Source organism: Microtus oregoni, unplaced genomic scaffold (assembly GCF_018167655.1).
Source record: "Microtus oregoni isolate MIOR12 unplaced genomic scaffold, Mior012 000029F_ref0000214, whole genome shotgun sequence".
Classification (NCBI taxonomy): Eukaryota; Metazoa; Chordata; class Mammalia; order Rodentia; family Cricetidae; genus Microtus; species Microtus oregoni.
This window is the reverse complement of record NW_024543088.1, coordinates 22,498,693-22,570,781: the sequence shown is the minus strand read 5'-3', so window position 1 is coordinate 22,570,781 and position 72,089 is coordinate 22,498,693. Positions and strand designations below refer to the sequence as shown.

Below are 72,089 nucleotides of genomic sequence, written 5' to 3'. Positions count from 1 at the left end.
TATTAACTTCAAAAGGCATTCTTTTTTTTTCTAGAAATTTCATAATTTCAGATTTCTTTATGGCTTAGTAAAATTCTGTTGTTTGTATGTGACCTGGATCAGCAGGTAATTCTTCAGTGAGAAGAAAGTTCCAGGGAATCAGAGATAAAGAAAATAGTAAGTATGTATATATCTTATGCCAAGCAAGCTGACTGAGAAGCACAACACCTTATATACTGTTTCCAGGGTGACATGGGGCTAAGTCAGCAGAAACAGTCATGTAATGGGACTAAGTCAGGGAGAAGTCCATCAAACAATGTAGCACAAGGAGAACATGGGGTATCTCAAGAGCATCAGACCAAGCACTCAACGGCCTTGGTACTGATAACCACAACCCCATAGGGAGAAAAGAGTTATGTTCTCAGGATCTGAACCTATTAGCTGGCCCAAGGCCAGCCTGGCCCCAGACATCACAGACTCTGCTAAGTATATTCCCGTGTTCTTTTTTTTTTTTTATTGAGAAAAGGATAAAAAAAGTTTCTGCCTCCTCCCAGCCTCCCATTTCCCTCCCCCTCCTCCCACCTTTCTCTCCCTCCCCACTCCTCTCCCCCTCCCTCTCCAGTCCAAAGAGCAGTCAGGGTTCCCTGCCCTGTGGAAAGTCCAACGTCCTCTCCACTCGGTCCATGTCTAGGAAGGTGAACATCCAAACTGGCTAGGCTCCCACAAAGCCAGAACATGAAGTAGGATCAAAACCCCGTGCCATTGTCCTTGGCTTCTCATCAGCCCTCATTGTTCGCCATGTTCAGAGAGTCCGGTTTTATCCCATGCTTTTTCAGTCACAGTCCAACTGGCCTTGGTGAGCTCCCAATAGATCAGCCCCACTGTCTCAGTGGGTGGGTGCACCCCTCTTGGTCCTGACTTCCTTGCTCATGTTCTCCCTCCTTCTGCTCCTCATTGGGACCTTGGGAGCTCAGTCCAGTGCTCCAGTGTGGGTCTCTGTCTCTATCTCCATCCATCACCAGATGAAGGTTCTATGATGATATGCAAGATATTCGTCAGTATTGCTATAGGATAGGGTCATTTCAGGTTCCCTATCTTCAGCTGCCCAAGGAACTAACTGGGGACATCGCCTTGGGCTCCTGGGAGCCACTCTAGGTTCAAGTCTCTTGCCAACCCTAAGGTGGCTCCCTTAACTAAGAATTGTGCTTCTGTGCTCCCCTATCCAACCTTCCTTTATCCCAATCATCCTGCTTCCCCAAGTGTTCTTTATCTTTCCATCAGGACCCCAGGGAAAGTCTTGGCCATCAGTCCAGCTGTCAACAATGTGTACAACATTCTCATAATCTGTCCTCTATTGATGAACATTGAGGTGAAGCAGATTCTGGATTTTAGCTATTGTCAGTAGAGAAACATTAAGTATGGATGTACAAGTATGTCTGTGGTGTGATGTAGAGTCCTCTGGGCATGTGCACAGAAGTACTTTAGCTGGGCATCATGATAATTCTATTCTTTTTTATTAAGAATTTTAAAATACAATCTTTTATCATTACACATAGTTATCCCCATTCCCACACCCTTCCCTCCTCCCACTTCCTCTACCTTCCCCCGATCCCACTCCCCCATCTACTCCTCAGAAAGAGTAAGGCTTCCATAGGGATTCAATAAAGTCCAGCACTTTGAGGTATGACTAAGGCCCTCCCCTCTATATCTAGGCTAAGAAAGGTATCCCTCCAAAAAGGATGTGCTCCTAGATGCCAGTTCAAGCACTAGGGATAAATCCTGGTCCCACTTGCCAGCCCATAGACCGCCCATTCCGTGGGCCTAATTTGGTTCTATGCAGTTTTGCCTGTGATCAGTACAGAGTCAGTGATCTCTAACTAGCTCAGGTCAGCTGTTTCTGTGAATATCATCATTGTGGTGTTGACCCCTTTGCTCATATTATCCCATCTCTCTTTTTTAAGCTGGTCTCAGGTAGTTCAGCTCCATGCTTTAGATCTCTGTATCTGCTTCCATCAGTTGCTGGTTGAAGGTTCTATGAGCTAAAATCACACAATGGAAAAAAAAAAGCATCTTCAACAAATGGTGCTGCCATAACTGGATGTCAACATGTAAAGGAATTCAAACAGATTCATATTTATCCCCATGTACAAAACTTAAGTCCAAATGGATCAAAGACCTCAACATAAGTTCACCCACACTGAACCTCGTTGAAGAGAAAGTGGGAAGTAGCCTTGAATGCATGGGCACAGGAGACCACTTGGTAAATATAACACCAGTAGAACAGACACTGAGCAACAATTAATAGATGGGACCTCCTGAAACTGAGAAGCTTCTATAAGGCAAAAAACACAGTCATTAAGACGAAACAACAGACTATTGAATAGGACAAGATTTTCACTAACCCCACATTGGACAGAGGAATGAGCTCCAAAATACATAAAGAACTCAAGAAATCAGACACCAAACTACCAAATAATCCAATTTAAAAAAATTGGGCACAGATAAAATATCAAATTTAGAAAAACAATAAAAGTCAGACACATTTATAAAGGTGGAAATATGAATTTCACGCATTATGCTCTTAGTGTGTTTTTCCCCGTTGGAATGATTTTCCCTCTTCCCTAAAACTGCCATTTGTATCAGTCTCCATACGTTCTTGGGGGCCGGGGACTGCTAGTCTCAGTATTTCAGACAAGTGAAGTCAGAGTGTAGATGAGCGTTTCTGTGAGCATAGGCCGCTTTTGCCAGTACCGTAGCCCGGTGTCACACCCCAGTGAGGTACGGTTGTTCCTAACGAATCAGGATTAGAACTTTCCATGGGCAGGGCTTTCTGTAATCGGTATTCTGAAAGATTGTGTCTGACCCTCCCACCTGAGTATCATAAGCTAGCACCGTGCTGGGTCCACAGCCCAGCACCCCATTACAGTTCAGCTTGGCAGTGGAGGCGCAGAGCAGACCTTCTGTCTGACTTGGCAGTCCAGGGCTCCTTTAGACGCCTTCATGCTTTGCTGCTCTCGTCTGCGCTCCATGTTCGGTCCAGTGCTACTCATGTGTGCAGCTCACTGGCCGAAAAGTTAGTTCTGACTCATCGTGTGGCTGTGGCCCCTGGGGCGGCATAGAGCGGTGACAACAGTTCCTTTGCAGCGCTCTCCCACAGGCGGTTCGGCAGCAGAGACCTTTAAGGCAGACGTGCAGGTGTGTGTGTGGTAGCAGCCGCCTGGACCACTGAAGCAGCAGCAGTGGGGCCTTCTCATAGGAGTGACCCCATGAATGCCGGCCATCAAGCTTGGCAGTAAAATTATCAGTTGCTTTGTTTTTCACACGGCACACACGCAGCGCATACATATTATCGTTTTCTAGATGGCATCTGAGGGTATAATGCAGTCAGTCAGTCAGCAGACGCCCTGCAGGCTGGGGAGGGCCAGCCCGTCAGACACTGGTGCGGCTGACAGTTTCCAGTGTGTCTGATAAATTGTTTAAATTTCTTACTACACTGAATTCAAACTATCTGTAAAACGGTAGTCGTGATGTTGGTGATTAATAGAAACGATGTACGACCATTGGGTACTGTACATTGCTGTCGCCTCTATACTTAGCTGTGTGCTGCAGGGGTGGGGAACCACTTTTCCTCCACCCACGTCCTATCAGCCTCCGCTTTGTTTGTGATGCTCGCAGTAGATTCCAGAGCTCTCCCCATGCTCAGCAAGCCTTCTACCACCGACAAACACCCCAGCCGTTTAGGTGGGAGATTGCAGGGCTAGCCGAGAAAGTAATGATTTGCTTGTCCCCGTGAATTTTCATTTCCTTCTGTTTGGCTTCTTGTTTCATCCACTGATGTCGTTACTTCCCTCTGGCAGGGAAAGTTCATCCCAGAAGCAGCTCAGTTCTGTTTGTAGTTCTGCCAGTTTTAAAGCCAACTCTACTGCATCTCCAAAAAGGCAGCGGTAGAGTCAGCTGGGGCCTGTGTCTCAGAACTCTGCCTTCCAGGCCTGTGGGCCATTCCTCCAAGCTCCTAATCATTTCCACTTATCCCTTTTGCCTTCCTGAAGTTGTTGTCTCTGTGATGGCTTAGAACTGTTTTTCTTTTCAATTAGTAAGCTGGCAGTTTTGGGTCATCTCACTATTCTCTAATGTTAAATTCTTGTTGTTAAAAATACGTGACTTCCATCTTTTAATTGGATGCCGACTGATAAAAGTATTATCCAGCTCATTCAACTAGCAATAATTCTAAGCAACGAACAATAATCTAACAAGCACCTTTTATCTACTTATAAGTTTTTAAGTCATATGTTTACCAGCATATGATTTATAGATAGGAAGTTGAGGGGTGAGTTTAAGCAACTTGTTGCATTTGTCCAGTTACATGGTGACAGATCTTGCCATTTGGACCGAGGAAAGCTAATTATGCATTAGGTATTCATAATCTTTGGGTTCAACAAGAATTCCTGACTCTGTGAGACTGGGATGTAATTAAGACAAAGATGAAAATAACTGAAAAGGCTTGGAGTTGTAATGTGATTGGGAGACATTGGCCACATTGCCTCCCCTGATTGATGCTGGAAGAACAGGCAGAAAACCAGCAGTTTGCATGACAAGGATCATTGTTATCATCACGACTCCTCTGGAAAAGAGTTATGAGCTTACAGATCAGTGGGGAAGCCTGCTTCACAGGCAGCATGCTCAAGCCTATATAAAGCACAGAAATATTATGTGTCTTCAGAAAGATGTTTGGAGTACAAGAACATCATTTCCCTAACTTTTCTAGAAGCTGCGGAAGGCCACAGGCATTCCCAGGTTCCTTCCCACATTTGTTGGCATCCCAAATTCCCTTCTTTTTTAAAAATTAAAAATAGATTTTTTTCATATAATATATTCTGATTGTGGTTTTCCTCCCCTCAACTCCTACTAGATCTTCCTGACCTTCCCACCCACCCAAATCCGTATCCTTTCTTGCTCTCTCTCATTAAGAAACAAATAGGTATCGTAAAAAGAAATGAAATTAGATGTAATAAAGGCAAAACCAATCTAAATAGGAAACAAATGCACAAAAAGAGTCAAAGAAAAATCACAAGAAGCACATACAGATGTAGAAACGACACATTTGCACACCTAGGAACCCCCAAAAAACAAACCCAGAAACTATAATATAGAAGCAGAAGACCTGTAAAGGGAAAATGCCCAGACTACACATGAGAAAAAGCCTCCAAAATTACCACTGAGTTCACTTTGTGTTGCCATCTTCTGCTGGGCTTGAGGCAGGGTTTGTATACCTAGTGAGACTCTGTTAGAGAAAACTAACTTTTCCTTTGGGAGATAACTTTAGGTTAGGGATGGGGGCTTGTGTCCACTTCCCCTCTCAGTGCTGGGACCCATCAGGCTCAGGCCTGTGCAGGCCCTGCCCATGCTGTCACAGTCTCTGTCAGAACATATGTGCATCAGTCCCGTTGTGCCTGGAAGACACTGCTGCCTGAGAGTCGTTCATCCCTTCTGACTCTTACACTTTTGCTGCCTCCTCTTCCACACAGCTTCCTGCGCTGTGAGGGGAGGACTTCCATGCAAACACTTCACTTAGGACTGAGTGTCAGGACTACACATTATCCAGGTGTGAGTTTCTACATTTGTTTCCATCTCCTGTAAAAGGCAGTGCCCTGGATAGTTTTACCTCAGCTTTCACAAGCTACAGTCATCTGAGGGGAGAGAACCTCAATTTAGGAAATGACTCCATAAAATTGGGCTGTAGGAAAGCCTCTAAAGCATTTTCTTAATTAGTTGTTGATTGGGGGAGGGTCCAGCCGTTGGTGGGTGGTGTCATCCCTGGACTGGTGGTCCTGGGATCTATGAGAAAGGAGGCTGAGTAAGTCAGGGGAACAAGCCAGTAAGCAGCCCCCCTCCATGGTCTCTGCGTCAGCTCCTGCCTCCGGTTCCTGTTGAAGGGTATACTAACAAGTGATAAAAGTGAGCTGCAAACTCGGGTATTCTGTTTCCAAGAGCTTCTCTGACCCATTATACTTTCTTACATCTCACAGGAACTGACATGGCCCTCAGAAAGATTGCTGTTTCCTGCTGTGACCCAGCTTCGCCCAGAATATCTTCCATGAGGGTCTCCCCGCAGGTCAAGCCGGTAGCACTCTGGAAACTGTGGCGCAACTCTGGTGCCCACCAGCTGGGTTCCTGTTGTTCTGGAAAACAACCAAATTAAAGAACAGTATGAAGTGTAATAAGCGAATCATTAAAGATTGTGTCTAAAAGGGTCCCCAGATTTTTGTACTTTGTCCCCCCCATAGCTGCCTGAACATTCCGCATGCAGTGTTTCTCTCCAGTTGGTTTAATGAGGTTGGTGGCCTCCTTTAGTGCAAGGCGTGGGGGAAATATTGACTCACTCTTGTGTTTCGTGTCTGCACTGCAAAAAGCACGACCTTGACATTTCGTAAATATCAATTAAGTTTAAATTCCAGAAAAAGACCGACTTGAAAATTTTCTTTGTTAGTGTCCCGTTGGGCATGGCATTAACCCAGAAAAAATCCCAAAGATGAAGAAAAAGGGGCAGTGAGATGAAAAGTTTGCATTGACCAATTTAGACACAGAAGTGACTTTCTATCATGATCTCTCTGTGGGTTATTACGTGAGATGTTGTTATAAAATGTCCCTGGCACCTGGCAGAGTAATATTCAATGAACAGCAACCTCTGTTAGATAAAGAAATTTCCGAATCCTATGCAAAGAGAAGCAGAGATAGAAATTCCCTCCAGATACACTGAAAAGCATTTTTGGCACTGGCTGATTGACATGTAAATCACTTTTAACTTTCTTAAAATAATTTGCTTTAACAGAAAGTCACACAGACCAGAAAAACCAAGCATTAAAAACTTTGAGCAAATCATCCAAGGCCACAAGCTGGTAAGTGCAATAATTAGGAGTCAAATTCACGTTTATGTGACTCTAGAGTCTGAACCCTTCCTGATAGTCTGTGCTTTTCTGTTTCCACAGAAAAGGCTCCTAAAGGAAGAGATGGATTTCAAACTCTGTCCCATGCTAGATAAGATTCTTACCTCAGATACAAACTCTTAAAAATCTCAGTTATCCCTCTATAAAGATGATGGCTAAATTTTCTAATCCCAGTTAGAATCACAAAATACACCTTTACCTCCCTACACTGAAGGAACAATTTGTAAAATGTTCATTGAGTGTTTAATGTTTAAATCTCACCACCCTGAGCCGTTATTGGACCTGGAGAGATCACTGTGCTGATGAACTAGACTGACTAGTCAGTACAGTTCAGTAGTATTTCCTCGTTTTGTTTATGCACATCCACAACACTGAGCAGTTGACACAAACTGGAGCTATCTGAAAGACCTTAACTGAATTTGGAATGTGTTAAATCTTTCTCCATGTGTTTAAAGAACATGATTGGAACGATGGAATCACATTTACTATATTAGCAAGGTAACAGAAAAACTTCAGTTAATTCAAATTCTGGGATCTCTCAAATATATCATAGCCCCACAAATGCAGATGACATGGAGAAATAGAAAGGTAGATTTTATTTATCTAACACTTCCCTCGTTTTTCTTATCTCTTATCTAGAGTTGCACTGACATTCTGTAGCTTGAGGTTCAATGGACTTGTTCACCTCTTTCCCCTGGCTGATGTATTTTATGGGTGAAAGGCCACCTGTCTGTTTCACAATGAGACTGGGTGGAAGTCCCCAACCCCTAGCTTCCATCTCCCTCCTGTGCCCAGCTCTTACCTACAGATGATGGTGCACCCAGAGGTGACCATTTCTGGGGACTTTGTACTCAGTTGGATCTTTTGGTAAGATTGACTTATTGGGGAGGCAGTGACAGTGCCATAGACAGTAGAGACACCATGTGAGCAGTTTTGGGAGCCTTCATCTCTTTTGACCAGTTTTGTGCTACTGATCAAAGTACTGAAGGTCTTTGGGTAAACTGTGAAGAAACAATAATTTTTTAGTTCGTAGTACTAGAGGTTCAAGGGGATGATGTTGGCATCTGCCTGGCTCTCATCAAGGCCACATGGCAAGTGACGTCATCCTAGGGGAGGAGTACAAGCAAGAGTGGTGAGTAGTAAGTATATCTGGGGGAGATGGGGGCAGTGCCAGGCTCACGCAGGACAACTTGTGGGGCATTCTGAGAGTGAGACCACATTCCTGTAAGAAAAATGTCAGTCTTCCACAAAGCTTTAATCTCCACACGCTAGGACCCACCTCACTACTGCTGTGCTGTGACCAACGTTCATTTTGAACCTTTGGGGGGGCAAATTTTACACAAATGATGTTACTGTCCATGCTAGAAGGTTTTTTTTTTTGTGGTCCTTAGGCAGCTCCCCAAACAGTTTAAGTTTGAAGTATCAAGTAAAAGTATAATGAGTTTCCACTTATGTTTTGCTTTTGACATCTATATAAAATAACTTGTTTGCTGAACCACATGCAGACAAGTGACAGATGTCTTCCAAGGAGAAGGACACGAGCGTAATGCTATTATCACATGTTGGAAATGTAGCACTGATTAATATTATGGAATATAGTTCACATTAAAGCTTTATTTATTTATAAATGTCCTTACGAGTTACTTTTTTTATCAGTATAATTAAACATTTATGACCACTTACATGAATAAGATCATCGTTGGTGATTTTAGATTTAGTTCAAAGATTCAACTTCCATCAACTTTCTATCTCAGATCTAAGTTTAACATTTTGTTTTCTTGAGACAGGGTTTCTCTGTGTGTCTCTTTTAGATCAGGCTGGTCTTTAACTCACTGAGATCTGCCTGCCTCTGCCTCCCAAGTGCTGGAATTAAAGGTGTGTGCCACCACCCAACAGTTTAACATTATTTTAACTAAAAATATTTTCTTCTTTTTAACTTTTTATTGATTCTTTGTGGATTTTATCACCCCAATCCTATTCATCCCCCAGATTTTCATATATGTCCTCTACCCTTGCAACCTCCCTCCAAAAATAAAATATAATAAAATTTAAAAGAAAAAAAATCTCACGGTGGAAGCTATAGTGTGTGACACAGTGAGTCACACATTAAATCCTTTAGTCCATACATCTTAACTTGCAAATGCTCATTGCAATGAGTCATTGGTCTGGTGCGAGGCCTCTGGCTTCTTCTACACTCTCCATTCTGGGCCCGCACTGGCACTCTTCTTTGACATCCTATCATTTCCCTCTGTCATGGAGATTTTGTAGCTTTAATTCTGCCCCTTTGCTCCAGCAGCTCATAGATGGGGTGGATGTTGGAGTGGCCCAACTCATAGCTTCTGGTTCTGGGCTTGGGTGACTGCAGGATTGGTCAGCCCACCAGCTTCCTCTAGCCTCACCACCAGAGTGAGCTCTCCAGCCCTGCCCCAGCTAGTTCACCCAATGAAGCAGGCAGCAAGGTGTGGGGCCAGTTCTCCTGCTGTCATGGCCTTGGCTCTCCTGTACCCACACCACCAGGGCCAGATCTCCAGTGTTGCCCAGGTGAAGTGCAGGACACACTCTCCTGAGTGCTGCAACTGATGAGGGACAGGGCCAACTTGCTTGCTTTCACGTCCCTCAGGCTAGCTCTCACACCTGTCATAGGTCAAAGGTGGTGATGGACAAGGTGGAGAGGGCATCTTTCCCTCAGGCAAACCACCACATGGCAGATGCCACTCTCACGGCCTACTCAGCCACACTCCTGTCAATGGGGTCAGCACTACTGTGTTGCCCAGGTTAGGGCCAGGGTCAGCTGTCCTGCTCTTATGACCCCAGATATTGTCCGTGATACAACATTTGATGTTAATGCCTTTGAACTTTGGAATACCTTTACTTAATACTCTAAATATGCTAAAAGAATATTAGAAAGAAAGATCTTTTCTTTAGGTGCTTTATTTTGTCGTTGCTGTTAAAATATTAACATTTTGACTTCTATGCTCCCAAGTTACTCAGGAGATCTTGTCCTTCCTATGTAGATCCATGTATGTCTCTCTCAGGGTCCTCTTTGTTGTCTAGGTTCTCTGGGGTTGTGGACTGTAGACTTGTTTTTCTTTGCTTTATGTCAAAAAGCCACTTATGAGTGAGTACATACTATATTTGTCTTTCTGGGTCTGGATTACCTCATTCAATATGGTTTTTCTGGATCCATCCATTTGCCTGCAAATTTCAAGAAGTCATTAATTTTTACCACTAAATAGTGCTCCATAGATCATACTGTGGTTATGCATGGTAGTAAAAGCATAGCATACACACACTGTCTGTGTATATTGTGATGGACTTTCCTTCTTCCCATCTGAGAGCCTGTGTCAGATCAGTGAGTTCTGCTTTCTTGGGCTTCGGACCAAATCATTTCCTTTAAAGTGTCAACTGTAGTTTCCATGTACCTGGTTTTATAGTTCATCTCATGACAGTTATGGGTAAGCATCTTTGGGTCATCATCAGGTAAGGGGGTAGCAGGATTGATGGCGGTGGGTTTCTCAAACAAGACTTGAGGGATTTGGACCAGCAGTAGGGTCTAGTACAGGGCCAAACAGGTATTAGACAACCAGCAATCTGGTGTTTCTTGGAGGAGGGCCTCAACCACATGGGCTACTGTGAATAGAAGATGTTGACCCAGAGTTAACTCCCTCCCCCCATTAAACTAGCAGTAGCCAATGCAACTCTTCAGTGGGCTATCCTGTGCCTATAGGGTCCTTTTGTTCAGACAGGTATGTCACAGGGCATTTCCATGGACCTAAAGTTTAGGTTAAAATTTCTTTTGTCTTTTAATAAACAAATGGAAAGGTTTTGAGACATCTGGAAATACTAGAGCTATAGCTGAAGTCAGAATTGTTAGTAAAGTCTCATATATCTTTTGTTGACTCTCAGTTAAGATTTGAAGTTCAGTCTGCTTTGTGCTGGGGTATAGAGGCCTCATTGCTTATGAAGACTCTAGTATTCAGAAACAGCAATACCCAACCACACCTGGAACCCCCGAACCTGTCTCTTATTCTTTGGAGTTGGGAGCCACTTCCTCCTCTATGTGTGTATTCTGCATAGATGATACAGGGCCCTGGATGAGAGGTGTGGCCTCCCTCAACTCCACATAGGGACTGGGACGGGGGCAGACCCTGGTTGACTCTGACGGTGAGTGGGACTGATGCTCCAGGAGTGGAACAGATGGAAGTTGTTTGTTGTTGTTTTGTTTTTTTTAGGTTTCCCTGGATGACCTGACAGAGCCAAAAGAATTCAGATCCCAAACAAGAGGGCACTAATGTTTAGCCAGGGCGATCTCATTCCAAAGAAAACCACTGGTCAATACAGGGAAACAAAACTGATGGACACACACACACACACACACACACACACACACACACAGAGAGAGAGAGAGAGAGAGAGAGAGAGAGAGAGAGAGAGAGGAAAACTAACAGTGGCTAGCACACAATCATACAGGGGAACAGATAGGGGAATCCAGCAATGTCTCGCACTGTTACACTGTTAGCAGACTTTGAACCAGTGGCCATGTTTATGTGTCCAAATTAGCCAGACTTACTTGTAGAGGTGACAGACCAGGCAACTTTCTAATTTGTTTCATTTTGGGGAGGAAGTGTAACTCTCACCTGTCATCAGATAGGCTTCTTTTTGCAGCAGATGTGGACCATCACAGAAATGTATAATGGTCAAAATGCAGGAACTCAAATCAGGAAACATCCTGGAAGAGGAGGGTAGAAATATTGTAAGAGCCAGAGGACCAGGGCATCTGCTGAGAGATCGTGTGTTCTAATATGATAGGGAAGCCGTACCCACGAAATCGTAACCATATGGTTTCCTAAACAAAACCAGCAAAGTGACAGCACCAGTTAGCATGCCAGTACGAATGGAGGAAGTCTCCCGAGACTTATGTCCTAGTTACTTTTCTGTTGCTGTGATGACACCATGACCAAGGCAACTTACAGAAAGAAGAACAGTTTATTGGGGTCTTATAGTTTCATCAGTTTCACAGGGTTAGAGTTCCTGACCATCATGGTAGGGGGCATGGTAGCAGGCAGACACTGGAGCAGTATCTGAAAGCTTATTTACTGAGCTACAAGCACAAGGCAGAGAGAGAGAGAGAGAGAGAGAGAGAGAGAGAGAGAGAGAGAGAGAGAGAAAGAGAGAGAGAGAGAAAGAGAGAGGGGGGGGAGGGAGGGAGGGAGGGAGGGAGAGAGAGAGGGAGAGAGAGAGAGAGAGAGAGAGAGAGAGAGAGAGCACTCACTAACTCACTAACTGGGAATGGCATGGACTTTTGAAACCTCAAAGCCCTTCTCCAGTGATGCTTCCTCCAACAAGGCCACACCTCCAAACCCTTCCTAATCAGTTCCACCAACTGGGACCAAGCATTCAAATATCTGAGCCTATGGGGGCCATTCTCATTCACACCACTACCACTCCACCCATAGATGAAGAGCTAAAAAATAATTAATGGCTACTGAAAGGAAGAATCAGTCTCCTCTAGGAACAAGACCCTCGATAAGTTATCCAATCCCAAACCATCAGCCCTAAACACACACACATATATAAATGGACCCAGCAGGCTGTACTTATATGATACAGTAGTTATCCATGAAAGTCTAAACAGAAAATACTTAAATAAAAAAAAAAATTAAAGTCAACAGTAGCAACGGCGACAAGTGTGAGGCTCCACAGTGCTTTCTTCTATTGAGATTCTTGTTGCTAAAGCCATGGAAGCCCAAAGCATAAGCCCGTGTGAGAGTTCCAGATCAAAAACAAGCTTTGGAGGATTATCAAAGACCTTCATGTCAGGAACAGCTGTCCAAAGACAACAAAGATAGCCCAGCAGAACTGGAACTCCTGCAGAGGGTTCCAGGCACTGTGCACCAGGACAGAGGACAACACGGAAGCTACTTTGATCAGGTGCACAGGAGCATGACATCAATGGGAGGCAATCTCTGTGAGTCTCTCTGTGGGAGACACAGACTTCAGGTCAACTCAAACCTGAAGTTCAGCATTTGTTGTCTCTTGTGTTGGAGGAAACGTTTTTATTTTAGTTATGAAGAAATTTATTTCAAAACAATTCTTTGGCATTCACATAATTTTACCATTTATTGAGAGTAAAAGCAAATTGGCACACTGATATTGATATTCTTGTTTTACATAAGAAACCCCTTCTTTTATTTATGGGGTGCACATATCTGCCACAGTGAACTTGTGGAGGTCAGAGATCAGGTTGTAGGAGTCAGTTCTCTTGGAGGGAACAGGTTTTGGAGGCAAGCAGAATGGGCCCTGGCCCTCCTCTGAGTAGAGCCTTAGTTTTCTTAGGTGTAAAACAAGAAGTTTCTTACTAATGCTAATGCATTTCCATAAAGGCTAACATGCCTTAAGTCACGTAAAACCCTAGGATAGTGAGATTTTAATAAATTACAATTACTAAGAAATGCAGACCTGCCAAAATAATGAGAACACTCCATGATCTACTATTAAATACATGGTTGGTCAGTGCTGGGTGAGAGCAGGCCAAATTGAGACTTGCTAGGGTTATCAGGTGTTGACCTACCCTAAGGTAAGAGATGAGTCCCTGGGGATGAGGTTTCTGGAAACTTTCTCCTCTTTTTCTCATAGAGGATGTTCAAATCAGGAGATGCTTGTTTGGTGTGGGAGGTATTTATGGCTGTCATGACAATGTCACCTCCCTAAACTGGGAGGGTGGCGCATAAGATGTGTGGTGCTGACTGAAGGGAGATTGCTAGGTTTCGAAGGGTCTCAGGCAGTGGGAGACGGAGAAGATCACCTGCCCATTCTCAGTGACATCTTGGGTTATGGAATCACCAGGTAATAACCAGACCCAGAGGCTTGCCGCCCATGGGTGCGAGGCAAAAGATGACTAAACAGTACTCCCAGGGGATTCTGAGAAGCTGCCTTTCTCTCCTGGCCCACATGTCCACTTGAAGAGATTCCTAGCCCTGTGACTATCCACAGAAAGAAGAAGAGGAGGAGTTGCTGCTGGCGTTTGTAGTAACAGGATGAGAAAGTGTGAGACTTCCTGTTATGTATGTGTGACAGCTGGTGATAAGTGGAGGGGCCCGCGCAGGAAATCCGCTCAGCTTCTGCAGTGTGACCTCCCCGAAACTTGGCAGCTCCTTTAGTCTGGACGTCGATGGCAGGACAAAGAGGCGCCTGCACCATGAGTGACGACGAAGTGGTAGAGAGGAGCTTGGAAGGCCCCTCAGCACTCACTACGGACAAGCCCTCCCCGAAAAGGGGGGACTTGGTGGAAATATTAAATGGGGAGAAGGTAAAATTTGATGACTCGAGACTTTCCTTAATTCTTCAGAACGGCCTGGAGACCCTCCGAGAGGAAAACGCTCTGACAGATGTCATCTTGTGTGTGGACTTTCAGGAATTTTCTTGCCATCGTGTGGTGCTTGCTGCAGCCAGCAACTATTTCAGGTCAGCCTGCATTGAATCAAAGTCAAACTGTGTGCATGCTGCGGGAAAGTACCTGTAGATGTGAGAGCTCAACCTAATCTGCTTACTGTTACATTTGTGGTTATTTATTATTATAATATATAATATATGTTACATATTATATCATATATTACATTATATATTATATAAACCGTAAATATGTATATACATATACTAAGACTTGTGTGCCTAACTAAAATAGAAGAAAGGACACTATCAAACTTTAGATTTTGGATTTAGGCCATGTTATAAGAGAAACTGGGACCCTTTAGAAGCAGGGCTTATTTATTAGGTAAACTTTACATATATAAGTATGTCCTTGATTTTAAGGATGTGAAATTACTTAAGTCAGGGGGATTTTTCCCCCCCACTCTATTCCCTTATTTTGACTAATGTGTTAGGAACATGGTGTTGTCTTTGTTCATCCGTGGAGGTAGAGAAAAAGGATGTGGCCTCGCTCTTGAAGTTATCAGATGACTTGCTAAAATTCAGGGCTTCTGTTGTGCAAGGAGAGGTAAATAATACAGTAAATCTCTGGGTGTGAAAGGCTCCTGGCTGTCATAGTGGGAGACCTGGGGCCACAAGACCTGCTTCCATTTCACTTGGACCGTTTCTGGCTGTGAGGTTTTAGGCAAGTTTCCCTGGTACCCTTGAGATTCAGTGTGTGAACTGGAAGGTGGGTTCAGTGACTGTTTCTCTTGTTGTTGTAAGGTGTTGTAAAGTGAAAGGTCTTACACAGTGCCTGGCAGATACATTTGCTCAAAGCAGCTTTGTGGAAACCCCCTATGAATACAGTCAGATGAGTGTTGTCCACATGAGTGTGGGCATGACAGGGAATCAGTGTTTAAGGGTGGTGTAGATGAGGGAGGTACTTTGGAAACTGGAGGGTGGAAGAATCACTTTGTTTATCTTAGTGAGATTTTCCTACCTTTTAGTTCTGATTAAGGATTTTAAGAAAGTATCGTAGAAAGTATATATATAAAAGTATATATATAAAACAATATTTTATTTGGAATAGCTCCCATGTATTGACAAGGCAAGGGGCAAGAGGCTATGCTGATTTGAGGGAAGTCATGCCTGCTCTGCACCACAAACAATGGTCGCTGGTTTCACTCTGCAGTGGCATGATGAAGGTAACAGATGCCTCCTTTTCAGATGAGGAAATGTAAGCCGCACTTGATGTACCTGGCTGTTGCTGGAGCAAGGATGCCACACATTCTGAAAGTCTTTGTTTTAACTGCAGTACTGCTGCTAAGTTTGGAGCATCTTTCTATGGGCATCATTCTATGGACAGCATCCCATAGAATGTAAACACAGTCATGAAAACGGGTTGACATAGCACACTGTTTAGCTTGGCCACTAGCTTTCTCAGGAGTGAAGGAAAGCCAGTTTTCCCCAGTGCCCTGGGTACTTGTTTTCAGTTTATTCTTTTTCTTTTGAGTCACTGAAAAACTGCTGTCATTGGTTGTGAATGTTAAAACTGTGTTTGCCTGATCATGAGACAGACTATTGGCTCTCTGCTCTTGAGACATCACTTTGTTTTGGTCCTTGGGTTTCTCCTCATAAGCAGAGGTGCCTCAGCTCAGATCTTCTACCCTTGCTGATGTAGAAAACACTCTTCTGGTCCTCAGGTCAAGTGATGGTGGTGAGACGTTGAAGCAACGTAGCTGTGGACAGAGACTTTCTAGCCAAATTGCCTGATCTTATTCTTTCTTTAGATTGACATCTAGGTATTTCCAACATAGTTTTCTTCCTATAATGGGTACAGTTTTGGAGATAGGACTCTGTGTTTGTTGAACAATTGTGTGGGATGGGCCCAGTGTCACATGCGCCTAGCCCATTTAGTGTGCACAACAACCTAATGAGGTGGGATATTGGGCTCATCTTACAGAATGAAGCCTAGGATGCCTTTAATTTAAAAAAAATATTAGCCAACTTGTGTCCTATGACCAAGGACCCACACTAGGTCTGACAGTGACTCACTGACTCTTTGCTGTTTCTAAGATTTTGTAAGGAGTGAGTTATCTGCCATCGTCATCACACCACAGCAGATGGAAATCAGCAGTCTCTGTGGTACAGTGTAGGCATCACTTCCCTGAGATGCAGCCCCTTGCCTTGTCAATATATCAGAGCTGTTTCACCCACAGCAACCTGCTGGTCCTGTTTATCACACACACACACACACACACACACACACACACACACACACACACACACACACAACTAGTTGCAAGAATTTAATTGTGTGCCAAAAGAATGATAGGGTAAGAATTTGTCAGCCAAACAGGGACAATATTAGTCACTCAGACAGTGAATTTCCCTTTGTGGATCTATTTTAAAGTCTGGGGAGGAATGAGGAAGTTGGAGAAAAATACGTTTTGTTGAGACTGAGACATGAACAAAGGATGGTAAACCTTAAAGTTAGCTCCTTGGCTTTATAGAATCTGGGAGGAATTACTCGACTTCGAAGGCTTAGCACCCTTATCTATAGTTAAAGATTTCAGGTCTACATTTACTAGTGAGCTATCATGAAATGCAAATAATACAACAATATATTTATTAATCTGTTTGCCTAAAAACACATCTTATGTGGCAGTAAGTCAGATTTTCTACTTTTGTGATCAGAAATGGTCTCTGGCTTATTTGAAAAGAGAAACTTCTGTGTGTGGTGGTATGGGCTTGGAAAATCCCCTCCCAAGAAGTGTAGAGAAGCAGACTCAGAAAAGAGACAGGTGCAAGGGAGGTCAGACTGTAGTCCAGGTCTCAGCCACTGAGCCTGGGTCAGAAGCCCAGCTGCTACAGAATCTTGAAGGGGACATCATGGAGCGTCAACTCCCTCCTTGTTCTGTGCCCATTCTTGAAAACTGGAACTCACTGGTGCTTCTGTTTCTTCTACACAAATAGGCGTTCGTGTGTCCTTGCTTCTCTGTCTCCCCTAGCCAAAGGTCTCAGCTCTGATTGTTCACTGGGACAGGAGCTGGGAAGGAACATCAAGCCTTTCAACCTAGTAAAGTGGAGGCTCCTGCCACATGCCCCACTCAGAAGGGAGAATTTTCCATTCTTATGGAGGGTCCAGTACCCTCCATAAGACTTCTGTGGCCCTGAATTAGATGAAGAATAGTTGTTAGGCTCTGACTCTTGTCTCACAGGTATTAGCTGTGTAACTTAAGGTCCTAGCAGGCAAAATGGCAACCATTCACACTGTTTTTCTTCCTTTCCCCATCTGTGAAAACAGACTGACCTGCCTATGGTAGCATACATCTTTAATCCCAACACTTGAGGGACAGAAGCTGGCAGATCTCTGTGAGGCCAGCCTGGTCTGCATAGGAGTACCAGGCCAGCCAGTGAAATAGAGTGAGCTATGTGAAGGCAATGACTTCCTTATTCATTCCTGTGTCCTTGGTGCCACTTGCAGTAACTGATTATTTAGGAGGATGGATATATATATATATATATATATATATATATATATATATATATATTCAGAGTTAGTAAAACCTGGATAGTCCTCCTACAGTTGACTCACTGGTTAAGTAGAAGTTCTCACAAGATTGGGAGGCAGTGTATGCCTTAGAAAAGGGAAGGATGATGAAGTTCAGTCATCATAGGAAAAATTAGAAGGAGCATTTAAAATCCAAAATGCAGGCCTGGGAGATAGCTCAGTGGGTCACATGTTTATTGTGCAAGCAGGACTCAAGTTCAGATCCCTAGCATTCATGTTAAAATCTAGGCATAGCCGTGCAAACCTGTAATTCCAGTCCTGGGAAGTAGAGATAGCCTAGCCACTCAGTGAGCTCCACATTCAGCGACAGATTCTGACTCAAAACATATGCTGGGGAGCAACAGAGAAAGACAGCCATGTCCACCTCTGGCCTCTATACATGGATCCATGGGTCTGTATTCTTAAACACACACACACGCCCCAAATCCAAAATGGTTCAGAATAGTATAGTGTCAATACATCCCTCATATAACCATGTGGACTTAGGTATGCTATGCCCTTATAGTGATTCTAGCAGCACTAGTTTAGACTAGGAGGTGTGGGTGGGGTGGGGTAGGATGTTGGGACAGAGTGGGTGGTAGTATTATAGTCCATGCAAAAGACGAATAAGTTTCTTTGGTATTTTCCTAAAATACCATACCCATACCTAGTGTCTAGGGCATATGGAATTATGAATCATTAAATCAAGAGCCAGAGTGCTGGCATGATGCATCAACATAGATGCTTGTCTCCAAGTCTGAGGACCTGAGTTTACACTGTAGAAAGAGGGAATTCCTTCAAGTTGTCCTCTCACCTCCCACATGGCCATGGCATGCACATGTATCCATAAACATACATATATGCAACTAATAAACGTGGTAAAAAGATTTTTTTTTATAAAGAAAAAGAAGTCTAGTTACTTAGTTCTGGGTATTTTCCATGCAGTTTTTCAATTAAAGCATAACAGAGAAATATTTCCCATGGGTGTGCAAGCAGTCCTTTGTAAAAGCACTGTGTGAGCCATGGGCAGCGTGATGGTGGACAGCTAGTCCCTGAGAAGAGCTGACTGTGTGTGACATCTGAGCTTTTCATAGATGGGCCTGCAGCTCCATCCACCATGCTCACATTAGTCAGCGTGGTTTCTTGGCTTTTGCTTGTTTGTTTGTCCTGGTGGGTGGGTTGGCAGGTGTTGCTTTGTTTTGTTTGATTTTGGTTCCAAGGGATGGAAACTCAAATGAAATTGGCTCTAGTGTATATCTATATCATAGAAAGACTGGAGCAGAGCGGAGAACAAGAAGGCCAGGCCTGCAGTGCAGTTGGATGCTTGCTCCCTCCCACTCCCTCCCACTCCCTCCCACTCCCTCCCACTCCCTCCCATTCCCTCCCACTCCCTCCCACTCCCTCCCACTCCCTCCCATTCCCTCCCACTCCCTCCCATTCCCTCCCACTCCCTCCCACTCCCTCCCACTCCCTCTCACTCCCTCTCACTCACTCTCACTCACTCTCCACTTCGGCCACATGGTTGACATTTGCTTTTTGGTAGATTTGAGACTCATTTCTTGCAGGTTTGGCTCCAGAGGGAACTTACGAGATTTTCTCTACTTTTAGTATAAAGAACCTTGGGAAAGATGCTTATTGGCCTAGATCCACTCAATTATGATTCCTAGACCAATCTCCATGTCAAGGAATAAGAGCACAATGATCAGCCTAACTTAGGAGGTTAGCCAAAGAGGTAGGTGTGTGTGTGTGTGTGTGTGTGTGTGTGTGTGTGTGTGTGAGAGAGAGAGAGAGAGAGAGAGAGAGAGAGAGAGAGAGAGAGAGAGAATCTAAAAGCAAGTGTCTCCATAGACCACATTAACCGTGTTGTCTGAGTGAATCTTGGGTAAGGGAGACACTCAACAAACAGAAAAGCAAATTAATGTGTATTAAAGACAGATAGTAAATTCTGCTTTACTTCCTTTTACTGGCCAATTTACTGTAACTTTTTATTTGCTTTGGCTGTCTGGAAGCTCATGCATTAATTACATAATATCAATTTCAGTGAAAAGACCATACTAATTACATGAGTGATCTACTACTATGACTTTAAAACATGATAAAACTGAAAACTAACAGTTTGCGTGAGGGATCTATAAAAATTATAGACACAATGATCCATGCCTGGGTCAAATAAAAGCTTACCAGATTTGTGGGATCCTTAATTGTATAGAGTAAGTCTGATTATCTGGGACATTTTAGTTTGGGAGCATCTGGAGAGGGTCAGAGCTCTGTGACTATCCTGGAAAGAGGGATCAGTAGACAAGGACACACACACGGACACATACACACGCACGCACGCACACACACGGACACACAAAGAGACATACACAGCAGCATGTACAAACAAGGAAGATGAGGAAAGGGTAGTGTCAATTTGTAGCTGCATCCTAAGACTCAGGATGACATATTAGGTTGGTAGACCTGCAATGGATCTGGAGCTGGCGGGAAGAACCGTCTGAAGAGGTAGCATGCAGACACACATGCAGACTGCTGGGAGAAGTAGATGTGCATGCAGTTCAACATGGCTGGGGAACTACTAGGGTCAGAGCATGAGAGGTTTTGTTATGACTGGCTAAAGAGTGGAATGTATCTTACCCGCAGAAGGAGGCCATGGAGGAGTATTAGAGAACAAAAAAATGGCACGATTTGATATCTGTGAAAATACCATATTGGGCTATAAGGAGGGAGAGCCTCATCAGAGAGACCTTCTAGAAGTTCCAGTGGAAAAGTTACAGTGTAGTTGGGCATGGTGAAATGGGTGTTTGGGAGGTAGAAGCAGGAGAATCCAGAATAGGAGGCTGTCTGAGCCCATGGCAAGATGTTGTCTTCAGAAGAGAGGTTACAGTGAAAGTGATGTAGGCTGGGATGAAGGATGAAGGCAGAGGCCGTAGGAGGCAATCTCAAGTAACCTTGACTCTTCTCTGATAGCAGCCAGACAACAGACATCCCCTGGCAACCACCACTGTCTAGGAGGAGACAGCACTGAGCGGGGAGAACTGGGAGGTCACTAAGCTGACATAATGCTCTTCTGCAGACGGCTCTGAGTTTACAGATTGGGAGGGGATGGATGAGACAGGTGCCCTTGCCAGGCCTTCACCTGCCCACCCATCTCATTTAGAGACAAGGTCAGAAGTAAAACAAGTTCAAAATAACTCAGTTCTGATCTTGCCCTCCCCCAATTTAGTTAAAAACATGGATTAATTAGGGCTGGGGAGATGGTACTTGTTGCTGTTACAGAGGATGTAGGTTCAGTTCTCAGAACCCACATGGTAGCTCACAGCCACCTATAACTCCATTTCCAGAGGATCTGATCCCCTCTTCTGACCTTCTCAGGCACCAGGCACACGCATGATATACACACATGCAGGAAGTAGTCATACACAGAAAATAAAAATCAATAAATCGTGATAAAATTACATAGGAAGCATGCATGGGTTGTTCCTGCTGTTTCAGTCAGGTATGATTTCTACATTAACCACCAGCAGCACAGTAAGCCTCTCTGAGAGCAGCATTCATCTGTGGATGTGAACACAAGAATTTAGAAGGCCATTTGAAATGACCAATTAGCAAAACAATAGTTGTAGGTTCCCTCCGGGGCCCAGGATCTTCCATATCACAAAAAAAAGAGGTGGCAAGATTCTGAGAGCCACGGGAAGGGCAGATGCGCAGCACACGGACGGCTTCAGACACTGTAGCCCCGGCACTCGTGAGCTTACCTTAGCTCTTGTTGTCTGCCCAAGAGTGGGCTCAACAGTGCGTCACAGATGTGGGATGTGGGAGGGGCCTCGAGGCCCAGCCTTCCCTGGGGTTATTGATAGTTAATGGTTGCTGGAGGAGATGCCACTGATAAATTGCCTATATTCCAGCATATAACTGCTCCCCATATACAAACTTGTGAAAGCAGCTCTAGTTAACTCAGTGGGTCACACACACGGAAGGAAACTTAAAAGTAGGAGGGGGGGGGCTTGGGAATAAAGAGATTTCAGCATGAGAATGAGAGGGTTGAGATAGGGGAAGGGGTATGTGTGAAAATGACCGAAATCTATTTGATACATGTGTTAACTGTGAAAGAATTATAAACCGTGGACTATTCAAAGTTGCAACTTCTTATTCTAGATGAAGGATCTGCACAGTTGTTCTGTAAGGGGCCCTGAAGCGCATGTTTTAAGCTTTGGGGTCATGTGGTCTCTGTGCCAGTTGCCGGACACATACATTAATGGGTGTTGCTGACGCTTTGTTCACAGAAACGGGGTGGATGCCGTTGTCCCCCTCCTTGGCTGTGGTTGACTGGCCTCTCAACCCAGTTGTGTGATTTAAATAACGACTTAGCAGCTCTAGAAACTGCCTCCCCGTAAACAACTTCTTTCTTTCTCTGTCATCTTTAACTATTGATGGTGTTTCAGTGTCAGGAGAGACACACTGACGTCAGGACAACCATCGTGGTTAAGAAAATGCTGTGCTCGCTCTGGTATCATCCTTCTACTCTGTCATCTCCTCTTCCCAAGTGTGACTCTTTAATTGTTTCAGTTATCAGTTACCCAGAATCCTCCTGTGCAGAAGCCCAGCTTTATATTTTCTTATACCTACCACTGTAAGTAATCCTACTGTTGTTTTTAATGCTTATTTTATTTTACATAAGTAGGTCAGATTTGTGAAGGCAAATCTGGGAAAAATAAGAAATATTAAAGACTGATAAATGCATATTGAGCTCTAAATTTACAGAAAAATTACCTAGAAGTCTTTTATTAACATTTAAATGTGCTGTCCCTTCTTTCTTCTAGGTATAGATGCTAAGAAGTCATTGTGCTTGTACCATATATTATCGCTTATTCTTTTTTTATGTCCAATCCAATTATATAGTGTAAGCATTTTCCCTGGTATTCTATACTTGTTAGGCATAGTTATTTGAAACTGTGGGTATATTGCAATTCACTTACTACTTAATTATGAACATGATCATAATTATTCTCACAGGTTTTTGTACAAAGTTAGATGTTTTGAAATTGGAACAAAATGAGTAGTTTTCGTCTCAAGGGGACAAAAGGTATCTGTCCATTCTGGAGGCTGATATGAGAGATCATAGGCCAGGGGCACAGCTTCTGGTTCTCTCTGAATACCGTGTTCCAATGAGGTAGCAATTGCGTGAAGCCTCTGCAGAAACAGAACAAAGAAAGTAAGAGATCAACATGCTTGGCAGACACACTGGTGGGTGTGCTGGATCAGTGGGGTGTTAGCAAAGTGAGAAACCCCAGATACAGGCCCCAGACGTTATCTGAGAGCCTTCTTCGCCTTTTTGTTGGTGAAAGTTAGTGTTTGGTTGGTGCATTCCAGAGATTACCTAAGAGTTAGGTCACAAAGACTTGGGCCACAAGCAAAAGAGGGCAATAAATGACTTTAAGGGCACTAATGATGGCTTAACATAATTTGGGACTCAACACATCCAACCAACCACCCCCCCCCAGTCACTGGTGCTCAAATCAATCAGTTGGCCTTTGTAGTCACAGTTTCCCCCCCCCCCCCAGGAGTTCTCATTCACACAGGCATGGAACTATGGACTCAAATTATGTAAATAGTTTGAAAACAAATAAAGCATATGGCTCAATTGCTCTGAAAAACTTGCCTGCTCCCAGGCATGCAGACAAGGTATCCAGAGGCTTCTGCGAGCGTCTCCTCTTCTTCAGTAGCACTGAAAGCTGCATTGCAACTACCTTGCAGGAAGTACCACAGCTGTTATCACACTCTGTGCCCTGTGCCATCTAGACCAGCATAGGCTTTGGGGGTGCTGTCCTTTGAGCTTTAAAGAGTTATCTACGAGAGAGGACTGGAAGTAGAGAATTCTTTCCCTGGATGAAGTCCGCATTCAGGGGCAAAGGCTGACAAGTACCCTAGGTGCTGGTTTGATGCCCTAGCCTTGGCGCCTGTGCACTAGATGCCTGTGTATAAATTTTCCCTTCCCCATCTTCCCCTTCCTCCTTCTCTGGTTTTGCTCTCTGGAAGTAGTGCTCAGCTTTGTCCTTTTACCCTCTGCCTTCTGTATCACGGACAGCCAAATGTCAGGTTTGTGGTCCAGGTCAGTCTGGAAGTTGGCAGAGGGAGCACTCTGGAACATGCATAGGACCAGCACCCTGCTCCACAGTAGGGATAATCTGCTTCTGGTAGATCCTTCATGTGTCAATATCTTGGGATGAAGATGGGGACCAAAGTACGTGTGCAGGATTCTAAGACCAGGGAATGCTCAGTCAGGTCAGAGGCTGGTCTGAAACTTCTTGATAATGACCTGTCCATCACGGAGTGCCGCCACAGGGTCCTGGGTGAGTTGGGATGGGACATGTTCAGAAAAGAAGGAAAATGGCATGGGATGCCTAGGCTCAGACTGTGGCTGTGGGCAGTAAGCACCAATGCTTACCGTTTCTGACCTAATAAGAGTGTGACAACTCCAAGTAGACCTTAAGGAACTACACATATCTGTGTAAGGTCATCACAGTCATTTATGCTCACGGTAGTCAGAGTGTGGGAGTGTTTGTGGGAAGTAGGATGGAGTAGCTAGATCTTCTTGGCCTAGACTGTCCATGTGGTTGGGTATCTTTTCATCCTTCTGTCCATTTGTCTGGGAGGCAAATGGCATTTGGTTAGGGCAGTGGTTCTCAACCTTCCTAATGCTGAGACCCTTGAACACAGTTTCTCATGTGATAACCCCAACCATAAAATTATATTCGTTACTAACTTTAATTTTGTGACTGTTATGAATCATCATGGAAATATCTGTGGTTTCCTGTGGTCCAGTTGACCCCTATGAGATGTCTTGAGCCACAGATTGAGAACCACTGGGCTGGGGCAGCCAGGCTTCATTTCCAGTGGGAAGTATGAGGCATAAACCCAAAGGCAAACCGAGTCAAGTGATAACCACCATGTGTGTAACATGGGAGCCCTGGCAAGAGAGTGCAGGAGGACTGATTCCAAGCATAATTGACAATAGAGTTCTCATCACACATATCTGTGTAAGGTCATCACAGTCATTTATGCTCACGGTAGTCAGAGTGTGGGAGTGTGTGTGGGAGGTAGGATGGAGTAACTAGATCTTCTTGGCCTAGACTGGCCATGTGGGTGGGTATCTTTTCAGCCCTCTGTCCATCCACCTCTGCATCTGGCTATTGTTAAAAATGCTTGCTGTGGCATTTCTAAAAGAATAAAGTGCACTCACTCATTTTTGCTTTAAAAGCCTAGATGCATTGCTTCCAGGTAGAGATGGATACCTGTGCTCAAGTTAATCTCTCTTTGTGTGTCTCTCTCTGTGTCTCTCCTCTCCTCCCCTTCCCTCTCTTCTTCCCTCATCTGTTGAATAGAGACAAGGAGGTCACAAGTATCTTTGAACTTTCATTTCATCAATTTCAATGGGAAGCAAACTTCTCATAGTAGTATCGCCACAGAAAGTTCTGAAACTGGTTCTGCTCGGCCCTGTGCTCAGCCATAACTAAATAGGGCTTGGGGGATGTACCATATAACTTGGATCATGTTCGCCACTGGCCTAAGAAGTGAGGCTAGCTCCACACAGACATTAAAGATAGTGTACGAGGAGGGGTAGCTCACTGTGGGAAGCCGGAGTGCTCCTACTAAATAGGGTAAGAATGATACTGAGCAAGAAAACAAAAATGGCCGTTACATGTGTGGCTGGATCATCACTGGGTCCTGGGCACAAGTATTTATTGTTATGTTCTATTGGGCCTGATCTCGTAGGTCAGAATAAGCCTTTCGGCCATAAATTTGGATGATTAGAATTTCATCGCTTGCCAAGTCACTAGTGATATCCTAGTGGGGTTTTGAGGGTCCTGAGTGCACAGTAAGCAAGTCAGCTTCTGCTTCCCCAAAGCCGTGTGTAGTGGCTGAGGCGTGGTAAACATGAACCGAAGGTTGGCAAACAGAAGTTCTGTAAAGGCTTGATGCTATTTAAAGTGGTGGAAGAAACTCTGTTTTAAGCTCCTCTATCACTTTAGTTCAAATGCTTGTTCAATGGCTGGAGGTGTTAAACACCCACTTCAAGCTCAATAGAGAAATGTGGACTCTGTTTATGAGGTATGTGTCTGAAGGAGAAAGAAAGAAGTCTATGTACTCCTAAATGCTCCTCTGAAGGTACATGTTAGTTCTTTTCTTTTTTTCTTTTCTTATCTTTTGTTATATAACAAATACCCGAGGCTGGGAACTTTAAGAAGAAAGGGTTATGTAGTTCTGGAGGTTCAAGGAAATGATGCTGACATTGACCTTGCTCTGACCTTGATGGAGTCAGAATCACTTAATAGGTAATATTACGGTGGGAATGTGTAGGAGAGCAAGGTCCCATGGTGAGACAAGAAACCAGAGAGCCTAGGGGTGGGGCCCATGTTCCTCTTCCAAATAACCCTCTTTGAACAACTTCGCAGGGTCCTATGAGAACCACATTGGTTCTTCTGATGGCAGTGCCCTAACAGCCCAATACCTTGTGTTAGTGCTCAGTGTTTCAAAGGTCCCAGCACTTCTACGCTGCTCCACTTGCAGACCAAGCTTAGAACACAGAAGCCCCTGGGGAATAAGCCACAGTAGAAGGCACTCTCCCAGGTGTGAGAGATTTGCATGTTGACAACAGACAAGAACAGAATCATGTGTTATTTATTATTAATAAGGCTGATTATGGAAACTCTGAGCTCCAGTGAACTGTGCTACCTGAGTGGAGGCTGCAAGCGCCTTCTCTGATGATATTAGCTAGAGACATAGAGGGTGGACAAGGCCTGGCACTGAGAGCTTTCCATGCTGGGAGAGCTTGTTACTTCTCCCTTTCCTTTATGAAGGATCCCCAGGCCTAATGGGATCCTGGGAGCACTGGATCTCAAAAGATGGAAGGAAACCTTTAGAGCCTTAAAAAAGTACCCAGGTGCATACCTGTCCGAGTCCTAGCTTGTTGTTTTCTTAAGTTTGATCTGTATTACAATTTATTGTAAAGTGGGAGCCAAAGGGACCTGTGTTAGAGGACTATTTATTTATTTACTTGCAGGTTCTTGTTTTATACACTCTGTGGTTTGAATGAGAATATCCCCAGAGGCTTAAATATTTGAATTCTTGATACCACTTGGTGAAAGTGTTTGGAAAGAATTAGGAGATGTGGCCTTGTTAGAGAACTTGTGTCACTGGAGGTGAGCTTTGAGGTTTCAAAAGAGCATGCCATTCCTAGTTAGCTTTCTCTCCCAGCTTTATGCTTGTGCATCAGGATGTAAGTCCCCCAATTACTACCCCAGGGCCTTGCGTGCCTGTCTGCTGCCATGCTCCCTGCCATGATGGTCAAGGACTCACTTCTGAAACTGTAAGCCCCCAATAAGCTCTTTGTCTATAAATTGCCTTGTCACAGTGTGTTAACACAGCAATAAGAAGGTAAGCAGGACAGTAGCCTGGGCTGGCCTGGCCGCTAATGCACGCTGCTCCAGTTTTAGTCTCTCATGCTGGGATCATAGACACATGCTATCACGTTCAGGTTAGGACAGTGAATTTTCAATTTTGTTTTGCCAAGGAATCATGAGAGCCAGCATAGGGTCTAATAAAATGCATCTAGCTAGCCCCATTACCAAAGATTTTAATTCATTTGACTTAGGGTTGGTAAAATTCAGGATTCTCTTGACAGACACACACAGTATTCAGATGTGCCTGGCCTTGGAGCTTACATTGTGACTCACCCTGTGAGGTTGTAGTGCTTGAGGCAAAGGATGTAAACAGGACTCCAGGTATGGTAAGAGCCGACACAATAGGCTTTAGAGACTAACTGGAGATCAGAAACTGGACTGAGCTGTTTGCGTGCTTTCTTTGGTTAGAATTGGCATGGGGAAGGAGCTGGAGAGGTGGCTCAGCAGTTAGACCACTGACTGCTCTTTCCAAGGACTTGCGTTTAATTTCCAGCACCCACATAGCCGCTCACAACCATCTCTAAGTCCAGTTCCTTAGCGGTATCTAATACTCTCTTCTGACATCCACAGGCTCTTCATGCACCTACTGCACATCATGCATGCAGGCAAAACACCCACACACATAAAAATAAATGAATTCTTGTGAAAAATGAGATGAAAAATAAGAACTGGTTTGAAAAATGAAGATGGAAGGTTTCGGTGCTTGCAGCTCAGAGTTTCTGGCCATAGCCAGCAAATTCATGCTGTTTTCCACCACAGTTGGATCCAGTGACTCCCTGATCCTTTGTGTAGAAACTCCTCTGACTACACTGGAACAATAACCCTTTCTCTTTCTTAAAAATTGATTTTATTGAGCTATATATTTTTCTCTGCTCCCCTCCCTTCTTCTCCCCTCCACTTCAACCCTATCCCATGGTTCCCATGCTCCCAATTTACTCAGAAAATCTTGTCTTTTTCTACTTCCCATGTAGATTAGATCCATGTATGACTCTCTTAGGGTCCTCATTGTTGTCTAGGTTCTCTGGGATTGTGAATTGTAGGCGGCTGGTTTTCTTTGCTTTATGTCTAAAAGTCACTTATGAGTCAGTGCATGTAATATTTGTCTTTCTGGTTCTGGGTTACCTGGGTCAATATGATGTTTTCTAGATCCATCCATTTACCTACAAATTTCAAGATATCATTTTTTTCTGCTGTGTAGTACTCCATTGCATAAATGTACCACATTTTCCTTATCCATTCTTTGGTCGAGGGGCATTTAGGTTGTTTCCAGGAATAACCCTTTCTTAACAGCACTGCTCATCGAAAAGAATGTATTAACCTGGTTGCACATATGTGAACACACACACACACACACACACACACACACACACACTCACACTCTGAAACAGGTTCTTGATCTCAGGTTTATTCTGACCAAATCTCCCCTGCTTCCTTTTTCTGAGTTCTGGAATTACAGACATGTGCCATCTGCACACAGCTGCACTCCTGAGTTAATTTTTGCTCACTTTGCAATTAAGTTAGTGCCATAACACGGAATGTCTTAGTGAAGCAGAGAAGTTAATTCTTGGTCTGAAGAAGATGGGGAAGAGGGGGATGAGTAGGGAACTAAGTATTGGTAAGCAGGTGTTAAAATGCATATGACAGCAGAGGTGAGGGGAGTACTTGTTTATAGGGCTGGTTGTGTCACGCTACGGGAGCTCTGAAACATGGAGCTTATAGGAGAGGGTAAACCACAGGCTAGTTGGGCTGGAGGGAAAATTCCAGTAGTGGTGTTCAGGGTGTTCAGGAATAGTAAGTGGGATGCATGTAGAGGTTTAGCCCTTTCCAATTCCAGGCCCCGGATGGGAATTTTTTTTGGTGGGAGGCGGGGATCGGCTCCTCTTCATTCGCTAGAGGATGTTTGACAATTTTTGGAGTGGTAGGTGACTGAAAAGAAAGCCACTCCAAGGATCTCAGAAAGACAGTTTGTCCACTGCCTCACTCAGTCATTGACTTTAGAGATGAAATCCCAGCGGATTGGGAGAACTGGTCTAGGCAGTAGGGACTCTGTAACCATGGCAGTCAGTCCAGTCAGTTCATATGGTAGCTGAGAAGATGATCATCACAGTAGCGAACAAAGGGGTGTCCGGTGCAGTGTCAGGCTGTGAGAGTTTTAAGAGGAAAAGTAAAGCCAATAAATGTGGAGTGGTGGTTTTAGATTGGGTACAGCAAGAGAGGGGAACCTCTCTGGAGAAATGACATTTGAGGAGGGACCTCAATGACGGGTAAGCCCCATGGACATGGGAGAGCTGTGTGGCCCAGGCAGAATGGTTTCATCTGGGGCCTGGCTTCATCTAGGTGAGCCTTGGGCCTGTGGTATGTCCATGGCTGTGGTGAGAGGCATGCTGAATGATCTGGGCTCTGCTCAGAGGCATCACTGGCTCACAGGATTGGGCAACTGGCTTATTGCTCTGAAACGAGTTTTTTTTTTTTTAAACGAGGATCTCATGTGAGTTGGTCCATACCTTTCTAGAAAATACTTTATTATGAATATCTTACGTGCTATGGGGTAAGTTTTTTATTTTATTATTTTTATTTTTGAGAGAGGCAGGGAGGAATATGTGTGTGGCACACGTATCATAGAACAACGCCTGGGAGTTGTTTCTCTTTCCACAACATGGGTTCTGGGGACTGAACTCATGCCATCATGTTTGGTGACAGGCATCTTTACCTATGAGCCCTCTCACCAGGCCTCTTTATTCTTCTCTTTCTCTTTTCCTTTTTTTTCTTGCTTTCTTTCTTTGAGACAGGCAAACATCAGACATCAAACTCAGAGATCTGCCTACCACTGAATCTCAAGTGCTGGGACTAAAGACATGTGCTGCCATATTTAGCCTAAAAAAACCAGAACTATATGTGTCCTAGGCTGGACTTGAACAACTTGATCCTCTTACCTCTGGTTCTTTGGCATATCCTACTGGCATATACCATTACAACTGTTGTCATTCTGAGTAATTATTCTTCTCAAAGGACGAGTTTCATCATAGCATTTCCATCCCATCATTTTGACTTTTTTTGAGATAGCCTCTTTTATCCTGGGCTGACTTTGAGTTTGCTATACAGTGGATGGTGGTTGGATATGAGTTCATCTTCTGCCTTCACCTCCTGTGTGCTGGGATGATAGGCATATGCCACCTTGCCTAGCTGCCATTTTCATATGTCTGTGTCATCATCTTTTACTCTTATGCATCCCTTCCCCCCACCCTACTACCCTTACTAAGAGGTAAATTGCTAACAACCAACCCAGCTGTGCTACCAGAGAACATAACCTGGTCTAGTGTACTCAGAGTGATACCAAGTCAATCCCCCCAGCGTTTGACTTTGTATCTTAATGATTTTCTTGACTATTGTATCCTGTTAGACTCAAGGTTGGGGGCTTAAGCCCTAACTTCTGTTTATTCTGTGGCTGACCATCTCTGGAGATCAAAATTTGCCCATGCATGTGTGTCTATGGGTCTCTGGGAGCTGCAATAACTGCTTGGGAGTTTGGCCTATAAAGAATCTGTAGGCTTAGCTTTTGTGTTCAACATGGTGGCCATGGCCCAGGGCAGTGACTACATGTCCGAGGAGAGCAAGGACATACTGGGGCTGTGGGAGCTAGATGTGCACGAGCCCTGGAGAGAAAGACGTTTCCCTTATACTTCCCCTTTTCCCCTCTCCCATAAACAGTTATGGAGTTAGTGTACTTAGAGCTATGTTAATGGAACCCAGACTCTGCCTTTGCTGTAGCTGAAGGGTGGACAGCGCGCAGAAACTCTGACACCAGGAACCTGATAGAGACCAGGACACATACTGACAAGCTAAGACTGAAATGGTGTATGACCTCCTCTCGGAGTTTAGAAGTAAAGCATCCCTGGCATGCTCATGTGTTTGAAGACTCAGTTCCTAGCTGGCGGTGCTGTTTAGGGAGGATGTGGGACCTAGTTGGAGGAAGTGGGTCTCGGGGAGCAGGCCTTGATGCTTACAGCCTGGCCCTACTTCCTGCCCTATCTCTGCCTTCTGATCTGAAAATGCAAGGAAGCCGCTCACTCTCCTGCTGCACAGCTGACCTTGCTGCTGTGCCTTCTCTCCCACTGTAGCCTGTGCCCCCAGTCCTGGAGCTGGAGGATGCATCTTCCTGTTAAATTACTTCTTGTGAGGTGTTTAGTTGCAGTAACAAGAAAAGTAACAAATTCATCCATCTATCCCCCATGTCTTTTCCCAGCTAAAATTCCTCTGATTTATTCTGGAATATCTTGCTTTTTTGAGCTTTTACTGATGCATAGTATCTTACTTATTCTTCAAATACATCAGTAAGGTAGGGATTTACCAATAACCATTAAACATTTGCATTGATTTATATTTTCTCACTTATGCCATGGAGTAGTGTGAGTTCAAGCTTTGCCTGGACACTAGCCTTCTTCCGCCCACCACAGCCATCAGGCAGCACTTTTCAGCTCTCTCCTGGGCTCCTGGAAAACCAGGATGCTTGAGAATTACCTGTTCCTGGAGTGAAGGCTGTCTGTGGTCCCACGGTGTCAAAGCAGTATCTTTATCTCTGCTGGGACAGCTGTGGAGTGCACTGTCCCAACCCTGCAGGATTAGGCTGGAGCTGATTTCTCTCTGGACACAGTCTTGCTCCTTTGTCCCTTCCTGGTACTGAGCCCTGGCCTCTCTAACTCTGTTGATTTTCTGGGGAACAGGGATATGGGCTAAACAGGATGTTATCCACTGTGTGTGATTCTAAGAGAGAGTTCGAAAGTCACATCTAGGAATGACAGCTCAATTCAGAGTACAGGTGATCCCAGAGAGACTAATGACAAGATACATTAAATACATTGAAATTCATTTACTTCATTCAAGAGTTCTTTATGCTAGGCACTGAAATAGCATCTACAAGGAGAGCCAAAGAATCAAGGGGCAAAATCTCAAGAAGTCAGCACATCAAATGATTCTGTTTCTATGTTGGTTCTGATTTGGGACTTCACTGTTGCAGGAGGGCAGAAGACTCTAAAAGGGGATCTGTTCAGGTCTGGAACCCAGAGTCCTGGAAGGATTCACATCACAGGTCTCTCTTCCAGGGCCATGTTCTGCAACGACTTAAAGGAGAAGTATGAGAAGAGGATCATTATTAAAGGGGTGGATGCGGAGACCATGCACACTCTCCTGAACTACACATACACAAGCAAGGCTCTGATCACCAAGCACAATGTTCAGCGGGTTCTGGAGGCCGCCAATCTTTTCCAGGTGTGTGAACCAACAAGTTCTGTGCTTTCCTTTGAAGTCAGTGAAAGCAGGGAGCTCTAGAGACCTGCTTAGGCCGGCTTCTAGATCTGTATCTGGAATTTACACACACACACACACACACACACACACACACACACACACACGGAGAGAGAGACAGAGAGACACACAGAAAGACAGAGACACACAGAGAGAGACACAGAGAAAGAGAGACAGGAGAGATAAACACAGAAACAGACAGAAAGATGGACACACTCGCTAAGACAGACATACAGACAAAGACAGAGACACAGAGATAAACACAAAGAGAGATAGGCACACACACATGGAAAGAGAGAGAGGAAGGGAGGGAGCAAGTGAGCGAGCAAGCTTACCTGAAGGTCAAAAGATGCTCAGTTGGGCACTCGGTGACAGGCGATGCAATGAGGTGTTTCCTGCTTTACCATACAATACTAAGGAAGTGTGGTGCCTTGGTCCCTGACTGCACCCCAGTGTCTTCCAGGTGTTGCCGCCTAGTTAGAGCCAGTGGTGTGGCCAGGGCTTCCTACACACAACATTTGACTTTATTATAAGTTGGGCACAAAATTAAGGCGACACAGAGGATGACTGAAAGTGCAGTGATGTGGAACTGACTTTTCTGATGGGAGACACTACTGCTTGCCATCACCACCATGCAGCTTTGGGGCCATGTTGTCTAGATATGGGGAGTCGAGACTTTGTGTGGCTGTGAGAGAAGAGCATTGAAAGGTAAGAAGTGTCACAGAGGAGGGAGATCTTCAGAAATACTTCCAAGTAATATATTGTTTCTGTTCAGTAATATTTGTTTCATATAATTGTAGTAATTACACTAGCTTCATAAAATAATTAGATTATGAATAATATCAGTTGCATCCATAATTAAAACAGGGATTCCATCCAAATTATCATCTTTGCCTAGGTTGAGAGTCATACTATTGATCTTGATTCCATTGTATTAATGTTGTCTCGTTGCCTGGATGTGTAAGAAACAGTCCAGGGAGAGACCATATCACTACCTGGGAGAGACCATATCACTTCCAGGAACCAGGGATAAGTATCAAATCTTGTACATGGCTTGTTTCCTATGGAGGTGGTCTCTGCTTGGGTCATAATTAGCTTAGTATTGAAGGGAACAGAACCCAGGATGCTTACCTTCTGAGGGGTTCATGGTCCAAGCTTGTTGGTAGTGGGATTAGCTCTGTTGCGGCTAGAGTTAGGGAGTGATTTATAAGGTCTGACAAAAGACAGGATCATGGAAAGAAAATAGAAAATCCACTACAAAGCAGCCCTGATGAATTCTGAGTAACAGGTTACCACCAGTTAGGCTCAGTTTCCCAGGGCTTCCTGAAGATGTCAAGCCAATTATTTCGGGCTGGGCTGGTTTTCTGGTGATGTCCCCTAGGCAGTAAACACTCACTGCCTTGACCGTCTGTCTGTGCTCACCATCAACCAGTTTGATTGACAGGAAACCATCCTTCTTTATGGGGGGGGGGGACTCATCAACTTCATGCTCAGTGTTTATAGTTAATCTCGTCCTGCCCACCATCCAACAACATACCCTCAGCGCAATCTTTCTGTGTCAAGAGGTCTTCTGAACTTAATGTGCCCACAACCTTGAACACAGTGACCTTTGCTCAGGAAAGCTGCAGCAGCCCTTGTTATTTTCATGCTAATACCCTCTATTGGAATGTAGGGAGTGTTGCTGACTTGTCTAAAGATGAGAAAACTGGAAATAGTAATAGCTATGACATTTACTGTTACAGATTTAGTGTCTGGCACCAAAGTAGAAGCTTATTTTTTTGAGTGACAAAGTTTGGAGTTGTTGTCAAGTCTCCTGATTCTCTCACTGTCTCAAAGCAGGTCTCACACAATAAAAAAGATTTACTTTTCTTTCTAAATGTAGTTTTTAGTATTTTTAGTTTTCACATTTTTACGTGTGTGTGTGTGTATGTGTGTGTGTGTGTGTGTGTGTGTGTGTGTGAGAGAGAGAGAGAGAGAGAGAGAGAGATGAGTGTACCCATGCCAACAGAGACCAGAAGAGAGTGTCAGAATCCCTGCAGCTAGAGTTGTTTCTAGCAGCTGTGAGCTGACAGATGAGGATGCTGGAATCGGAACTTAGGTCATCCTGCCCAGCCAACTTTCTAGTTCTAACTGCCCAGACTCAGTTCTGGTGTGTGCTGGGGGAGTCGCACTGGGGCAGCTGCTCTGTATGCCATCTGATCTTCAGAGCTGGGGTTCGTACAGGTAGAAGTGTGTTGGATAAGTGTGTATCAGAGTGGGGCATCCTGCAGCCTGTAACTTCACTTTCACACTGGGGTGTGTAAGGAGCACTGTGTGTGCTCCAGCTGTCAGCACAGTGCACCCTCCTGGGCCAGGGAGTGCGCCCAGCAGCACATGACTTTCCTTATTTTATTCCTCTGTTTGTATTCTAACCCAGGAGCTTCTTTTCTTCTTTGAACGTAATTCATTTGAGTTCTCTGTATGGGATTTTATTTAATTCACCCTCACTAGGTATCATACTGTGGGATTAGTCATTTTGGGAGGAATTATGGTATCTTGGCTTTTCATATGTTACTTCATCGGACGGTGTGTATTTCTTTGCTTTTTTTTTTTTAAATCAGCTATATTCCTTTAGTTGAAGTATTTGCAATGTTCACATGAGACTAAGGTGTGGTAGGGTTAAGTGTTCAGAAATAGTTCTCATAGTCCAGCATCCCAGACGGCCTGGTGTTAACTGTATATCAGAGTAGGATATTAATTGTGAGAACAACCATGTTGACATTTTGATGTCTGACATAATATGCAAATGTTGTACTTTGTGTGTGTGTGTATATATATACGCACACATGTAGTACACACACACACACACACACACACACACGCACTGAACGTTTCAAAAATGAATAAAGAATCAGGATAGATACTCCTCAAAAGACCTTCAAATGGCTTCTTTAAAACAGACGTTTCTTATGGGAACTGTGGCCATGTCTCTTTGATGGTATTTTAGGAGTTCCTGTGTGGTCGTGTCTCTTTGGTGGTATTTTAGGAGTTCCTGTCAGAGTCAAGTGCTGACTGTAACTTTTAATTCACTTATCCATCTAACAGGAAACTGGTTATACCTGTTACTATTATTTGTCATCTCTCAGTTCTAAAAACCAGGTTCGAGGAACAACATGCTGAAAATTTATCCAAAGGCAAATACATAAAAAAAAAAGTTCTTGTTTTCATGACTCCCTCAGCAAATTCCTAGCTACTGGTTGGATCACTCTGCAATACTTGTTGACGCATATTTTGGGAGAGCTTAGGCAGTCAGAGACACCTACTTTCCCTTGTGGTCATAAGGTCTCTTGAGATTCTCCTGGCTTTTTTTAGCCCAACAGCGCAAGCCTGCCACTGTCCTTAGCAAGCAGGCTAAAGGTTCATCTTGCCTCCTTCTATGTGACTTCAGGCAATGTCTTTTACTCTGAATTCCCTATTTCCTCCTGTCTGTAGAGGGACAGGGAGGGAGGAAGGGAGGGAGAAGAGGGCTGAGGCACGTGCGCATGTTCTTTGTCAGGCTGCAGGTAAAATCTTAAGTGTTTAAATCTGTAAAAGTAGCGTGTAAATGTCCACTTGCAAGTGTAGTTGGAACATCCCCTTTTTACTAATTAAATAAGAGAGGTTTGTTTAAAAATAGTTTGTGAAGTGCAGTGACAGATGAAGAAACTCTCGGGTCTTAGTGCATTCCAGATGTCTATTAAGGATCTTTTTCTTCTGTCTGGCCCTTCCAACTCTTCTGCTGTCAGACTTTCGTAGTAGACATTGCTGGAAATAAAAACAAAATCATGACCTAGAACCTCTGGGCTGCTAGAACTGGCTGGGCAGAGCACAGAGCAGAGCTGTTACAGGCACCTCCACATGAGGCCGAGGAAGGGATAAGAACAGATTCCACATCGGGGAATTAGAGAAGCCACTGGGGAGAACTGGCATTGAAGAAAGAGCTTCATGGAGGGGTGGGCTTTATCTATTCTTCCTATTCCATTTTTTATTTATACAGTTATTTACCCAGAACTAAAGTGCCAGGGTGAAGTAGATACTTTATAATGTTACCATAACAGTGAGTAGCTCATAGAGTTTCCCAGAGTTGAGCGTGGTGGCACAAGCCTGTAATTTCAGTCTTTAAAAGGATGAGGCAGGAGGATAAAGAGTTTGAGGCGTCTTTGGGCTACGAAAATATAAATCAAAAATTAAAAAAAAAAGACATGCAAAAATCAAACAAACAGTTTGGATTAGGATTCTCAGCTCAATCACTTTCACAAGCAAGGAGCTGAGCTGTAGGCACACTGGGTTCTACAGACAGAGCAAAGGGAGGCAACACCAACTCCATCTTTCTCCAGCTTTGTGTTGGCTCTCAAAGAAACATTTTGTAGATAAGTTGGAAGCGATGATCTGATAGGGAAAATCATGTTTTGTGATTGGAAATGGCACTGAGAATGGGGGATATGTGTTTTGGAGGGGTACTGCAGTGTAAAGATTGAACTCTCTTCAACTCAGTCTGCCAGTTCCAAACCAGTCCCAAGACCACTCCTGCCCCACCCTCCCCTTTTATCCTTATTGCTTCTTGTCACCAGAACCTGTTCTTTGCATACCATACGTCCCCTGCCAGGTCTGTCCCCATATCTCTTCTCAGTACCTGCCCTCAGAGGGGCTTCCTCACCTGGCCCTTCCCTGTGATCTCCTTCTTCCTTCACTTAGATGAGCAGCGCAAACACACTGAGAACATGATCTTGTGAACCCAGTGGACAAAGAGAGGTCCAGACTTGTGCAGCACACAGCCCCAGAGAACAGTAGTGAACTAGATGCCTGTGAGATGTGATCTGTGAAATATCAGCATTGAACACAATGGCAATGACGATGTTTTGTAATTTATAAAATGCTGCCCAAACATTAAATTCATATTCTCTGCAGAAGATGATGTAGAGTTAAGGTGGGATATGGGAGCCAACCAATATTTTTTTTTTTACAAATTATTCTTTTTCAATTACAAAAGTGATAGTAATTCATTGGGGGAGGGGTAAATAACACATTAACAAAGAGTAAACGTCCCATAGCTTGATTGGTGAGTGTGATACCTTAAACTGTAGTATTTTATATGTCAGTTCCCTTGGGATCAGAACTTGGATCACCAGGCTTGATTAAAAAGCATTTTTATCTGCTGAACTATCACCCTAGTTCAAAAGATAAAGACTCTTATTAAAAATAACTGTAAGACCATAATTGCCCCTAAAATTAATAATACTTTTTCATGTTTTCAAATATTGGTGCTTGTAAACATTTCTCTGACTTAATTTGCTGCTTACATCAGACATTCAAGTATGGTCCATACTTTGCAGTAAGTTGATATAACTCGTAAATCTCTCATCTTTATATTTTTAGTCTTTGATAATTTATACATGCATATAATGGTTCTTGGTAATATTTACACCTCACTTCTCTAACTCCTTGAGGACCCACTCTGACCCTTCATCCCTCCTCCCAACTTCATCATCCCCCTTTAGAAAAATAACCCACTAAATCCAATTTGTGCAATTGCAATCATGGATGCAAGCAGAGTTCCTCTTTTCACATTTCCCCTCCTTCTCTCCCTTTTTTACATTTGTAGCATATTTACAGGAGAAATTAGACCAGTTGTTCCATGGAGTTTCCTACCATCTTGATGTGGATGAATGTGTATGTATGTATGTATGTATATTTACTTCTATATCTCTTCCGTAAATTGATGATTAAATCTAGAGGTTTAAATTTAGGAAAAATAGCTTGATACCAGAGCACTTACTTAACACATGCAATGCTGTGTGCTCCACCCAAGTCCTATAAAATAAACAAAAATAAATCTAGATGTCTGATCAGATTTAATGCACGGATCTGAAAACCCAATACATTATATTTTTCAGAGGACTTAAGGTAATCTTGTAAGATGTTTTTAAATTATTTACAGAGTTCTTGGCTATGTGAATGTACTGTTCGAAATTTAGGCTGCTGCTGAGTTTTTGCTGGCACACACAACTCACTGATGAATGTTCTTGTGGACGGAGCACTTCCTGGCCTGACTCTCCACCCTTCTGTTAGTTTCTGCAGCTGGTGGATGCCTGTGCCAGCTTCCTCACAGAAGCCTTGAACCCAGAAAATTGTATTGGAATACTGAGGCTGGCAGACACACACTCCTTGGACAGTTTAAAGATGCAAGTTCAAAGTTACATCATTCAAAACTTCGTTCAGATTCTGAACTCCGAGGAGTTCCTTGATCTTCCGGTGGATACCTTGTATCACATCTTGAAGAGTGACGATCTTTGTGTGACGGAGGAGGCTCAGGTGTTTGAGACAGTGATGAGCTGGGTCCGGCACAAACAATCAGAACGACTCTGCCTACTCCCCTGTGTTCTTGAGAACGTGCGCTTACCACTTCTGGACCCGTGGTACTTTGTGGAGATGGTTGAAGCAGATCCTCTCATAAGGCAGTGTCCCGAGGTCTTCCCCCTGCTTCAGGAAGCCAGGATGTACCACCTTTCCGGCAACGAGGTAGGTTGGATGTGAGAGGCGCTGCATTTCATTGGCAATGTAAGAAGAGAGCCAGGGCTCTCAGAAATGCAAGTGACCTTTGCTCACACCTCAGGACAGCAAGCAGAGGAGTCCAGTCCTTCCAGAAGCTGGGATTCCTGATCTGTATAATGGGGATGATAGCACGTTTTTACATAGCCGTGGGGAGGATTTAGTGAGAAGTGGAAACTGTTTGGCACCGTGGCTGTCACATCTGTCCTCTGCCCAGTTGTGTAGGGTCCCCTCCAGTCACCATTCTGAAGGGATGCTACTTCCTTACATTTTCCCATTCTTGTGAGCATTTGTATCTGTTGTTCTGTTCTGACGCTGTCTTGCATCACTTTTCCCTCTCACTCCTCTCCTGTATCCCCTTTATGCTCAAATTCATGGTCTCTGTTTCTTTAGTTGTTGATGTTTATGTTCTGCTGTGGTTTTTATTTATTGTGTCCAGTTCTCCCAAAGGATACGGTTTTCCAGCCTTCAGGACAAGGCAAGGTCCAGAGTCCCCTCATTTCTTCCCTGAATTTATAGAAATTCCTTAGACCTCATTACTGTACTCCCAGTCTGTTCTCCCACCAACTCATCCCCACTCCTGGGATGATGGAGGATGCAGGTGTGAACTTTGCTCCTGACCTGACCTTTTCATTGGCTCTCCTTCACTTTCAGGAAGCCATCCACTCTTTCTTCTAAAGTCCCCTGAGCTCTGTTCACTAAAATACTTCTTGCTTAGGTCTCTGGCATCATTTACTACCCACCTCTACTGTGTGTGTTTGTATTTACAAATTAAAAACAAATTTAATTAAAATCCTCTTTTGAATGAAAATATCATTGCATCTCTTTACCCTTCCATTTCCTCCCTCTCACTCCTCTCCTGTATCCCCCTTATGCTCAAATTCATGGTCTCTGTTTCTTTAGCTGTTGATGCTTACGTTCTGCTGTGGTTTTTATTTATTGTGTCCAGTTCCCCCAAAGGATATGGTTTTCCAGCCTTCAGGACAAGGCAAATGTTGTCTAATGCTTCCTTCTTCTTCCTCTACCTAACTTCTGCGCCTACTCAAAATCCAAGGTTACCTTCTTCAGAGAACCCTTTGTGTTCCCATTGGTTCGGTCTTTGGTCATGACACAAATGTCACATGGTGGGCATTGAATTCATCATCTTGTAATACTCTAAACTTGCAACTTGTTATAGTAGGAACCAAGTCTTACTGGACTTTTTGTCTCTAGATCTTAGGAGAAATCTCTGGCGTGTTGTGAATGGCAGTGTTTATGGATGACCCAATGGGCACCAAGAAGGTGTTTGCTGCTACCTGTTCTCCTTTGCAATTCCTCAAGATGTTTTTTACTCATAATCTTGTAAAGACAAGGCCAGATTTAGCGGAGGAGCAAGCTCACCAAAAAGCTATGGTATAGGGAGAGGTTGCTGTTGATTGACAGGCATGAAACCTCATGTGTACCTATCACTGTGCAAAATGTGCCAAACCTCATCTGCAGGCTATGGTAGAAACCTCAGCCCAAAGTTGTTCAGGAATCGTCTCTGTCTGCGACTCCTCTGGAGGATATTCCTTCATCTGTATGGATCGCTGTATTCCTTGACTGTTCTTAGAACTGCTTGCTGCTCATTTATTCTTCACAGGTATCCTTGGAGTTTGGCGTTTGGTCAACCTGGGGTTTTCCTTGAGAGAGGAGATTCTCACTTCAAAACATATCACGCTAACAGACACATTGCTGGTCTGTTACTTCTCAAACAGAGTTGCAGAGAATTTCTCTGTCCAGACAGGTTGCGGATTTGTTGGCATAAAGCTGTTCTCAACTCCGCCCATTATCAGTACTATCTATAGACTATGTAGTGACGTGGATCTATACTATCTATATAGAATCTGTAGTAACATAGCATCTTGAATTCCAGATAGTGGCTCTTTGTGCCCCCATTGGTCTTGCTAGAGATATCATAAATTCTGTTGATTTTTTTCAATAAACTAACTCCTGGTTTAATTTTATTTTCTCTGTTGTTTTCTGTTTTCTATTTAATTTTCTTTCTATTTTGATCATGATAGAATTCTTTTTTTTTCTGTTTACATTCTGAATTTACTTCCCCCCACCTAGTTTCTTAAAGCATAAGTTTTGGACATTGATTTGAGACCTTTCTTTCTCCTATCCTTGTTTACCCCATTGGGAATCACTACATAATGAATCACCCTACAACTTCACAGTTTAAAGCAGCAGACAGGGTTGCAGATCCGTGGTAGAGTTCTTGCCTAGCACGCATGATGATGCCCTGTGTTCAATCCTACACTGCAAAAGGAAAAAGAAGAACGTAAAATGGCTTGGCTTAGTTGGGTGGCTCTGATGTAAAGTTTCTTACTAGGTGTCGATCCAACTATTATCTATTGGCTTAGACTTCAGCAACCTAAAGCTCAAATGAGATCCAAGCATCCACATGCTACTCACTCAGAGTATTGCAGGCATGCATCAGTTCCTTACTGCCTATTGGCTTGAACTTGTGCTTTCTTGCCATGAGGGCATCTACATAGCAGATGGCATTCCACTAGCGCAAATTATCTTAGAGAGACTAAGAAAGCAATCAATATGGAAGCTTTATTGCCTTTGGTAGTGTGGTGGGACACCACTTCTGCTGTAATCCTTTGGTTAGAGAGACTGATTCCAGAACAGTAAGGGCTCTGAATTCTTGGAGGAAGACATTACTTGAGGCCATTGTGGAGACTGGGTACCACACTGATTTGTATTGTAAGAGGTAGTCCATAACAGGGACCTTGGCTTTCTGTCTTATCCATCCATCCATCCATCCATCCATCCATCCATCCATCCATCCACTGACTCATAGAAAGCCATAAGACCCAGGTAATGATTGTTCTTTGTGCTGAGAATCCATTAGAGAAAAAGGGATGTCCTTATAGTAAATTATAAGACTGTTCTTGAAGCATTGGCTACTGTACCAAAATCCTGACTGAACAAAGATGACCAGCTTGTTTTGGAGGTTGTGCCTCAGCTGTGGGGAGGGAATGTTTGGGAACAGAAACCAGGCTGATGTTGGGAAGAAAGGTGCAGAGAAGCACTTGTTTGTTTGTTTGTTTGTCTTTGGTGTCAACTCTTTGCTTGAATCCTACCAACCAGCTTCGTACCTTCAGATGTCCCCAAGCTCTGGCCCACTGCTCTCATCCTTACCCCATGGACTTTCTACTGCTTATGCTCTCAGGCTCAGCACATTAATGAGGATTTATCCTGTTACATGTCTTCCCGCTCTTCCTTTGTACTCACAACTAACAGGCCCGCCACCAATGTTATGGCCACAGTACAAGCTCACAAAGTAGGGATGCAAAATTTACTGGATCTAGCTCCTTGGCACACACACACACACACACACACACACACACACACACACACACAAATAACAAATTGATGTTGTTAATGTTTGCTGGGGAGCCACCCGGTCAGTGGTGGTGCACACCTTTAATCCCAGCACTCGGGAGGCAGAGACAGGCGGATCTCTGTGAGTTCAAAACCAGCCTGGTCTACAAGAGCTAGTTCCAGGACAGGCTCCAAAGCTACAGAGAAACCTTGTCTTGAAAAACCAAACAAAAAACCAAACCAAAAAAAAAAAAAAAACCCTTTTGTTGGGGAGACACAAACATACTACAAGACTCACTCTAGATAGATATTAATGACAAACCGAAATAACGATTCCACTGAAGTTAGCTTGGTGAGCTGGGTGACCCCCCAGACGGCTGCATTACTGAAAAGTCTCACCTCATTATGGATGATGAAGTCACACAAACTGTATCCTGGAGTCCCATTTTCATTTACCGATGGACTTCTTCTTTACTGTAGCATTTCCCAAGATCACTTGCAGCTGGAGGAGAGTAGGAGACAAGTAATGGCTGGACTCCCGCATAAAGGCCCCTCTTCCTTCTATTAGGGAATGTCAATAGTATCAGTGACCATTACCATAGACTGCAATGTTATATAACGTGCTTGGCCCAGGGCTTGGTGTATAATAAGTAATAGAAAACAGACCCTCTTTCTATTTCTTTCTCTCAAAATGAGCCCCCCCCCCCAACCCCCTAGCTCTCTTTCTGGAACAAACAGTTGATAAGGAAGGAAAGCATGCATCTACAGCCTGGTAGTCCCTCCCCCTTGTACCAGCAAGACAAGCTTCTGGTCCTTCCTACAGCCTGCTCCATGCCCCTTGGCAGGTGCAATAGGACAGACTGAATTTTAAAGTACCTGTGTAAAGTTAGCCTATCTCTTGAAAACCCATGAGTCAGAAACACCCTTTCTTCTTGGGGTTTGAAGCAAGGCTCTCTGTCTCTGTCATTTCTCTCCCCCACCCCCAAACACACACATCTTCAAGGTCCCATTATGGCCGTTTGTGGTCACAATGCTTTATTTCTCTTAAGGAAGTTCTTCTTTGGATTTGAAAACCTGCCATCCCTTGCAGCCCCATACCCAACCCCCGCCCAAATAAAGACCTTCTGAAGGGTGACGTGTGTCAGTCAGCTCCTTCCCGTGGACCCCCAGCCTGTTCTTTCTTTTTTACATTTTGACAATAGGTATTGAATAAATATTAACTTTGACACTCATTCCAGGAGCTCAGGTTTCAGAACAGGTAGGAGAGAAGAGGCGGGAAGTGCATTTGGTGGCAAACAGATTTTTGTCTTAAGATAGCAGCAGAAATGACAGGTAACAATTCATTCAGTACCTGTTCCACAGTGGGATCTGGGTCATCACAGTCCATGTGTTATGCCATCTAATACAACAAACCTACTGGGTAGTTACAGTCAGACAGCCATCAAACAGATGATGAAGGAATGGTCAAGGAGAAGTCACAAGACTAACAGTGGTGGAGGCAGAAACCGGGACCTGCCTTTTGTGGTTCCACAGCCCAGGCTGTGCATCGTCATGTTCTATTCCCTCTGTCCACACATCCTCTCATTGATTTCTAGATTATTTCAGAGCGCACCAAGCCCAGGATGCATGAGTTCCAGTCTGAGGTGTTCATGATTATTGGCGGTTGCACAAAAGATGAACGATTTGTGGCCGAGGTAACCTGCCTGGACCCCCTGAGGCGCAGTCGCCTGGAGGTGGCCAAGCTCCCGCTGACAGAGCATGAGCTGGAGAGTGAGAATAAGAAGTGGGTAGAGTTTGCCTGTGTGACATTAAAAAATGAGGTCTACATCTCAGGTAAGCTGGAGGCTGGGATCAAAGCGGTTCCTCAATAGCATTCTATGCTTCCCTAAGTAAAAACCAACCAACCAACCGCCGTGCGAGAATGTCTGTGAGTTCAGTGTTCTAGCTCTGTGGGTCAGGATACAGAACCAGGAGCTTAGGTGGTTTTATCCTGGAGAAAGCATTATCACTTCAAACATGCTGAAATATGAGCAGCACAGACAGCAAAATGGTTTGTTCGGTCTGCTGCAGGCACAGGGCACTGATCTGAGTGTAGGACTAGCATAATGAAATGTCATATCCCCCCACAAACCTGACCTTCCCAAACTTCTCAGTGATCTGCTTCTACTGAAAGAATGGGAATACATTTACATTTTCGTTGCTAAGTTATTGCTCAATTATTAACAGTTATTTACACTTGCCTTCTCCTTAGACTTGAAGTTCTGTGAGAGTTAAATCTGTCTCTCGCACCTAGCAATGTAAATCCTCAATAGATATTTTTGAATGACACAGTCTCTGTCATCTTTCCCGCTTAGTAGGTAAACCTGTACTTTAACAACACGTAATTACCAGTCATAGCAAGAGAGGGTAAATTATGAAGTAGGAGAAAACAGGGCTCAGAGAGGTTCTAGGTTATATCCTGGGGTTGGACAGGATCACAATCCAGGGGCTAAGCCCGGGTCCTAGTCCTTCTCATTCATATAAAAAGAAGAGTGCAAGCATCCCCTTCCCACTGCTTTGTATTTAGTGTCCTCCAAAGAGTAATGTTAGCTGATCTCCGTGTCTGTTCATAATATTGATCAGACTATAAGTTTCTTTTTATTGTAGGAATACCATAAGATTTGAACAATACAGAGAATGGCATTTGGTTCCATGATAATTTCCATGTTTTAATATTTTTTAATAAATTATTTTTATATTTTGTTAGGATAACTAATATTGGCTATTTCAACAAGCCCCAAGTCCCACTTAATGAATGAACAAGGGTGTGTGGGAGTGGTGGGGTCAGGAGGCCATCGCTTAACTTAGGCTTTCAGAGACTCGGGTTTTTTTCTGACATAGGATTCTGCCATCCTCCACACAGGGCCTGAAGGAGAAGACACAGCTACTCCACAAAGCTATAGCTTGCAAGGCCACAAGGCCACTGGCAAGAGCCAACAGCATGCCCTTCTTTCCCAGAATAGAGGGTCGGCAATGTAGTTTAGCTATGTGTCCAGGAAGGAGGAACAGATTTGGTAATCAGAACTGATTTCTGCCACCGCACATGTACTTACTGTTTATAATCTACTTCAGAAAAATACTCTAGCAGACATCTGCATACACAATAACTTTGAATTTGTGGAAAGACTCCTAGAAGCGGTCTTAAGACTAGTGAATTGAGAATTTGTGGAGAATATGTTTCTCCACAAAGATTACACATTTTGCAGCTTAACCAGAGCCCATTTTCTACATTCTTCAAAACGATTGTTATCAACAATTATTTCTGATGTAATAGACTAAAATATATACATTTACATTCTCGTATCTTTAGTGATATTGAGTAAATTTTCATATAATTATTGGCTAATTGTATTTATTTTAAAGTATGTCTCCTCATACCCTTTGACTGTTTTCTATTGTTGTGTATTTGTCTTTTTCTTACTAAATATCCTTTGCTCTGTGGTGTAGTTACTTTCCCTTTAGATTGTGGTTGTCTTTTAACTTTCATTTACATTCTCACTCCCATTTTCTTTCCTGTGTGATTCTACTTTCACATCACGCTCTCCAAATCCCTGAGTTAGTCTCCTACATCCTTCTCTAAGTCACATTTGAAACCTGTTTTATGTGTAAAGTGGCATAGCTATCTAACTTGTCTCCAGATGGCCAACTGCTAAACAACATTTAATCACTTCTATATATTTGAGTTTGTTTTTGTATTCAATTTTAGTCGGTAGTTTATCTAACCTTATACTCACACTAGTTTCATTTTGTTATTATTTTCACATTTGACCTTCTTTCTCTCTTCATTTCCCTTTCCCAAAAGTCCTTCCGGCGGTGGTGGAACACTTGTCTGGAATTCGCTTCCTCACCCACACCACAGAAAGCTTTTTCTGGAGAATCTTCTAAATATCTTGTAGCAGTCTACACACTGTTAAAAGAACTGAGGACACAGATACCTGAGGGAGGTTGGGCAGCTGTTAGGTAGCTCTTCTCATCTTTGCAATATGCTTTCCAAACCAGCCAGATGTTAAGTCACTAAGGAAAGCACAGCATCTGTTTTCTCTTAATAAAGACCTCGTTGAAAGTTTTCATGGTGTTTTCTAATCTTTAATACTACCCAAATGGAACCGACATCACAATGTCTTGAGTAGAGACCCCCCCCAAAAAAAAGGACAAAGCAAAGACGAAGGTTCAAGGCATGTGGACACAGCCCTAGGAAAGGAAGAGCAGCCCCTCTGCAGCCATGGTACCAGTCGGTGACACACCCACCAAACTCAGGCACACAGTTTCTATGCCAAGGAGCCAGGCTTGACCACTCTTATACCCAAGAAACAAATTTAAACAGTCATTGGTAGTAAAAGTCAATTAATACAGCCAAATTAATAGTAAAACGCAGAAGAGGGGATTTATTCAGTGAGGCCACATTGGAAAGAAGGACAAAGATGATCAGGCAACCCCACTCAAGTTCATATTTGGGGTCCCCAAATGAAGTCACAGGCTTTTGATTTGATTTGATTTGATTTATTGAGACAGGGTCTCTCTGAGTAGCCTTGGCAGCCTTAGAACTCTCTGTGTAGACCAGGTTGACCTCAACTTCATAGAGATTCTCCATCTCTGCCTCCGGAGTGCTGCTGTGAAAGATATGCACAACTAAGCAAGCAGTCCTAAGGACCATTAAAGTGTGGTCCTATCCATTAGTAACCCATCTTTGGCCGGGCTTTGGTCCTACCTACAAGATTGTCTGAAAAATTGCTAGGACTCTGGGAAATCTCTTTATGGCAGGCAAATTCTCCCCCTGGCCAGCACTTTGCTCTCAGCCTTTTTCGTCTTCCAACATGAGATTCCTAGAGAAAGTCTCATTTCCTGGGGTCCATGGTTTCATCTCTTCATTCTTGTCATACTGGTCACGTCATCATGCCATTGTTCTTTATTGCAGAGGGGGTGGGGCATCTTCGAGGACTACTGGAAGCATCTATAAAAATTCACATGCGCCTTTGACATAGACATCATAATTTTTGTGTTCTAAGAGAGTGGTTGTAAAGAAACATTAGCCATTTCACTCTCAAACGATCAATTGTAAACATTCCATATTTTCATAATAAAAATTAATTAAAAATAAGACAAAGGCACATTGCCATTTAGAGGTGCAGGGATGGGTTCCTTGACTCTACCAGCTAAAGAAATAAAGGCAGGAAAAGAGTGCTGCTAGAAATCATAGGGAGCCCCAGAAGACCCATCAGATAGCACCCAAGAAGTCTGTTCTCTCTTTGGGGTTCTTGGTTTTCTTATTAATAAAAGATTTAAGAACAGACTCAAATGAAGCTCAAGGGCAATTAATTAGAGTTTAAAAGAAAAACCCAGGAGAGGAAGCTGTAACTCTTACAGCTGCCTGGAAAGGAGGAGGAGACAGGAGGGGGAGAAAAACAAAAGTCAAGGTGCTTTAGATAAGACTGCATGGAGGTCAGCCAGCTGGGCACAGGCAGCTCGGGAGTCTGGTGGGTGGTGGAGTGGGGGAGGGGATAAGGAGTGGGCGGTGTCTTTAGAAAGAGTACGGAATCCCAAAACCTTGCTTAGAGAGTTTAAAGTGCGTTAAAGTTCTGGCCAGTATCTGATAGAAAAGCCTAGAAAAGAACTAGAAATAGTCAGGACATCATCCGGTTCTGGCTCAGTGTAGGGAGGGCACTAGGGCGGGAACTCTGGAAAGGAAGAGATGCATTGTCTTAAGGTGGACCTGCCTTCCTGGCAGGAGCCCCAAACTGTATTCCAGGCCTGCCCGACTGGATTAACCCTTGAGAGTAGGCAAAAGCTTGCCTAGAGGTCGATTCCATTCTTTATACTACTTACTCTTTTATGTAGATTGAAGATGTAAGTGCAAATAATGTTGCAAGATCTCTTGGTAATTTCTTCCACACTGTTGCTTCTTCTAGTTTTTTATTTGTTTGTTTAAATAAATGAATAAATAAATACACTTAGCACATGAACTTTCTTCTAACTTTCGGACTGTCCAGCCCTTGCACAGTCTTGCTCCCCGCTTCTTGGGGAGCACAAACACTGGATTAGACTCTCCCACCCACCCAGACTGACCTCACTGAAGCCTTCTCTGGATCCTTCCACGTGGCCCCCCTTCCTGAGCTTTAGCGGCACAGCCCGGACTTTGTGGCTTCTCATTCTTTTGAGTTTGTCTTGTCCTTCCTATGAGACCTTCAGGATTTCTCCATCTCCCCTTGGCTGGGACTTGGCTGAACACTTAGCGCTTTGAGGAGAATGCTGGGGGAAAACTGGATTTGGAGACGTCTGCTTGGTGTTTTTAAAGTACTTTGTGTCTCTTGTAGGTGGCAAAGAAACACAGCATGATGTTTGGAAATATAATTCTTCAATCAACAAGTGGATTCAGATTGAATATTTAAACATAGGCCGCTGGAGGCATAAGATGGTCGTATTGGGTGGCAAAGTCTATGTCATTGGGGGTTTTGATGGCTTACAGAGGATCAACAATGTGGAGACTTATGATCCCTTCCACAACTGCTGGTCAGAGGTATGGAAGATCGTTTCTGGGAGCAATTTCAAAGCTTCAACAACAAGAACAAAACAAAAATCCTGCCAATGGTGGTGGCTGATGATTGATCACTTTGACACTGCCTATGGTGGTGGCTGGTGATTGATCACTTTGACACTGCCTATGGTGGTGGCTGGTGATTGATCACTTTGACATTGTCTATGGTGGTGGCTGGTGATTGATCACTTTGACATTGTCCATGGTGGTGGCTGGTGATTGATCACTTTGACATTGTCTATGGTGGTGGCTGGTGATTGATCACTTTAACATTACCTATGGTGGTGGCTGGTTGATTGATCTATTTGGTCCCATAGACATCTTCTTGAACTTCTCTCTTCCTAGGAGTCAAGAGTCAATATTATTGATCCAGTTAGAGTAGTAACATTCTTCCAGGCGACCTGGCTCTGTGTGGGCATTGTCCTGTGCTAGCCAGAGCCCTATCTATAGAGGGGATGCTGAGCCTACCCCGAGATGGTTAACCCCATTGGTCGTATGACCTGGCCTAGAGTCTCTCACCTCAGATGCCTTCTGTCCTGCTCCCCTCAGTACCAGAAAAGGGAGGATCCATTTCCTCCACCATTTGTGAACCCTGGGTCATTTGGTTATGAATAGAAGGCAGGCTGTATTTATTTTCTCATTATTGATGAGCCATTTCCAGGCCTTTGTGCAAGTCTCGAGCAAAGCCACCTCTGATTAAAAACTGCCCTAGGATAAGAAAACAACCTTATCTTCAGTGTTTCCAGATCATTCTCAAGTGCAGATTTTCTTTCTTATTGTCAGAGCATGTTCCAGCTTCAGAAAATTTAAAAGCACAAGGAACGGTTATCATCACATTGCTATGACATCCAGCTAAGGCCTGTGAACCATGGGGCTGGAGTCCAAGATCTTCTCTAATCATCAGGTCCCATCACTTAGTCCTTCAAACTAAAGGGTTATGCAGATTGACAAGAGGCTCCTAAAAGTCTACTTTAGTGTTATTGGGCTCACAAACGAAAATCTGGCTTATCCCCAAATCTGCAGTGTTGCCTCTGCATGGGAGCATCTACATATGTACGTACCCTTAAACTGACCTTGGCACCTAGCAATTGACCATTGAAGGAATATGAACATGCTGTCTTCCTGTACAGGGACATTTAGTCTTGCCTGTGTCCCTCCTTCCCTGAGAGCTGGGCTGGGGGATAAACAAGCAGGATCAGCCAAGACACAGCTTGCTCCAGGCTTCCTAGAATCTGTAGAGACAGTGGGTTTTGTTTCTCTGTGCATTTTCTTGAGAGCCCATGGGCTTTGCCATTTCAGTTGAAGCATGCCCGAGGATGTGCTCCGAGCTTCTCCAGCAATCTGAGCAGCACACTGACTCCTGTGCCCTCTGCCCCTGCAGGCTGCACCCCTCCTTGTCCATGTCAGTTCCTTTGCCGCTGCTAGCCACAAGAAGAAGCTGTATGTCATTGGAGGAGGACCCAATGGGAAGCTGGCCACAGATAAGACTCAGTGTTATGATCCTTCGACCAATAAATGGATTTTGAAGTCGGCCATGCCAGTAGAGGCTAAATGCATCAATGCAGTGAGCTTCCAGGATCACATCTATGTTGTCGGTGAGTCGGTGAGGGTTTCTTACCTCTGTAGCCCGTCGTCCCTGTGGCCATCCAGGAGACCAAATATTATCATTTTGAGAATGCCTGGGTAATGTGAATAAGGTTGAGAAGGAAGAGAAGGTGGTGTTGACCCAGGCCTTGTTGGAATTTCCCTCGAAGTCCAGGAGGTAGAAGCAGCCACACAAAGCATGGATGCCATAGTCCAGTGGAGGAGGCCAGTGGTCAGTGCAGGAGTAAAGCTGTGTAGCAAACATAGCAAATATACAGAAATTGAAACATGCAGCGTAGCAAATGCTCAACGAAAAGGAACCATTTGTACGGGTCAGTTTGTGATCATGGACATGCTCCTCTCCTCCTTGGTTTTAGGTACTTGGGGAAAAAAATGTACTTAGTTGAGAGGCAGCCTGGCCAGGCAGACCACAGTTGGCATGTAATTGTTAAAGACTGGTGGTTTTCAGCCCCTGACCATTCCTTAGGATTACCAGAGAGTGCTTTACAAAGTTACAGTAGCCAGGCCTTATGTCAGGAGGGGAGAAGGGTGTCTGGGAAGAGTACAGCTGGGGTCTTCAAAACTCCAGCTGATTTTCATGTGCAGCCGTGATAGAGAACTGCCGATTAAAGAGATGCCAGAATACAAACAGCTTCGGTGGGTAACTCAGGGCTGATCAGGGGAGGCACTGGGAGGTGACCCTTACAGAAAATGTAGCTCTCCCTTGCTGCGCGTCTCTTGGGGTTTTGTTTGTGGTCAGTTCTCCAAGGTCTCAAAGGTCCAGTATCAAGATGGGCAACCTCGATGTCCTTGATCCTGCTTACTCTCCAAACAGAGGCTGTTCCTGACTATTGCCAGGCTGACGGCTTTTATGAATTGCCTCTGTACACGGTCCGTTTGTTATCTGTAAAACTGATTTTAGTGTATAGGGACGCAGATGAGAACGTAGCCACGCTGAGATACCTGAGGCACCAGCTGGGGTTCCCAGGGAGCCGGTCTGAAGGTGTGTTTTGCAGCTGTGCTCAGTCAGATATCTTTTAGAACCAGATTCCCACCCTGTAAGAACTGAAAGGAGATGAAGTTTGCACCTCAGTAACCTGGGGGTCCATCCCGGCTTTCTGGGAAGAAAGCCACCAGTCTACTGTTTCTCTGGTAAGATGGTAGATCTGGCCTAATCAAAAGTAGAACTCGTGTGGCTAATGAGGAAAGGCCCAGAAAGATGCCAAGCATGCGTGTTCTTTCTTTGCAGGTGGCGCCATGAGAGCGCTCTATTCCTACAGCCCTCTGGAAGATAGCTGGTGTCTGGTGACACAGTTCAGTCACGAGCGAGCCAGCTGTGGCATTGCGCCCTGCAACAACAGGCTGTACATCACCGGAGGGAGGGATGAGAAGAATGAGGTCATTGCCACTGTGCTCTGCTGGGACCCCGAGGCTCAGAAGCTGACAGAGGAATGTGTCCTGCCGCGAGGAGTGTCCCACCACGGCAGTGTCACCATCAGGAAGTCATATACTCACATCCGGCGGGTTGTGCCTGGGGCAGTGTCCGTGTGACTGTGAAGGGACTCAAGAAGGTGCCCCTGGAGTCTCTGAGCCCTGATTCCGCACCCCAGCTTACTCAGGTCCCTTGCGAGCCTTAGGCTTGCCTTGACTTTAACGCTTATCATGGGGCAGCTTATGAGACCAGCCGGGAATGCTTGTGTGACCTACCTCAAGATGCAGGGTAATGTTTAACATTCCATACATGCCTACGTACCCTGGCCTGTGCCAGGCTCTTATCCATGATAATTCGCTTAACTTTGGTAATGACCTGCTGCCGGATAGTATTACGCCTGTCTTAGAGGTGAAGAAAAGGCATTTCAGACAGGCCAACCTTCCCCAGGCCACTCAGAGAGCAAGCCACCAGTCTACTGTTTCTCTTCTGTGCTGGAATTAACACAGGTCTTCCCGGATCAGTGTCTCTTTCACCACACTTAACTCAGATAGGAAAATCGAAAGTTAACCTCAAACTTGGCTGGTGTCTCTTTCCAGCAACTTTGCTGAATACTAGGAAATAAAGGTTTTTTTTTTTTTTTTTTTTTTTTTTTTTTGTAAATATGAGACTACTAGTCTTGGAGCTTTTTGGGCCACATGTCAAGAACATCTTCTATGATCTTCCCCTGGACTAGTCTGGGATGGCCCAGTTGTTTTGAAAAAGGTGAAAGACAGGTCCTGTTTTCCCCACATCGTGGCCATTGTTTTTGATTACAGGATGCGCCATTTTGGACTAGAACTACCACTGCCGCTTAGTGGCTGGGGGCGGCTCAGTGGATTAGCACTTGCTGTGCAAGCCTGAAGACCAGCGTTAGGAGCCCTAGAGCCCACACAAAAGCTGAGCAGGCATGAGCTGCCTGCAATCCCAGCGTTTGGAAAGCAGAGACAGGGGTTCCGCAGGGCAAGCTGGGCCGTCCAGTCAGTCAGAGTTGGTGACTCCAGTTCATCCAGAGACCCCGTATCCATAAACAAAATTGAAGAGTGGTTGCCTGGAAGAGGTCTCAGCAGTGAAAAGTGGAGCATTACTGAGGAAATCATTTGACATCTACTTTGGGTCTTCACACTTGTGAACACACCACTCACACATTAAAAAATAAAATTGAATTAAAGTTTGAAATAAAAAGATTTTTGAAGTTTTGCCTTCTCAGTGGTTTGATGTCCTGGCTTCTCAGTGTACAACTACTGTTTTATTTTTGTGTTCTCTCTCCTCACCACTTGTGAACACCTTCATACTACTGGTCACTCTTAAGAATGCTCTTCTAGAAGTCATTCTTCTGGAGGGCATTCAAGAATTTGAGTCTATGTTCCCAGGACCTGACTTTCCCAGATTTTAGTTTTCAGGGTCCCTGTAAATCCTTCATGTAGGCTTCATATCAACTTGTTTCAGTTTCCACTTAAAACACAGAGTCAGCCCTTCACTGAAAGCAGAGGTATTTCAGATGAACTCAGTGGAAATGCATTTTCATTCCTGAGGTGGAGACAGGGGCCATGACGTCTTGTTTCACAAGCTGTAGTAAAGAACACAGTGACTACATCATCCAAGATGCCTTATTTTCGTTGTATAAGTTCTCGATTCTCTTGGTAGAGTTGTACTTCATGTCAGAGGGTTATACTATGCTTGTGCACCTCCGCAGTTTTGAGAAGCTAGTAGAATTAGAGTTGATAGTGAATTTCATTTTCATTAAAAAGTTATGTCTGGAAGAAACTACTCTTCAAACTAGATTTTAAAACCTTGGGAAATCCATCTATTTTTACTTCTATCTAGGTTTTTGAAGATAAACAGCAATGTGTGTTTATCGGTGTGTGCGCTGCTCTATCTTCTCATCAAGCATGGCCGCTCTGTAGGATGTAAGAGGGGACAACACCTTTGTGTGTCCGCTCTGCATGTTCACACATTTAGAGCACATTGTCACTCGTGAGCACTAAGCACGTTCACAACACTCTACTGAAACCGTTCCCCCAGTTCACTCCAGTTCAACATCAAGTGTTCATGGTGTCTTCTGTGCTTGCTGTGCTTAGGTCTGATGAGTGAATGACAAATACCCCCTACCAAGAGAGACTCAAGAACTAAGTAAAAGGCTCACTATACAGTGTTCTAAGTCACCCTTTCCTTGAGTTAGCTAAAACAGAGAGGCACATGAACTCATGAGGCTGCATCCATGTTTTGGTTGCCCTCCATGGGCCCTTTCTGGAATCTGGGCACTAAGATCAGCTAGTCTAGTTGCTTATGTGATCCTCTCTGAGCCTGAGGGTGAAATTCGCTTGTGAGCCCAGGGAAAGTCTGTCTAGTCCAAAGCCTAAGCCAGGGAAGAGCTGTCAAAGAGTAAATGCCATGATAACATCATTAGCATATATGGAGAATTCTCGCTCTGTCCAGTGGACAGCTGGTCTACCTTCAGATCAGTAAACATCTCTCAGTGTGTGACATGCTGAGAAGGTAAGGATTTTGAATCTGACTTACAGACCAGACTCAAAGTGGAGGTCTTGAGTTCCAGGACTACTTCAGAATTCATAGGCGCTCATAAGGAAGAGCTGCATGATTTTTATAATACCAGATAAGCATATGAATTGTAGCAAAGTCACGGGTACTTATACTCACAAAACAGGGATACTTAGGAATGCATGGGAGTGGGGAAACATGTTCTTGTAAAAAGATTTAACATTCCACATTTGAAGCTTCCCTGCTGTAGCTCACAGAAAGAGTATAATTTGTAGAGTACTCAGGGTTTGGGTTTCCAAGTGTCAGATGTATAAGCAGGGTCCTCGAGGGTAGGCACTAAGGTTTTCAGGTTCTTGCAGCATGTTATGGTGAATTGTACTTAGACACATGGATAGTTGCTGGAAAAGAGACACCTGATTAAGGGGAGATACAGAAAGGCCTGGAGTGTGCCGTACCTGCCCAGTGACCTGACTCTGAGCTGGCTTGAAGGGAGAAAAGGGATGGGATGAGGGCTCCAGGGAGTTACTTCCATAGTACCCACGTCAACTAAGTTCATACAACATGGTTTTTCCCAGCATGCTTTCTTGGCTGAGTGAAGCTTGGCTAGGCCAAAGGCATTTCCCTGATGTCACCCTTTGTACATCAATTTGTAAAATTTCCTCTTTCACTGTATTTGTGCCATATACACACTAATCTGGGTTTCTTTTCTAAAAGGTTTTCGTTACTTTGTTGTTGTTGGAATAAAATAGCATGACCCACATCAACGATCTTTGGCTTATATTTCAATGGAAGAGTCTTCGGTGGTGAAGCGACATGGTACAGGTAGCCAGAGCCAGAAGCTGAGAGTCACATCTTTAACACTCCTTCCATATCTGGCTCCAATATCAATTAGGTAATGGCCATACCTGGCCGGAATTAGGAATTCTGGATTTCTAAATCCTCACAGACTTAGATAACTTCATCAGGGAAACTGACAAATGCTCTGGAATCCCCTGTGCCCAAACCTCCTTTGCCCAAGATTTCAGTCCTGCCCGTAGCCTACTGAGATCTCTCCCTCATTCATCATTCTTGGTCCAGCCCACTTCTGTGAAGACAGGAAGGAACTCCTTAACTATCCTATGCCTAACACCAAGAGGGAATTTATGACCTTTCAAGGCCTCTTTAAATTTTCTAAATCTGGATCCCTAACTTCTCTTTCATTACCCATCCCCCTCTATCTAGGAGTTTCTCTCCTTCCCCTCCTCTGTTATTAATGCCACTGACAATTTAAGACGGTCTCTATCTAGAGTCTCTACCCTCACACTCCCAGACCCTTCCTGGTCTTTCTTTCTCTTCTTTCACATTACCCAGGGCCATACCCCTGCTGTCCTGTCAGTGAACAGGAGCCGCTTACACCCCAACTGAATCCAAACAACTGGACTTGGTTGTTACAGGGTGGTTTCTTTGTCTTTAGACCATAGCTACTGCCACCATTCTTATCCCCGAGGCCAACAAAATATTCCCCCATAGTTCTTCACTGTTCTTTTCACATTGTCGTTTAAAGATCCCATTGGCCTAGATTCTAAACCCTACCACCTTCCCAGGTTCAGGTTCTCCATGCCTGTCTCCTGGACCCCAACCTAACCTTCCAACCCTCCTCAACCTACAACCCCACCACTTTATTACCCACCACCTCCTCTAAGAACCCCAATCTGCTCCCTCTTCATCTCCACATCAAAGTTTTAGACTTCACCCTCAACCCATTCATAGAACTCACTCAAGACACCCCATTTTGTGGCTGTCTATCCCATCATCTAGGGCCAACTTTACTCTCAACACTCCTATACTTTTGCTGAGTCCAGACCCTTCCTCCATCACACTGTCTTGTAGGAGGCAGAACTCACACCTCCAACTTTAGACCTGACCTTGGCTGCAGACAAACAAGTCAACATCTACTTAGATTAAAAAAGATATATTATCCATTCCAACATCCTAGTATGGAGACAGGGAAATTCTCACACAAAGGGGAACGCCCATCTTTAATTTGGTCCAGATCCAGAATCTCTTAAATGCTGCTTTACTTCCTGAGACAACCTCTGTTGTTCATGGTCACAGGACAATTGTGCTGATAAACTCACAGAGGAAGTTGCCCTCATTCATCTCCAGCTTACTGATTCTACCTCTGACCACAAAACTTCCTCACTCATGCCTATCAGGCCCCCCATTCCCAATCCACTCCCAGGCACCTCATGTTCCTCCGACTAAATATATCCTCACCCACTCTAACCACTCTGTTCCAGCCCCTCTAACCAAGTTCTACTCCAGTTTCTCCAACTACACTCTTCCCTCCAACCTTCAGACAAACAGGACTTATCTAACTTATCTAACTCCTATGATTCCTGCAGAAGAACATACTCCAGTCTAAACCTTAGATGCTACCATTTCCTACACCAGATGCCTGCCATGGACTGGCAATTGGACTTTACCTGCGTTTCTCCTACAAAAGAAAAAAGGTATAAATACCTTTTATTAATGGTAGATACATTTTTGGGATAGGTCAAGGCTTTCCCAATTACTAACAAAGGTGGCCCTACTGTGGCCCATATCTTAGTCTCTGAACTTATCCCCTGATTCAGTCTCTTATCTTCTCTTCAACCAGACAATGAATGGCTTCAAATTTACATCCATGATCACCCAACAAGTTGTGACCTCTCTCCAGATTCCTGAAGATTCCATATCCCATATCACTCCAATTGTCAGAGAAAGTAGAAATGACTAACTGAACTCTCAAGAAAATTCTCATCAAACTAGCTCTAGATTGAAACAAGACTGGCTCAAACTCCAATGCCTTGTGCATCTAAAGCTTAGGGCTCTCCCTGCAAGCCCTTTTATCTCAACCCATTTCATCTTAAGTATGGGGGGGTCTCTGGTTCCCCTGGATTGTTCCCTCACTCCTCTCTGATTCCTCCTTTTCTTGATAACAGTATCATTTCCTTCCTAAGGAGTCACAAATGAATATCTCCTACCCTCTTCTTGCTCTGATGGGTGCTCACTCCCACCTTAGAGATTGGGGATCTCTCTGCCTCTTGTTAGGCTTACTATTGCTGTTATGAAAGACCATGACCAAAAGCAACTTGGGGAGGACAGAGTTTATTTCACTGACAGTTCCACATAACAGTTCATCATCAAAAGCAGTGAGGGCAGGAACTGAAGCAGGGCAGGAACCTGCAGGCAGGAGCTGATACAGAGGCCATGGGAGGGATGCTGCTCACTAGGTATTCATCATGGCATGCTCAGCCAGCTTTCTTATAGAACCCAGGACCAGCAGCCTAGGGTGTCACAACCCACAATAGGCTGGCCCCTCCCACATCAATCATGAATCAAGAAAATGCCATACAGACTTGTCTGCAGCCCAATCTTAGGGAGGCATTTTCTCAACTGATGCTCCCTCCTCTCAGATGACTTTAGCTTGTGTCAAACTGACATAAAACTGGGCAGCCAATTATCTAATCCTAATTCTCAGGACCTCTCCCCAGAAATGACTGGCTCCAGTAATATAGTGCTTCTTACCCAAATTGCCTCTCCTCATGTATTCACCTATCTTGTCTCCAAAAGGTTCAAAACATCTTTTGAAAAATATTGAATCTGCCCTTTTTAAAGAACTAGACTCCCACCTGTACTTGAACAGGAAAGTCCTGACATGAGCTGTTCTAGTGGCTTGTAATTCCTGATACACTTACAAGAAGACTCATGGCTGATTCCACTGTTCATTATCACCTTTGAGGACTTCCTGGACATTGCACAGAAACTAAGGCTGCAAGGAACCCTCATCTTTTTCACTTCAGATTACATATAAGTCTTTACTATTATATTTTATATAAATTATATTTATTTATTTATTTATTTAAATACAGTTTCCCCTCCATATACTTTATCTCTTATTAGAAGAGAATAGGCTTGATGTTCGGAGATTTTCATGGGACCCCCCCTTGGCTAACAACTCAATTGGATGAAACCCAATCCTGGCACTGAGGTTCCACATGGTGAAAGAGATGATCAGTAGGGGTTCTGTCTCTCTAATATTTGGAGACTTCATTGGGATCACCTTCATATATTATAGGAAGTTTCCACCACACTGGGGTTTCATATCAGCTGCTCGAATGCTCCATAAATGCTCTTCAGTTTCAGCTGTCTTTCCTCTCATTCTGTTCTTCAACCCCACCCTCCCTCCTCCTTCCCACCTGATCCTCCCATTCTTATCTTGCCTACCCGGCTCCAGTAGAATCACTTCTATTTTCCCTTCCTAGACATATGCATGTATTCTCGCCTCCCCAGTCCCTTCTTTTATATCTAACCTCTTTGGGTCTATAGATTTTAGTTTAGTTATCATTTATTAAATAGCTAATACATAGATATAAACAAATAAATAGATACCATACTTATCTTTCTGGGTCTGGGTTATCTCACTCAGGATGATTTTTTTTTTAGTTCCATTCATTGGCCTGAAAACTTTATAATGTTATATATTTAAAGGTCCAAGTATAGTCCATTGTGTAAATGTACTACACTTTATACATTCTTCTGTTGAGGGACATCTAGGTTGCTTCCAGTTTCTGGCTATTATGAATAGAGCAGCACTGAACACGTTCCAGGTGCCTCCCAGCTTACATTGCTTTTCTCTACAGGAACAATTCAAATTGGCGACAAAAGTTTAAAGTCTGAGGTCTTATCTCAGTGGATCCAGATTGAAAAATGAATTGTCATAGTGACAAGCCTAAAAAGTCAGCAAGAGAGACTGAGTGCTTGCTATCCTACCTACTTAGAGGTTAAACTCTCATTCCTGAGTAGAAAGGATTCTAGTCAGACTGAAACAATAGGTTCTTTCCTTTCTCAAAACTCCTAATTAATTATACCTCATGCTTTGCTTTCTTTCTGGTCTATTTTATCCTAACTGCTCTCGACAGACATGGATAAACTAGGAAAGTGAAAGCAGTCTCCCTGAGATGGTGTTTTTGTTTTGTTTGTTTCAAGAAGACTTAAAAGCACATGGTTGTGTGTGGTATCTAAAGAGCCCCCATAGGTGAAGGGGAGGACCAGAGCTCTATAAAAACACCCACAAAAGGCCTGGTGGTGGTGGAACACATCTTTAATTCCAGCGCTCAGGAGGCAGGTGGATCTCTATGAGTCTGAGGCCAGCCTGATCTACAGAGTGAGTTCTAGGACAGCCAGACTACACAGAGAAACTCTGTCTTGAAAAATGAAACAAAACAAAAGAAACCCTTTCTTAAAAAACAAAACAACATAAAACACAAACAAACAAACAAACACCCACAATAGAGTCCATTTAATGGATTTAGAGTTAGTCCTCTCCAATCCCGAAGTGTTAAAGTTGGTTCTTTCTTTTTCTTCAGGGCTTGGCCCTCAGTCCTTTCCAGATGTTCAGATTTTCATCTGCACCAGAGAACAAACTTGGCAATCCATTAGACAAGCACCTGCACCCTGGTTACCTTCTTTGTTCTTGGTAGTTCATTCCTGTATACAACTCTTTACCTATGAGTACAGAGATAATGCCCCAGATATAAGGCAGTCCCTTGAGCAATATATCCAAAGGAGGCATTACTAGACCAGCATGGTGGGTTATTTTAGTTTAAAAGTCTTTTGTAGTTACTGGGTCCTGAAGGGAAATTGTGTTAGTTACCCTGTGCCTCTAACGCACTGTGGCCAGAATTGGCAGCCTTTTCTTTTTAAGTATTCTCTCAATCATCTCAAATACTTAATGGTTAATGACTTATCTGAAAGAGACAATGATATGTTTTCTATGGAGGGTGATCTTTTTTTTAAAATTTATTTATTTATTAAGGATTTCTGCCTCCTCCCCGCCACCGCCTCCCTTTTCCCTCCTCCTCCCCCGATCAAGTCCCTCTCCCTCATCAGCTCGAAGAGCAATCAGGGTTCCCTGACCTGTGGGAAGTCCAAGGACCACCCACCTCCATCCAGGTTTAGTAAGGTGAGCATCCAAACTGCCTAGGCTCCCCCAAAGCCAGTACGTGCAGTGGGATAAAAAACCCATTGCCATTGTTCTTGAGTTCTCAGTAGTCCTCATTGTCCACTATGTTCAGTGAGTCTGGTTTTATCCCATGCTTTTTCAGACCCAGGCCAGCTGGCCTTGGTGAGTTCCCGATAGAACATCCCCATTGTCTCAGTGTGTGGGTGCACACATCGCGGTCCTGAGTTCCTTGCTCGTGCTCTCTCTCCTTCTGCTCTTGATTTGGACCTTGAGATTTCTGTCTGGTGCTCCAATGTGGGTCTCTGTCTCTGTTATGGAGGGTGATCTTGACATGTGCTGATGAAGACTTGTTGTGGCTCTTAACTTTGGCTGGTCAGGAGGCTTAGTCTCACTGATTGAAGTAGCTCTGGAATTGTGGAGAGAAGATGCTTCTCCAATTCCCAGCAAGATTTTGAGTCTTAGTTCTTTTCACTGTTCAAAGGCAATGTAGAACTAAGCAATATGTAGGCTGTTGATTCTCAGGCAACCTGTAAGGCTTCTCCCCTGCCAGTCAGGAAACAGAAACGGTAACTAAGGTTAACTAAGATTAACTCTAGATTCCTTTCGACTGGCCTTTCAAATGCACTGTCTGTAACATGCTCAGACCTTAGCACAGTTGACTCCATGATGAGAGTACCATTCATGCCATAACACCTGCCAAAATGAAACAAAGACTGAATCCATCAGAGTCCATATAGTTCTGGGAAAGTCTCTAAATGTACTAACCTTGCTTTTGGCTTCTGTAGTTCTCCTTGCTCTAACTGTTCTTATTAACTGAAATATGTCAACCCAGAATATGGTTTCTGTGCTTAAAGACGGATCCTGAGAAAGGCTCAGTGCTACATTGGGATCCTGAACAGCCAGTGTAGTCGCTGGCCAGCTAATAAAAACCAGAAGACGTCTGGGCAGTCTTCTCTGGTGATACCCCCATACACTCTCCACAACAAGAAAAAAATGTAATCTCAAGCAAACAGATTCTTGAGGATTAAATAAAAGAAGCTAAAACACACAAAATGACCACTTTGAACTTGGATGACAATTTAAAACAAAAGGACCAAAGTCATTTGGACGTTGCCCCTTAGGTTTTGTTTGTTTTTTTTTGGGGGGGGGGTTCTCCCCATCCCTCCACCTCTTCTCACAGGCTTCTTAAAAGAGATCCCAAGGAGGGAAAAACAAAAATAACAAACAAAACCATCAGAGATGCTTGTGGCAGAACCTTTCATCAAAAGTTTTGAGAGACAGGCAGGCAGAGAGACAGACACACAAGACTGAGAGAGAGAGAGAGAGAGAGAGAGAGAGAGAGAGAGAGCCAGCTCACATGAGTGCATGCACATGTAAGACAGCTGTATAAACCCCTGTCTTCGGAGAGAGAAGCCCCAGACTCAGAATATGCAGATCCAAACCTGTGTTTCTCTTTGTTTTGGGCTGTGCTCTTTGTGCTTTTCCTCAAGAACACCTGGAGTAAGAAAAGGCAGGGAAAAAGCATTCTAGCCATCTGGTCTCAGGCCCAGAGCTGTCACTAAAAGTTCCTTATGGATGATTTTAATGCTAAGTGGCCATAAATTAGAATCAGCCATGCAGGGAGTCCCATCCTGAAAGTCCGAGTGTGGCAGCTCCTTCTGGTAGCGGTAGATATGGCAGGAGGATTTTCTCACCTTTACTAACATGACCTTCCCTGTGGCACCAAATGAACTTGATGCCTTCACAGAGAGCAGAACCAGTGTTTCCGAGCTTTTCTCATGGACTCAGGACTGCTGCTCTCCAGGAAACATCCCTGCTTCTGTCTCTGAGTGAGGCTGCTGGAGTCCAATCTTGTGGTCTGAGTAACCATTGGTTGCTGCTCCCACCCCTATCCCAAGCGCCCTTCCCCATCCTGTGACAGAGAGCCTTGGCAGGACTGCTGAGCCTCTGAGCTAGGTGTGAGCCTGCTGTTACTGTTTTAAAGCTAATGAATTGTTCCTATTGGTTGTGTCCTCTAAAGAACCCTGCCTCAGGGCTGCCCTAGTCCACTGCTAAGGCTCTACTGCTGGTCTCTTTGTCCTTAGGATCATCACCAACATGTGCTTAGTCTTGTGGCTATGACAGCCTCAAGGGTTAGGATAACTCAAATCCCAAAAACCTTAAGAAAGGAACCTAATGTTTTACTACAGTATTCTCTGGCTACGTGTTGGAAAAAGTTTTGGCAAAGGAAATATTAACCCCTAATACTATCCAAAGTTGGACTTATTTTTCTAGAAACCAATGGAAATGGTGTATTATATATGATCTAATGCCTTATATACAGACTTTCATGGCTCTCTAGAAGGAGAGGGAAACCCAAATTCTACAGAGTATGCTGGCAACAAAGCTCATGCATCTATTCACTCCTGTCTCCAGCACTCTCTCCAGAGAGACCCCTGGCTTCTCAGGAGTGACTTAGCATCCATGCTCCCGTTTAAGCGTGGGCGCTTACAGTGCAAAAAGCTCCAAGGATGCTGCCGGGTTCCCCCAAACCGCACAGGACACCGAGCATCCATCTTGATTCTGTTTTCTTGTGCACTGTCACTCTGAGGCCTGACTCAGAAAGGCATAATTATTTAATTATTTCCTTTTCATCTCTTCTGACATTTTCTTTCAGATGTTAACTAGAGCTCGAGCCTTCTTTAAAATTCTGTAACTAATGCTTTGGGTTCTCTCTCTCTCTCTCTCTCTCTCTCTCTCCCTCCCTCCCTTCCTCCCTCCCTCCCCTTATGGGGACTTCCCAGACACCAATTCTCTGTCCCATTTCATAACAGGTTCCTGTCTCATTCTTGTTGCCTTCCCAAATGGGTAATTTTTTTTCTTGGTTCCAGTACTGTTTTTTTTTCCTTCTCAAAGACTTTTTAAAAACTTAATAGCCAACCAGGCGGTGGTGGCACACACCTTTAATTCCAGTATTTGGGAGACAGAGACAGGAGGATTTCTGTGAGCTTGAGGCTAGCATGTTCTACAAGAGTTAGTTCCAGGACAGGCTTCAAAGCTACAGACAAACCCCGTCTCGAAAAACCAACCAACCAACCAACCAACCAACCAACCAACCAGCCAACCAACCAAACATACGAACAAACAAACAAAAAGAAAAAAGAACCCTTAATAACCAGGCTGGGCAGTGGTTATAGTTGCCCTTAATTCTAGAGAGGCAGTCAGATCTCTGAGTTCAAGGCCAGCCTAGTTTAAGGAGAGAGAGTTTCGGGACAGTCAAGGCTACACAGAGAAACCTTGTCTTGAAAAACTGAAAAACCAAAACCAAAGCAAACCAACCAACCAACCAACCAAACAACCAAACAAACAAACAAAACCAAACAACAAAGCAAAACAAAAACAAACAAGCAAATAAAAAACTTGAATAACACAAATGATTATGTCAACACAGGATCTTTCAATAATACAGAAACTTCAGGCTTCATATGCTTGACTGTGGAACATTGCCTTCTCCATGTTAAACAACATAAACCTGAAAAACCCAAACCTAACATGAGCATCTTACAGAACTGAAAATGTTTGGGACACAGACTGACAAAAGACCTCCTCAGGGGAGCAGGCAGGTTAAGGTGAACCTCATAGTAGCTCAGCTCCTAGAGCTGCCCCTGTTCCTAAGGACTGTGCTGGGGGGTGGGGTTCTGTAAAGGTATCTGCTTTATCTTCTGTTAGTCTCCCTTCCTGGAGTGGTTTCTAGAGGATGTCCGACATATCCAGTTGAGTAACCCTTAAGGGAGTATACAAGGTCATGTCTCCACCTAGCGGTAGGTTGCATTATGTGCAGGATTTTGCTGTGTACTCTAGGCTGGACTTGTAATCCATCCGGTTCCTGAGTACAAGGTTATGAATTCTTTGACAACCTTCACATATTCCAGGCAATAACTGAACAGAGGGTTGGGTCATTCTTGGGATTTGGCCTTGAACTACTGAAAGATAAGCTAAAGTGCAGTCCATATCTTTGGATGAAGAGTTTGAATGGGCAGATATTCTGAGCACCTCATTGCACACTGACTAATGAAGAAAATAAAGTCAAAGGGCCAGGTGAGCTGACCACTTGTATTGATGCTGAAGTTGCTAGTGGGAAAACTTTGACACATCTGTTCCACAGACTTTAACACCAGATATCAAAATAAAGTGCATGTTTCTGCCATTCCTTAATATGCTATTCATAACCCACCACAATCCACACATACCAAAATAAACTGCATATTTCTGACGTTCACAAAAGTGCTGTTCATCATCCACCCAATTAACTTCATTGCCTACCATCGAGGCTCACAACTTCCATCTGAAAAACAAGGCTGGAGAGTGCTGGCTGTGCAAAGATGATGAGAAGAAAGAGTTGGGGGGCTGTGATTTGACCCTGAGAGCAGCACCTCTTAAAAAACAGAGGGACACATCCGACTGTAGAGAAAAACATAACACTGACCTTAGACACGAGTTCTGTGGGCGAAATTCTATTCTTTCATAATGAAAATGTAGTAATAGGTGTTATCTGTTGAGTAATTTCCCAGAAACACAAGACCAAGTGAGGAACAGTAAAATGGATTAGGCCAGGGACAAATGCAGGAAGGCCTGAGATATGGCTGCAGATTACTAAATGTAGTCCTTATATTTGGGAGCTATTTTTGAGTGGATACAATCGCTAAGTGCTTTCAGCTAGCCAAAGTGCATCCTGGTAGTAGAATATTGGTCCTAGTTAGGGTTTCTAGTTCTGGGAGGAAACACATGACAAAACCAGCTAGAGTAGGGAAGGGTTTGTTTGGCTTACACTTTCACGTTCATCACTGGAGGAAATCAGGGCAGGAGCTCAAAAAGGGAAAGAACTTGGAGTCAAGAGAGGATGCAGAGGCTATGGAGGAGTGCTGCTTACTAGCTTGCTCCTCAGGCTTGCTCAGCTTTCCTTCCTTCCTTCCTTCCTTCCTTCCTTCCTTCCTCTTTCTTTCTTTCTTTCTTTCTTTCTTTCTTTCTATTAATTTTAATAAATTAACTAATTTCCAGCATGATCACAGCTATCCCTTGTCTCTTCCCAGTTCCTCCCTCCAGCCCCCACCTTCTCCTCCCTCCTTTCTCTTCAGGAAAGGGCAGCCTCCCATGTATATCAGTCAGACATGGCATATCAAGTTACAGTAAGACTAGGCACCTCCTTTCCTATTAAGGCTAGATGAGGTGACCCAGTAGGAGGAAGGGGTCCTAAAAGCAGGTAACAGAGTTAGAAACAGCCCCTACAGCCTGCTTTCTTATAGAACCTAGGACCACCAGCTCAGGGTATGACACCACCCACAATGGGCTGGTCTCTCCACCCTACATCACTAATTTAGAAAATAGCCTACAGCCCAAGTTTAGGCAGACATTTTCTTAATTGAGGCTCCTTCCTCTCAGATGACTCTAGCTTGTGGCGAGTTGACAATAAAACTAGCTGTCACAGTTGTGTTCTCAGAAAGATTGATTCTTTCTCGAAACCCTAGGAAAATTAATACCTTACATTTTGTCCTAAGTCCTAAACAGATGGTGGAGTAGGAACAAACTGGTCTTAGTGTGAGCCAGAGGCAAACTTAAGCACTAGGTTTCCATAAGAATGTGGGGACAGAACCCAGAGGCAGCTAGGACACAGTTCGTACCTGCAGCAGCCTTCCCCTCCCTCCCAGGAACCCTCCAGAGATACCATAAGGATCCCTAGTTAGCAGGCTTCTAGGAGTCAAGAGGGTGACCAAAAGTCCTGTTCCCCATTCTCTCCCATGACTGGGAATCAGAAAGCCTGACCAAAGGCTTATGCTGCAAAACCACCCCATGCTCAGAAAAGCGTGGGACTCTCACTTCTCCCCATGAGCCGTGGTTTCTTCTCTGCAGAGATATACCATGCTGTCTGACTCTGGTGCTGGGTCCTGAACTTTCCTCAGAGCCCCCGCCATGCTGTTGTTTAGTCTGTCTATAGCATCAATAATTCTTCTTCTTCCTCCTCCTCCTCTTCTTTTTCTGACCAGATACAGGGTTCTCTATGTAGCCCTTGCTGTCCTGGAACTTATTCTGTAGACCAAACTGGTCTTGAACTCACAGAGATCCGCCTGCCTCTGCCTCCGGAGTGCTGGGATTAAAGGCGTGTGCCACCATACCCAGCTTAACCCTTTCTAAGAACCCTTTTACGCCAACAGTCTGTCTGAGTGTCCCTTTTGAACTCACATCTGAGTCCTTTCAGGTTCCACCTGTGAACAAAGAAAGTCCTTGCTCTCTAGTTTGGGATAACCGAATAAGTGTTTAATATAATGCTAAGCAGTGACAAATGCTAGCTGCTGAGCAGGGGAAGGTTGACTTGTCACTTGAGAGACTTGAGAGAAGAGGAAGGCCTTCAGTTTGTAATTGCAAGTTGGCTAGACTCATAGATGGTTGCAAGAGATTGCCATGACAAACCCAAAGTTCTGTGAACACAACAACTTTGAATGGCTATATTGTTGTTCCTCCTGATCCAGTTGGGCTGTGGATGGCTTTGCAGAATGCCTGTTAACCTGTCCTAGGGTGTCTTGGGTAAACTCCTCAGATGACAGAGACATGCTGTTCGCTGCCAGAAGAAATGGGCACAGCAGCACTTGGACCACATGCATTCAATCCTTCGGAATCCTCCTGGGAACAGGAGCCCAAACCCCATACTTCAATAGTCAACCAGGAAGTCTAGGCCCAGCACATTGAAATACAGTCTGTGGTTGGCCCACTTCAATCCATGCGTCTACGTTAATGTATATTGAGAACCTCTGAGTGCCAGCCTCAGTGTCCCTTCAGGGTTCAGAAGAGGACTCACAGCACGCGCTGGACTTAAAAGGATCTGAGGGCGAAATAAATTCTCCACTATGTGCTTTTCTGCATCAGTTTCTTTATTCTTCTGCTGTTCTCCCTGTTATGTAAAGTTTCCAGTTTATACACACACACAAAACAGGCAATACTCTGAGCTTGGACGTCCCTTTATCTTTGAAGGTCCCAATGTGATCTATGTGAAAGACTCCTTTCCTGACTGCATGTCCTGCCAAATGGAAGATAGTTGCAGGGAGGTGGCTTCTAATGTTTCTCAGGGAACAGAATGGAGATAGGGCTGTGGGAACAAAGGTTTTTGGCTATGTGGCTAAATTTCCCACTGGAGGTACAAATATACCAATACAGAAGGAATTGTGTCCAATAATCCATACTCTGCTGAATTTTGCACTAAGGAAGAGTGTTTATGGCTTCACAAGAGATCTACCGTAGGAACAGCTGATATACAAAAGGCGGTAGGCCCAGCCCCTTGTGAATCAGGATGAATGGTTCATCAGAACCATTCATTCTGGTGGTTCATCCTTCTGCTCTATCAGCTGAAATCTCACTGCATGATTCCTGCAGACCACAGCACATGTAGTCAGTTGCTGATAAAAAATATTTGAAAACAAACCATATCTCTGATAAGCATGCTGACATTCTTTTATCATTATTCCCTAAACAACATAGTGTAGCAACCATAGCATTTGCAACATGTCAGGTATTATAAGTAATTTAGACCAAATAAAAAATATTCGAGATGCACATAGCTTATAGGCAAAATCCACATCATTTTGTATAAGAGAGTTGAGTGTATCTGTATTATGATGGCTCTATGGTGGTCTGATCCAACAGTCCCAGTTACTGAAGGACAGCAATAATAAGTACCTTCAGGTGTTAAGCACCAATTCATTAAAAAAAAAAACTTGGATACAACATGGCAGTGCTGATACAGAGTAGATTTTAGTTTTTAAAAGTGCTGTTTTAGGAATGTGATTTTACAAAATGTGTCTTCTTGAAGGTGGGTCTCCATCCTCAGTGGGAACCACCGATGGAGGCATGTGCTGCGGAAGTACTACCCCAGAAGGCCGTTGCTGCGGCACACAGTTCCCAACTCCAGTGGTCACATCTTGAAAACAGGGTAACAGGAGGGCTTCTTCAGCTTTTCCACTCATGACCCCGTTTGCCTGAGAATTCTTTTTATGACTGTGGACATATAAGCATATAAGACATGTATAGAGGTCAAACATTTACCAATGGAAAACAAAGTTTATTTTAAAACAATTATTTAGGATACATAGTTTAGTATCTATTAAAAGTGAAAGCAAATTCCCTTATGAGGAGGTGGGTGTGCTTATTTATTTTTACAGAAAGAATTAAACCTTGGCAGAATATTTGGTACAGCTGGGCACAGAGCATCTTTGATATCTTTAGAGCTGGCCGATATTTTTATTCTTTTGTAGTTGTCAATTTTGATACTTTTACACATAAGTATGCAGAACAAAAGTGGCAGAAATTTGTTTAGGGCCATTTCAGAAACAATTGGTAATTCTTTTTTAATTCCAAACCAAAATTCATTTAGATATTTATTTATTTAATTTGAGATAGGGTCTCACTGTAACCATGGCTGGCCTAGAACTCACCATATAGACCATAATGGCCTTGAACTCATAGAGACCAGTCTGCCTTTGCCTCCCAAGTGCTGGGATTATGAGCCTGTCTCTTCTAGAGGTTTGGATTTTTTTTTTAAATTAAACTTAAGTCAACCACTCAAAGAGCAATTTTAAAAATGAAGCATTCTAATGCAGTGCAATGCAGGACACAATCTGAAGCTAACATGCTAGGGGATGATGGGAGGAAAACACAAACGTATTTGCTTTCCATAGTTTAGCTGCCCCATTTGCAGCGATCGGAAAGTGAAAACACTGCAATTCAGAGTGTGCGGTCTCAGTCAGTGTTCTCTGGTGCTGTGTGGCGTGTCTGTATGTGACAGAAGCGTCACAAAGTGGACAGACACTTTGTGTTTAGACGCAAGAATGCAGCGAGGCTGCAGGGGGATCAGTAGTGCCAGAACAGCTCGGATCCAGTACGTGTTTTATCTTGATAATTCTTAGTCAGCTTGTGTCCAGAGACCTTCTACTGTTGCCAAATTTTCACAATCATCAGTTACATGTGGGGTCATAACCCACAGTTTAAGAAGCCAGTGTGTGATTATGAGGGTGTACATCTACATCTCCAGCACTTGATGGAGGCACACAGTACTTGGTTACGGAGAGTTGTTGAAATAGGAGCAGCGGGGCTGTGTCCCTGGCACCCGGCCGCCCACATGGCTAGCTTATGTCCCAAAATAATTACACAGAAACTGTATTCTTTTAAACACTGCCTGGCCCATTAGTTTCAGCCTCTTATTGGCTAGCTCTTACATATCGATCTAACCCATTTCTAATATCCCTGTAACACCACGAGGTATCTTACCAGGGAAGATCTTAACCTGTGTCTGTGTCCAGTAGGAGAATCATGGCAATTCCTCGACTCAGCTTCTTTCTCCCAGCATTCTGTTCTGTTTACTCCGCCTACCTAATTTTATGTCCTATTAAAGGGCTAAGGCAGTCTCTTTATTTAACCAATGAAATTAACACAAAACAGAAGACTCTCCCCCATCAGAGAGTGAGCTGGCGGCAGCATGGGCTATGTGAGACTTTGTTTCACAATACACAAGAAAACAAAACAACCAAAGAAAATCTGTGTAATAGAATGTATGCTGTATGGTTTGAACGAGGGTTAAATGAGATCATACTCAAGAAACATTTAGTTCATTGCCTAATGTTGTAAATGCTCCCAACCCAGGTGCTAGAACAGTCCTTATCTGACCAGAGGCTTGCAGGCCTGAGGATTCCTTTCTTGCCCATCTCTGTGAAAAAACAAGGGCTGGAGATGACTTCAAACCACACTTTCAGCCTCAAGATTTTCATACAAAATGTAAGTTGCACTTTTAAGCATGTCCACCAGAGGGTCGACAAAGTCTTCACCTAGGGTTCTAGTGATGGACTGAGAGAAGGACTGTGGCCTGTTTGATGGGTTTCTCCCCCAACTGGTGGAGTAGTTGAATCAAAGATGCCATCAATTGTAAGTCATCCATTTATTCTAGGTGATTCTGAGGAAGGAAGAATGGCACAATACACAAGTCAGCCACAGCCACTTTTTTTCTTATCCTCCTTCATACATAAAGCCATGGAATATTACTCAGTGTAGGAGATAAATCTTTCTGGTCCGTTTCTGGTTTGAGGTTCACAGAGTCCCAGACAGTGAGGAGGCACTCAGCCCAGATCTTGCTTAGCCGATGGCTGAGTACTACTTGCCTCAGAATTGTGAGAGCTGGAGAGTTGCCAACAGTGTGCAGCAGGACTGAGCTCACAATTAGAAAAGGAGACAACCTCAAAAGCCCAGAGTATTCATTGGACGAGTCTTTGCATCCTGAACCAATAGGGTGAGAAGCTTGAAAAGGGGCTAGGCTAGAAGAATAAGACACTTGTGACTCTCTATAGTGCCATCCAGCCTATGGGGGAAGAGTGCAAAAAATAGAAATGAGGAAAAATTTATTCCAAGTAAGGTTACTCAGGCTTCTAAAGGACAACAACACATGTTCTCTCCCATGTATGGATCCTAGCTTAGGAATGTAGCAAAAAATTACTCCTAAGGACATTCTGCCTCAGATCTGTGCTTCACTCAGAAGAGAAGCTTCCTCTTACAGTGATGGAAACTAATACAGAGATCCACACTGGGCAATGTACAGAGAGTGAGAGACTTCGGAATTAAATGGGATGTCTTCATCAAACCCCTCACCCTCAGAGCCCAGAGAGCTGTGAAAACAAGGAAACAGAGTCTTCCAGACACAACAAGACTGATGCAGATATGAACTCAGAGACTGTGGCCGCATGCACAGGGCCTCCACAGGCGTAAGTCAGATGGGGTCCCAGAGCTGAGAAGAAAAGCAGACATGAGCTCCTGTCCCTAAGAAGCTATTTCCAATCAACATTCACTTGGGAAAGAAAAATTTGTTTTCAATGGATTCTCTTTGAGTTTATTAACAACACTTTAGGGTAAGCTTCATGCCCAGTAGTAGATGGCCAACACAAAGTGAATTCAGTAGTATTACTGCAGACTTTTGTCTCATATCACTTCATTTGGGAAGTTTTTGTTTATTGGTCTTTTGTTCGTATATCATGGTTTCTGATTTTGTAGATTTATTTATTGATCGATCGATTGTATGTGTATCTCTGTGTGTGTTTCTTGTGCGTTTCCCTCCTTCCTTCTTTTATTAAAGAAAGAAATCTAGTTTCTTTGCCTATATGTTTCCTAAAGAGAGATAAGAAGAAGCTGAGTGGGTGGGGAGGTGAGAAGGATCTGGGAGGAGCTGAGGGAGGGGGACCCATGATCAGAATATATTAAATCAAAATAATTTATTTTCAATAAATTGCAGGAGTTTGAGCAGAGGTATCTTGCATAGGTGAATGATTCTGCTACCAGAAAATATGGGTTACTAAATAAAGATCACAGTGTTAGGCACAGGTTACTACCCCAAGAGGAAACAGG

At 43.9% G+C, this 72,089-nt stretch overlaps 1 protein-coding gene across 1 annotated transcript; it reads left to right on the top strand.

Annotated features, from left to right (window-relative positions):
* The first annotated feature begins 14,094 nt into the window (after positions 1–14,094).
* Positions 14,095–53,327, top strand: Klhl6 (kelch like family member 6). Its single transcript, XM_041678178.1, has 7 exons — positions 14,095–14,387; positions 32,447–32,612; positions 38,736–39,185; positions 44,165–44,402; positions 48,920–49,122; positions 50,522–50,735; positions 51,974–53,327. The coding sequence occupies exons 1-7, from the start codon at positions 14,095–14,097 to the stop codon at positions 52,273–52,275; spliced, it is 1,866 nt and encodes a 621-aa protein (XP_041534112.1). The 3' UTR covers positions 52,276–53,327.
* The last annotated feature ends 18,762 nt before the right edge of the window (positions 53,328–72,089 follow it).

What these genes read in the sequence shown, in the direction of transcription:
- Klhl6 (XM_041678178.1), top strand. Translation starts at nt 14,095, where the DNA reads ATGGCAGGACAAAGAGGCGCCTGCACCATGAGTGACGACGAAGTGGTA. An exon ending in AGGCCGCCAATCTTTTCCAG is followed by an intron (nt 32,613 to 38,735) that starts GTGTGTGAACCA and finishes CCCTTCTGTTAG; the next exon opens with TTTCTGCAGCTGGTGGATGC. An exon ending in GGATCACATCTATGTTGTCG is followed by an intron (nt 50,736 to 51,973) that starts GTGAGTCGGTGA and finishes CTTTCTTTGCAG; the next exon opens with GTGGCGCCATGAGAGCGCTC.